Source organism: Euphorbia lathyris, chromosome 9 (assembly GCF_963576675.1).
Source record: "Euphorbia lathyris chromosome 9, ddEupLath1.1, whole genome shotgun sequence".
In the NCBI taxonomy this organism is placed as follows: domain Eukaryota; kingdom Viridiplantae; phylum Streptophyta; class Magnoliopsida; order Malpighiales; family Euphorbiaceae; genus Euphorbia; species Euphorbia lathyris.
Window position 1 is genome coordinate 28028899 of NC_088918.1, and position 72089 is coordinate 28100987.

General features: G+C 40.0%; 2 protein-coding genes across 3 annotated transcripts; one reads left to right on the plus strand and one right to left on the minus strand.

The window, feature by feature from the left end:
• The first annotated feature begins 1822 nt into the window (after positions 1-1822).
• Positions 1823-5421, plus strand: LOC136205943 (uncharacterized). The gene is made up of 5 exons (XM_065996811.1): positions 1823-2086; positions 2877-3184; positions 3269-3358; positions 4403-4740; positions 4873-5421. Exons 1-5 carry the CDS (start codon positions 1906-1908, stop codon positions 5135-5137), a joined length of 1182 nt encoding a protein of 393 aa, XP_065852883.1. The 5' UTR covers positions 1823-1905; the 3' UTR covers positions 5138-5421.
• A 106-nt stretch (positions 5422-5527) lies between these two features.
• Positions 5528-8105, minus strand: LOC136205942 (pentatricopeptide repeat-containing protein At2g02980, chloroplastic-like). Of its 2 annotated transcripts, XM_065996810.1 has the most exons (2): positions 7721-8105; positions 5528-7558 (listed from the first exon to the last, which is right to left on the minus strand). In XM_065996810.1, exons 1-2 carry the CDS (start codon positions 8044-8046, stop codon positions 5662-5664), a joined length of 2223 nt encoding a protein of 740 aa, XP_065852882.1. In that variant the 5' UTR covers positions 8047-8105; the 3' UTR covers positions 5528-5661. The 2 variants fall into 2 exon arrangements, with proteins under 2 accessions (XP_065852882.1, XP_065852881.1); XM_065996809.1 differs by having other exon boundaries at positions 5528-8105.
• Between the last annotated feature and the right edge of the window lie 63984 nt (positions 8106-72089).

Consider the following 72089-nt stretch of genomic DNA (forward strand, 5'->3'; position numbering starts at 1 on the left):
ATTTGAGAATGGAGGGAGTAACAATGTTAAAATCGAAGGATATTTTTGTCCACTCACATTTATTTGCCAAGTATATATTCTACTTCGTTAATTCTGCAAATAACCTAAATTATTTCAAGTGATTTTCACTGAAATGTTATGTCAATTGAAAGCAGATAATACAGATTGGGTAAAAATTAATACAGATGGTGCGAGTAAGGGTAATCCGGGGACAGCCTCGGTGGGTGGACTAATTCGGGAGTGTATGGGAGATTGGCGAGGTGGATACCTAGTAAACTTAGGGATCTGTTCGGCTTTACTGGCGGAGTTACAGAGTCTGTATTTTGGATTACGATTGGCCTGGGGTAAGGGATTTCGACGAATCATTGTGGAGATGGACTCAAAATCAGTCATATCATTTATGCGTAGTCAAATTATTACAGTTCATCATCCGTTTGTTTGGCTTATACGTGAGTGTAAACAACTAAAGGATAAAGATTGTGAGGTACAATTTACCCATGTATACCGAGAAGGCAATCAAGCCGCTAACTGGATGACAAATTTCACAGGCTCATATGCCCTGAGACATCACGAATGTGGTGCGTCTCCTGCAGGCATCTAAAACATTCTCCTTAAAAACCGATAAAACCTAACTTCGATTCGAATAGTTGTATATTAGAATAATTACTCTTCTCTCTTTTTGTTTTTTTTTCTTCCCTCGAAACCCCTTCATCATCCAAAAAAAATTGAAAGCAAATAAAAAATCTTTATCTTGGCTATAATTCTGAAATTTCTCATCTCGTGCAGTATTTTTTTTTTTTTCTAAATTCGGAACAGATTAATTACAATAAAACTTCTCCTTGCCACCACAACTTCAACAATAATATCAAAAAAATATCTTCCAACTTTAAATATGTTACCAAAACATTTTTCTTCTAATATTAAAAATCACATGTACTATTTCATTAAAAAAAATCATAACTTTCGAAGCATAAAATCACAAGGGTTTTTTTAACTTTTTCCTATCTTAAATACTGAATTAATACTATATAAATATTGTTATTTTTGCAATTACATTTTTGGATAAAGTCCAGATCTATCTATTTCACTGGTAAAGAAGTGCAGATTTGTCTCTAACGTATATAATAAATTTTACTCCACAACGTTTCCAAACAGAATCAATTTCACCTCTACCTGAAAGAACATTTGAACATATTAGTTAAACCTTTATTTGACTATCACATTAAACATTTCAAAAAAAATTATCGATAAATTAAAATAGTTTCGTGCATTTTTTTTCAAATGATTTCTAACTGTGTTAATAACGTGGTAAATATTGTAGACAGTTTTTTGTGCAAACTTATACATTGCAGCCTTAATTTTTGACATTTTGGTAGGTCTTTTGTGACTGTGTTTACAATATAGTAAACATTTTAGATATAATTGATGTTTAGAATGTCCAATGTGACTGTTAAATAGCGAGTCAATAACAACAAATCAGTTTATTCAACTTTTTTTTGTTAATGATAAATTTGATCATACTTAGAAACATTGAGAAACTTTGTTTATATTTCATACCTTACAAGTAAACTTGCACTTCTCTAAAAACGATACTTATCTTTTCTCCGTACTATTTTAATTATTTTCAGAAAAGAAAAATCTGCCATTCTCATTAAAAGCCCGATACATAAACCATATGAGGCTTTTGGCCCAATTCTAGGAATAATACACAAAGGGCCGGAAGTGGGCCGAAATAAGTACAGAACCAAATGGGCTCATATTTTTGGCCCATTATACTATGGCGTCACCTTCCTCGCAAGCAAAAAAAAAAAACAAAGGGAGAAGGAATGGAAAATTGCTAACTTTTTGTATAGAAAAATTCCATGAAACCATAGTTGCGGAATAGAGGAAGACAGAGAAAGAGAAATGGATGATAACCTGTTTGAAGGCCTACCTCCTCCTTCTAATCAGCAGCAGCAAAACAAACAAGTAGAAGAAAACACTTCAATTCATAGAAAACCATCTCCTCCACCAGCTCCGGCACCAATTTTGAAAAGTGCCCTCAAGCGCCCCAAGCCAATTGAATCTATTCCGGAGCCACTAGACGGTACCTTCCTTTAACCTTACAAACTCTCGTGATTCTTTTATCTGTCTCCTCTTTTCCTTTCCTACCCCATTCTTTGGGGTTTTGCTTGTTGATTTGTGTTTTCTTGCTTGTGGAAGTGAGAATTGAATTAGGTTTCGCTCCCTTGATAGCAAAAGAGTACTTTCTTCACGTGAATTGAATGTTGTTATGTAGTTCTGCAAAATGCTACAATTTTTTTTTTTTTTTTGTGGTTTTGTTTTTTCCTTGCCCGAATTTCAGTGTTCTTCGGTTGAATAATAGGGGCAGGTGAGAATTAAGGCATAGATATTGATTATTAGATTGTCCATGGCTGGTGCGTTTTTCTGAAGTAAATAGTTGAAGAAACTTGGGACTGATTGCTTGCATTAGGGTTCTGAAGTGTAATTTTAATTTCATAGCTTTTAAGATGAGATTTTTCATCTTTATGTGAAATTGTGATGTTAAATATTCACTTTTGTTGGTCTGATATACTCCGGACATGTTTCCTTGATTTTCTTCCAAGGGCATTGCATAACTGCTAAAAGTAAAAGAAATCCGGGGAAGGAAAGATTTTCTTATGTTGAATTGAATGATTCATAATTTTCAGTTGAGTAATGCAATACCCTTTTTGTTAATAAATGGTGATAGTTCTGAAGATATTAATGTTGAATCTACATTCAATCATCTATTTCTTTGGTTTTGAATTTGATCTTCAAGTTGGTTTTATTATTCACTTATTTTATTTTTGCTTAACTTTTTTAAGTACGAGATCAAATATCTGCTGTCTTGTCAGATGTTGTACCTGAAAAGGCAATTGCAACTGGAAAGAGGTTGAGATTTAAAACGACTACAGATGCCTCTGAGAAACAAGTGATAGAGGCAATGGAGAAGATAGCTTCTCACATTAAGAATCCAGCAAAGTTTGCCAAGGCTTCTAAGCTTGCAATACAGCTAATTCAAGCTGGAAGTGTAAAGCCTGGAACTAGTGACCACTTCTTTGCCATACTTGAGGCTGCAATGTCATCAACCACATCATGTACTGATCCTTCTGTCCGGGCAGATTATCATGTATTGTTCTCAGCAGCTCAGGATGCTGCAGAAGTATGTAGTTTATTTACGATTTGCTGACTTGTTTGGTAGCGGAAAATGTCACTTTGAATATCTTTATGTTTCATTGTTTTGCAGTGCCTCAATAAGAAGCAGAAACATCAATTAGCTACATGGACAATTAGGGCAGTGGTGGCAAATGACTTATTCACTGATGATAGCTTTGTGGTAGGCACTTCTATTCTATTAAAAGGACATTTGTTCTTACTACTTAAATATTAGAAACTAGAAGCAGAAGCCCTATATCATTCTGAAGTAGTTTACTTTTACATAAAGTATATGGAGCTAAATATATGCAAGTCGAAGTACTCATCGTTATCCATATTCTTTTCTTTTATTGCGATTCCATGTAGTTGATCATGGATGCTTTTGGTGCTCTGTTCAGATAGAATTAATAGGAGCATGTGCCATATTTAGGGTATATAGAATTCAGGCAGCTGCCTCTTATGGGCAACTAAGTTGAATATAATATATAGTAAGTTCTGCATTTGGAAAGCTGGTACAATACAAATGAGGAAAATTTCATTGATATGATATTTTTGGTATGTTTTGTGTGCAACAGTTCATATCCTTAACGCTTTGTCCAGGGGAAAATATAATATAAAAGTACTTCAAAATGCATTTATATGAACAAGATAAATTCCACTAGAACGATAGGGGACTATGGAGCAAGACATTTAAACATTTTTATTGTTAGACAATTGATAATCATTAAAAGGCATCAGTTCGTTACATAGTACTTCTGCATGTAATACATAGTTATAACTAAATTTTGTTTCTTAACAATTTGATGGCAAGGATTATGCTTGACTTTGTTGATTGTTCGTTAATTTGTTTGCTAGAAAAACAATTCCTTTGTTGACATCAACGTGTATGCTTAACCTGTGTGATTCAATTGGTTTAATGTTCATGGTCTTTTCTTTTCCCATTATATGCATCTTATTAAATCATTTCTAAATATGAGTTTTAGAGGAATGACCTATTATTTCAGTAAAGCAGTACCTAAGATTTATGAAAAGAAAACTAACACATGTTTATATTTCTCTTTCATTTGGAACATGTGTTTGTCTCAACATTTTTTTTTCTCACCTCTTTTTTTTTTTTTTTTTTCTTGGGTTAAAAGGATATTAATGAGAAAAGAAAGCGACTTCTATCTGATTTGCATGTCAGTTAACTACTTTTAGTGTTAATATCGTGTATGACCTCGTGCAGTTCTCAAAAACAGCTGGACAAGTAAAAGAAGCTATAGCCAACCTTCCAGTTGCTACTGAGGATGATGATATAGAGGAAGCTGCTGCCTTAGAAGACGAGGCTGGAACATCTGATTTATCTTCAGGTCCTTCGGCCGAGGAAAATAAGGAGTCTGATCCATTTGGGCTTGATGCTCTAATGATCCCAGCAAAGAAAGATGAAAAGGCAAAGGGGAAAAAGGAGACACTGGCCAAGATGAGAAAGGAGGACGAGGAAGAGAATAAGAGATTTCTCAAAGCTCAGAGAGAATCTTTAATTATTTGTTTAGAGATTGCTGCACATCGTTACAAAACTCCATGGTAAGCTATATTATGCATCACTGCTACTTCATGAAAACTGTTTTTAATATTTCACATGACTGTTTCATTCTCGCATGGTCAATCATATATGATTTTAGATATTTACGGGCAGATAAAAATGTGTTCTTTTAGGTGCCAAACAGTGATAGACATTTTGGTTAAGCATGCTTTTGATAATGTTGCAAGATTCACATCTCAACAAAGGGATGCTATACAGAAACTTTGGGCTTCTATACGGGAACAGCAAGCTCGCAGAAGGCAAGGGAAATCAGTAAACGGAAAACTGGATGTCACCGCTTTTGAATGGCTTCAAGAAAAATATTCTACTGAGAAAATTAGCATTAGGCGTGCTGTTGGTGGCAGTGGAGATCGTCGTGCCCAACAGTGGCTTGGTTAGCACCTTGTTTCACATTGTAATACAGCAGCAATGATAGTTACACCCTGAAAACACATCGAAATTTTCCACTAAGTCCTTCTTCTAGTGTACCATGGATTGCATTTTAACTCTTTTGTTGTGTAATGTTGTTTCACTTATTTGGGCGGATTTGGTGATTAATTACTTTTTCTGGCCTAAAATCGCGTAACGTGTTGGATTCGGACCGAATTGGTAAATTACCAAATATCCTGGCTCAGATATGTAATTAATTACTTACTTCGGTCTAAATTATGTAATTTGTGAAATTCGGGCTGATTAGTTAATTTCAACGAGGACCATCAACCAAATCAACTCAAAAAACAGACTCAACTCAACTTAAGTCACTGTCAATTTCTTCAATTCCTTGTTTTTTCAATCTTAATTCTATAGAATCCTTAGTTTCTTTAAGAATTCAATAGTTTACCATTTTCATTTAAATTCCAAGTTCTACAATTTCAATTCCTAAGTTTATAATTCTTCAATTTTAACTTCAATTTCTGGTATTGCTACCAATAGTCCCCACAGGAACAGGATCCTTCTCTAAAGTGGTGAAAACGACTACGGTCCCTAACTATAATTACCCTTCCATATAGTTTAGACAGCAGCTTGGTAGCAATGTGGCAATCATCGCAAATTCGAAGATTCTTCATAACCCGAATTGGTGTGCCTGGAGCTGTGCTAATCAGACCAAAAGCCATGGCCAACTTCTCACTGTGGTAGTTAAGTGCAGTTTCTTTCTCTTCCTCATCAATATTCTGTAGCACAGATGATGTGTCTGGTGTGTACCCTGCCTGTTTTAGTTTCTTAATCATCTCATCAAGCATTTCACTGATTTTTCCGATTTGCTGGTGCGAAAAATCTCCCATTTTAAAATCATGAACTGAACCATTTACTTCAATTGAGCTCAGACCTGGTGACTTCTTGATGCCAAAACTCTTCATTGCTTTTCTAACTCCTGCAACATCATTCCATCTATTTGCTGTAGCATATATGTTTGACATGAGAGCATTATAACCACAATGTTGAGGTTCTAACTCAAGGAGCTTTTTTGCTGCTACTTCTGCCATCTCAGGATTTTTGTGAGTCTTGCATGCAGCAAGCAAAGCACCCCATATCACGACCTCGGGTTTCATTGGCATGCTTTCGATCATTGCATATGCTTCATCGAGATGTCCAGCTCGACCAAGAAGATCCACCATACACCCGTAATGCTCAACTTTTCGGATCAAACCGAAGTCATAAACCATTCTCTGAAAAAGTCTTTTTCCTTCCTTTACCAATCCTGCATGACTGCAAGCATGTAGAACTCCAATAAATGTAATGCCATTTGGTTTTATACCTTGTATCTCCATCTCTGCAAACAGTTTTAAAGCTTCATGACCACGCCCGTGGATACCGTAACCAGCCATCATAGCATTCCACATGCAGATGTCTCGAAAGACCGCTTCATCGAACAGCCTCCGTGCTCCATCTATATCTCCGCACTTCGCATACATGTCAACCAGAGCAGTTTTCAGTACAACATCTACTTCAACACCCTGCTTGTCAATGTAAGCATGAACCCACTTTCCCATGTCAAAAGCTCCAGCTTCTGCACATAGAGAGAGAAGGCTAACAAGTGTTACTTCATTTGGTCTCACCTGTCCATTCCTCATCTGTGTAAAGAGATCAAAAGCTTGATGAAAACACTGTGCTTGTGCATAAGCTGCAATCATAGAAGTCCAAGTTATAACATCTTTATTCTCCATGCTATCAAATAACACCCTTGCACTTCTTACATCACCACATTTTCCATACATGTCAACCAAAGCCGTAGCTAAAGCCAGCGACATTCTTGATCGGTTCCTCAAAATATAAGCGTGTAGCCGCTTACCCAATTGTATAGCCCTGACAAAACCACAAGCGATAATCAAACTCAGCATTGTAATCTCGCTCGGAATGACATTTTCCTCAACCATTTGAACAAAAAGCCTTTCACCCTCTTTCACATTATTGCATCTGATATAGCCAGCAATCAAGGCAGTGCAAGAAACAATGTCTTTTTCACTCAACTCGTCAAATAGAACTCTTGCTGAAACTAAATTTCCACACTTGGCATACATATTAATCAAAGAAGCAGCTAAAGCCACACCCAATTTCACATCAATACTATTCCTCACAACATAAGAATGCATTGCTTTCGCCATATCTATGTCCTCAATGGCAGCAAAAATATTAACCATACTAACCAAAGTACTTTCATTCGGCTTAACATTCATTAAACGCATATCTTTTATAAGTTCTAGCCCTTGATAAATCAATTTATTTCGACTATAGCTTCTAATCATAGTACTCCATGAAACAGCATCTCTGTCAAGCATTTTATCAAACACTAGGCGTGCAGATGGTGAGCTCCCACATTCACTGTACATTTGAATCAAAGAATTACTTATAAAAACATCAGAAACAAGTCCATTTTTAATAACAAAACCATGAATCTCTTTCCCCAATTGGGTAATTGAGATTTGACCACATGCTTTGAGAATTAGTGGCACAGTGAAATTGTCTACTTGAATGTCTAGATACCTCATGTAAGCATAGATGTTTAGGGCAATTTTTGGATGGTTGTTCTTAACGTAGGCAGTTATAAGGAGATTGTAGTGAGCTTCAGGACTCGAGGTGGGTGTAAGGGGATTGCAATGGGTTCTAATGAAGTGACCATGGATTTGCTTCAATTGGTGAAGGGAGAAGGAGAGAATCGGAGTGCGAGAAGGGTTTTGGAGGTGGTTGTTGTCATTCTGAGGTGAGAATTGGGTGATTTTTAAGAGGGGAGAAAGAGAAGTAGGAAGTTTGGCAGCGAGCAATGGCATTTTCATGATGCTCGTTATTACCTTTTTATGATCATTTGACATTTATGTTGTTATTGAGGACTTGGCCTTGGCTCCTCCTGTCATTTCCATGACTATTTCACTTCTCAGTCCTCTTCCAGTTTTTCTGCTGGGCATAAAAATGGATAAATTTCATGAACACCGTATAAGAGCAACTCTAGTGTTTGGACGGTACACTCTTCAAACACTCCACCTCACCAATTTCTAACAACTCTCTTCATAGAATAACTCCAACCAAAAATCATATAATATTTAATTTTCTTTACTTTTAATCAATTTACCTATCTTATAATAATAATAAAATTCATTAATGTATTAATATTAAGAGCATCTCCAGGAGACTCTTAGTCCACTCTCTAAAAATAATATAAATAATGACTCTTAGTGATTTAAAAATGACTAAGACATATCATCTTCCACAATACTTCTTATATTTAGTCTTATTTATTATTTTATCATTAAAATTATTAATTGTTGTTATATTTACCAATAGTTTGATGAGAGAGACTCCTCAATAATAAAGTATTAATAAAAAATGACTTAAGAGACACTAAGAGGTGGAGAGAGATTCTCTATTCATAGAGAGGATGAAGATGCTCCTAGTGATTTGAGGGGCCACTAAGAGGCTGTTGGAGCTGATTTTTCATTCTTCCTCAAATTTTTAATTTTAGAGCCAACTTAAAAGCATGTTGGAGATGCTCTAATTGAATAAAAATCTATCAATATTTAATATTAATCGAATAATTATTTATACTTTGAATAATTTATTTAATTTGGATTTAAAAATTAATAGGTAAATATAATTTATTTTTACTGAATTTAATCGATTTTAGTAATTAACAAAAGTGCATTACATTAAGGAAACATGCATTTGAAAAAAAAATGAACAATATAAATGCATTTAATTAAAAGGAAAACATGATTGAAAGAGTAAAATTTTCCGATGTTCAAATAGTAAGGTCGGTGATTCCGAAACGTTTCCAAATGTGCTCAACTAGATCCAATTTTAGTTGAAAATGCATGTTTCTATCGCGGATTTGTAAATCCCTTGTGAGATAAGCAGCAAAATCCGGAATAGGCCCATGTTGAATGTCACCAAAAACTATGGGCTCAGAAAATTCCTCAGTTGGAAAGTTTCTTGAGTATGTGCGCCTCTCATTTTCACCAATCATGTTATGTAATACTCCATTCGTTTTATTTTAGATGTCTTTCTACATAAATATACAGAAATTAAGAAATATGGTAAAAAGACTTTGATACCCTTGCTGAGTCCAGTAATGAAGTCACCAGATAAAACCCATATTATTCATTTAGTTTCATCTTCCTCCCGCCCAAAAAATATTTGACGCATAACTCTACTATACCAAACAAAACCCACGTTTATCCATTGATTTCATCTTCCTCCCACCCAAAAATTATTTCACGCATAACACTCTCTTAGTCTGTTGTCCGCTTAAAATCCATTTTTATTCAACTTGAGTTGCTCAAGACCTTCTCTCTGTTTAAGACCTTGTTCTTCTCTGCTGAACACTCTTGTCTGCTAATAGGAATGCCTCTCACAGAAATTGATTTGAATGTTCAATACACTGATATTGAGCAACCAATAAATTTTGACCTCAATATCATTCCAAATTCACCATTTTCAGATGCAATCAATGGTTCAACTCCTATTCAGGAAGAAGCAAATTCGGATTTTGGTATGTTTTTTCATTTATTATTTGTTGTTGTCATTCCCAATTATTTTAATTCTTCTATATAGGATCAAAATGTGCAAAATATCAGAATCAAAATCATCTTATATGATTTACAATGATTGAATTGGTTTTATAATGATTTACTAAATTGGGTTAAGGCCTTTCTTTGAATTGGGTTTATAAGGAACTTCTTTGAATTGAGTTTATAATGATTGATGGATGTTGCTTCATCTTTTATTTGAAAATTGAATTTCACATATACTGTACTGTCAGGGAAACAAAATTTCCACCATTTGTTGTTGCATATTTTTAGAGCTTATTAGATTAAGGAATATCCACCATTTATGATTTTTTTTTTTAGTTATGTTTATTAGCATATGAAATCAACAGAGTATCAAATCTAGGTTGATAAAAGGGATTTCACATGATTGAATTGGGTTTGTAATTGATTTCATGTTATTTGTGTTTAACAGACATGAATGATGGTGATGAAAATATGGACACATCATCAACTTATAATAGAATAAAAATGATGTTGACTAATGAAAAACGTCAAGCTGTTTATGAAATGTTACTACAAAAGAGTGTCGATGGAAATTGCAAAAACATGTAACAACCATGGTTGCATCATCATTTGGCATCTTAACGCATACTGTTCAACGTATATGGAAACAAGCAAAAGATTGTGGTACAAATGTTGACATCTCGCATCGAAAGACAAAAAAATTATGGTCGGAAGAGAATATAAATTGATTTTGATCAAATTCAGAATATTCCTTTGCATAGACGAACAACTCTTCGATTTTTGTCTTCTTCTATCAACATAAGCACATCTACATTGTTTAGGCGTCTGAAATCCGGGGAGATGTGGCGTCATTCAAATGCTATCAAGCCCATTCTTAAGGAAGAAAACAAAAGATCGAGATTACAATTTTGTTTATCGATGTTTGAAGCAAATACTATACCGCATGAACCAACTTTCAAAGGTATGTATAATATGGTTCATATAGATGAAAAATGGTTTTATATGACCAAAAAATCAGAAAATTATTACTTGCTACCGTATGAAGAAGATTCATTGCGTACATGTAAAAGTAAGAACTTCATCGGAAATGTTATGTTTTTTGGCTGCTATAGCTCGACCAAGGTTAGATACAGAAAGAAATGAGATTTTCTCAGGGAAAATTGGAGTGTTTCCTTTTGTCAATCAAGTGCCTGCTAAAAGAAACAGTGTTAACAGAGCTGATGGGACTATGGAAACAAAGCCAATGACTTCAATTAACAGACAAGTTATAAAGTCCTTTTTGCTTGAAAAGGTACTACCAGCCATCAAGGAAAAATGGCCTAGGGAGCATTCGAATTATCCAATTTTTATTCAGCAAGATAATGCGAAAACTCACATTAGTAATGACGATGTCAGAAAGTAGAGGTGAACTCTCATCTCAAATCAAATGTGATATTGCCTTGGTATAAGAAGTAATTCAATATTTACAGCAACAAGTTTAATTAGTTGTTGCCTCTCCGACTCTTGAATTGAAATGGTAATATTGCTTATCATTTTTTTGATTACATTGTAGGATGCTCTGATGACTTTTTGTTCCACCAAGTTTTCTAATGTTGTAATTAATTATTGTTCTTTCTATCAGTCTGGAATTGTATCAAAGTTGTCGAACTGTTGTTGCTATTTATTTGAATTTCTATTTTAATCTTTTATAAAATGTACAGTTGTGTAATTTATGAAGAAATTGATTGTTTTGTAGCTCGTTAGCCTTGTTCATTCCAATCTTTTCGGTTTGTTTTGGAGTTCGATAGACTTATCAATTCAAACTCATCTAGTGAAACTCCTATTGATCTTACTGACAAGTTATTTGCTCTTACTGTGAATTTTACATATAGGGTGTCTTTCCATCTATTTGTCTATCATTATTTATTTCTAGGTGGCACAGAGATTATTGCAGTTACTTTGACAGATTAAAGTTACATAATCTTTCAAATTCTTGCATCAATAAGACAATGAATCTCAGGGAATGTAGACAAAATATTTGCAAAATTGTATACAACATATTCACATGAATTTGAATTTTTTTAAATGGTAATATTTTGAAGAGTGTGGAATGAATAAGAAATAACAAATGATTAAATATATATATATATATATATATATATTAAGAATGGAAGCATGTAGGATTGGGTTGGGAAGAAAAGCCATGTGATGTGATGAGTGGTAAGAAAAGAGGTGGGGATTTGTGTTTGGTGGATTGAAGGCAATAGCTTCTGATATCTTAATCTTTATTTACAAATATTTTAAATAGCATAACACATATGTATAAGAGAGGGTTCTTTATATTCATTTTACATTTATTCTTCTCATTTTCCTTGTAAAGGTTGATTTTTCTAGTATTAACATATACCTACATTTATTTGTCACTATAGGTGTACTAGTTAAATCCTTGTAAAATACACCTTTTCTATTTTATAATAATTTTCTACTTCACCAGTTATCAACTACTATGCTTTCTCATTATAGTATGTAAAAGTGTCTTGAGTAGATACTTCTAGTAATGTGTCTAATCATAAATGACTCAAAGTTTTGCCTTGGATTGGAGGATTTGATATGCAACAAAATCAAAATGAAGTTGTTAGATTAGATTAATTAATTAATGTTGGGTTGGGTTGGGTGAGATATGATATTTATTCACCAAAGAATGAGCAACATAAGTGACGTTTGTGGCTGTTTGGTTATGAACATATTGGAATATAACAGGAAGATCATAAGCTGTTAATTCATCCCATGACCATTCCCAGAAAGCCTGCAATTCAATTTCAATACCATTAGTTATTTTTAATTAGTTTTTGTATTAATGAGTTGCGAGATTATTGATCATAACTGAATAAGTGGGATTAAGAGAGATGTGGCCGCTGCTATATGTAGTCCCACGGATGTTAGCAATCCAAACATCATAGCCATTATTACCCAATATGAAAGCTAGATACTCATCAGGAGCATTCAGTAACTATGTTGCACCATCCTGCCATCATGAAATTATAAATTCTTTTGGACTAAACATCAGCCATGGATATATCAATTTCATTATTATAGGGATACTAACCGACATTAGACCATGCTGCATAAGAACCGGTCTTGCCGATTGTATCTAATAACTTGCTGATTTTAATGGTATATTTCAATGAATAATTTACAGTCAGTTGTTGCATAAGTTTGCCATATTTTTATGCCAGGTTCCATTTTTGCAAGTTTTGTAGAATTATTGCAGAAAAAGGAATTTCACCTTCCATTTTGAGTAATAACTTCATTGGAGATGATGGTTCTTCAAATACTCTCCACATGATCTTTGTTTTTTTTCTGTTTTAGTCGTCAAAGTAGATTTTCGTTTACTGTAAAAATAGTCACAACATACCGATATTTTAGTTTTTGGCAGCAATGTCCCTTCTTGTATCATAATTCTCTATTATTGTATATACAAAAATCCACTTGATGGTGAGATAATGGATTTTGCTGATCACAGGGTGAAATTAAGTCTCATAAACCATAGTCTTATTGGTTACTGCTACACACACACACACACACACACACACACATATATATATATATATATATATATATATATATGAGATAATATTTCGTTTCATGAATTTTATTTTTTGTTAATGTTATACGCATACTATCAGTACCTTTGTGAAACTTAGTAGACCATGTAGAACATAAGCATCATTAAACGCATTTACTCTTTGAAGCAAGAGAAGTGGTATTATAACAATAAGTTGTGAAAAGTGGCATTTCAGATACCGTTTTGGATAAGGAAAAAGGGGATGTAGGCCTTCTGTATTTACAATCCATGGAAAAAAAACAATGTTAATTTGCACAGAAAAAAATGATGCTATCAGTATTGCATATCTTTGAACAGAATTTTAAGATGAAACCATCTCATTAAGTGAGCTTATGTTTCCTTCCATATAACATGCATCTATTGTCTTGCTGACATCTATGGTTGATCTCTTGTCCACTGATTCAAGTAGAGGGCCGAAGTTATTAAATGAAATGAAAATTAGCAACCGATCCTTTTATTTTTCATGATTTCTATCCCTTCAATTTTGATGAATTATCTTTAGAGTCTAACATAATTTTGAAATAAAACTACATTATCTTCTACCCCATACTTAAAAATCCTTTCAAATTTCTTAAAACCTTTTCTTTCTCTCTTTTTTCCCCGACCCTATGGATTGAATAACCTGAATTCATCTATTTTCCTATCCAACTAAATAAAAGTTTTAGTGTATATTTTCTTCTCTAGCTTTCACAGATCTCTCTAATAACCTGAATTCTAAATTATCGGCACAAGTATATAGAAACTTCATAAAGCAAACATAGAAAGTCTTAAAATAAATAAAACAACGAACAATTATCATTAGGATTAACAACCTCAGGCATGCATAAATTGAATTAACCAAAGCCATGTCATTTATCAAGAAGGCATAAATTGTCACTCCTGCTGCATAAATTACCATGAAAAAATCACATTATGTAACTTCATAAGCTCAAACTCTACTTATGGCTCCTTATGCTCTATTTACCTGGCTTTTCCTTTTAGTCCTGCCTCCATATCTGATCTTTAAAAAGGAAAAAAAGAATAAGCAACTATCTCCAAAACCTTCCAGGCTTCTAATGTTTGGTAATTTTCACCAATATTATTGACAGCTTTCCAATTAACATGGCCCTTTCATGCTCCTTCGGCTAGTAGACCCAGTAGTAAGAAACCTTTGTGTAGAGGTCGGCTTTAGCTTTACTAGACTGAGATCTTTAGCTTGACTCTTTCTCCCTTTCTCTTTTCTTGTGGCGGAATCGTTCACAAGAGAAAGACAATATGTGAATTCAATAGCTATTTTTTCTAGAACACATTCAATGTCATATCTTCCTAAGTTGATTAATATACTCAAAGTAAGGTAGGTAAAGTGGAGGAGAATCCCTTTATTTGTTATGGTGTTACATAGATGTCTTATAAGTTTATGATCTTGCTTGTTGCAGTAGATCTTGTTTAGCAGGAGTTGCTAGACTTTCTTACACAGATGTCTTATAAGTTTATGATCTTGTTTACACCATATAGTGATCATTTGAGATACATGAAGGAACTGATTGTTTGGAGCTCTTTAGCCTTAAAAGAATTCAATCTTTTTCGGCTTGTTAGAGAAGAAGAAGTTGAATTGCTTATCAATTCAATCTCAACTATTGAAACTCCTATTGATCTTCTTTGACTATGAATTTCACATGTAGGATGTCTTTCAGAATCGATTTGTAGGGTATGTTCACTTACTTTACATTTACGATCACCGTTATCATTACGGAATTACCCTTATTTTGTTTCAAATAATTTTTCATATATTTGTCTATCAAAATTTATTTCTAGTTCGAACAGATATTGTTGCAATTACTTTGAATTGGACAATCACAGAGGTAGTCAGGAATCCAAGAGTTTGGAGAAAGTGCAAGATGAAGTTAGAAACCATGTCGAAAACAAAGGAAAAGTAAACTATGAAATCTCAAATTTCCACAAACAATTATATTTTCAACTGCTTACAACCAAACTTAGAGAATTCATCAGTTGCTAAGTACAACAACATCATCCAAATAAAATGCATTATCCAAACCAAATCAACTATAGAAAACAATTCTTATTAAAAAAAAAAAGAGGAAGAACAAAGATCAAATAACAGTCTTCATACAAGAAAAAAATAGCACACCATTCTTCTTTCTTCAACATACTAAATTGTTTAATAGAAACTGGGAATATAAATTCTCAACAGCTCTATTAATGTTTTCTGCAGTTCTTCATTTTCATAAACTTCACATCCTTCCGTTGGAAACTTATTCAGATCGAAAAATCCATGATCAGCAGGGAGATTCAAATCAAAATCATGCGGCACTTTCTTTCTTTTTTCTTCATCCGTTTTTTTGTATGTTTAAACCTTTAGGAGCAATAACTATAAAATTTATAGAGATGAAGGAGAATTCCAATAGTTATGTGAAAATTGGGAGGGAAATTGTTGTAGTGAAAACAAACCAGTTTTGCGATGGTAAAACGTGGGAATGGTGGAGAATTACGTCATTGGAAATATGGGGAATATTAATGACTCACTTATGTAAAAATGGATTACATAAGGGTATATTTGGAAAAAATAAATTAATATATATTTATTAAATCAAAATGACATCCATTGTGAAACCAAAAAAAACTCCCTAAAAAGACATCTAAAATGAAACGGATGGAGTATTACACAAGCATCCATAATATCGTGGAGTTTTTTTATGCCAAGTACGTGTTGGTTCACGTACTATTGCAAATCGGGCTTGAAGTACCCCAAATGCTCGTTCAACATTTTTCTGTGCGCTATCATGCCTTTGTTTGTAACATATTCGTTGAGGGTCATTAGCATGTGGAAAGCTTTTCACAAAAGTAGCCCATTTGGGATAGATACCATCAGTTAGATAATAGCTCATATTATATGTTTTGTTGTTAACAGTAAATTGAACCGCCGGTGCTGTTCCTTTTAAATTATCTTAGAACAAATTAGATCTACTCAAAACATTAAGGACATTATTGGACCTAGCAACACCGAAATATGCGTGCCAAATCTAAAAATCTATTGAAGTGACTGCTTCAAGAATGATTGTTGGATATCTATAATCTCCTCGGGTATATTGCTCCTTCCATGCAACTGGACAATTCTTCCATGCCCAATACATGCAGTCAAGACTGCCAAGCATCCCAAAGAACCCATGGTGTTCCTCGTGCATCTGAATTAAATGTTGTACATCAGCAGCATTAGGCCTCCTTATATACACAGGCTCATACACCTCGATAATAACACAACAAAATTTTTCAGGAACTGTCTCTTCTCATATTTTCAAGAACCGTATATGGTTCTTGAGGATACGGGGTATGAGGAAAGTATCCCGACATCATTGGCTGATTACTTGCTGCATTCACAAAAGGGAAGTAACCGTCGGAATTATAGTACATCGGAGGACTCGAAGCATATGACATATTAGGATCATATTGAAAATTACGTGGAATAGGTCGGATTGGAGAACTTTGAGAATTATAAGTATTTGGGGTCGGGTTTTGAGAATTTGGATTCGATGCATTTTGAGAATTTGGAACGTAAGAGTAATATTGACTGTATTCATCATTGGAATCTGTTGGAACCGGAACAAGGAAACACAGAAATTGACCGAACAAAATAATAGGCAGAGTCGTGAACTATGTCGCTTTCTTTAAGACGTTCGTGGAACTGCCAGAAGGTGCAAGCAGATTAAATTCTGATCGCCTCTAGGATAAAACGGCCCACTCGTAATACGAGTTCGTATTGCACAGTACGAACCCGATCTGTCTACACTCAAATTAATTGCTCAATTTCAATAGTTCTTGAAAGAAAAGAAATTGATATCAAAAGAATAAACAAAATAATAAGAACTAAGAGAGTTGTTCTTTTCTGTGTGTAATTCGACTAAAACACTCATCTATTTATAGTGGATGAGCTGCTCCCAATAGAAAATAAAAAACAAAATATACAACGGCAAAAAAAATCTGTTTTGATATATAAAAGAAGTGATCAAGTGGAGAAGAATTAGGATTGTGGTTGAAGAATAGGAGCAAAAAAGCAAATAAGACCAAAACAACTTTGAATTAAACCATTAATTCAATTCTTTACTTTTTCTTACTCCAACAGACAAAAACGTAATGATGACCTTTTCCTAATATAACTAATAATAATAATAATAATTAAATAATCTGTTTAATGAAAAATTTATTTAATTAAATGAAACTCAAATATCATAGAAAATGTAAGTGTCCAAATATCATAATGATTGTGTGGATCTTTTGACACTTTTCAAAACTTTTGAGGGACTCAAAGTGACTTAGAGATTATTTTGGTCTCAAAAGAAAAATTCATATAAGGGCCTAGCCCAACAATCCCCCACTTGAATTTTTAAAAATTGTTTATTGAGCATAATCATAAGGTCAAGCATAGACAAAGGTATCTTTCGATTTGAACCCTTGCGTAGTGAGTACAATTCAGATTTTACTAAAGTGACTCATAGTCTTGAACTCTATCTCTGACATTGTACCACGCTATAACCTTTTCAGAGTGTACTTCTCGTAGCCCATGCGTTTATGGCCATGCACGTCTATCCCGGTATAATAAATGCTCTAGAGTTTTTCCCTAAACTCATAGGAAGCGGCCTCACTTCCACATTCATATAGGTGAGTCTATCAAAAGTACTCCTGTAGCTATGTACTTCACTCCAAATGGAGTATAGACTTCATTAAGAGTTTCTATTATCTCAACCTCACATCGCTTCAGGATATTCATGCTTGAAATTGCATGATCTAACACATATTACATCACAACTTGTTATTACCCATTGAACCAATTTCTTGGGATCTCCAGTCTATAGGTTGGGTTACTATTGTGTGTAACTCATCAATGTAGGGGCATAAGTCCCATACTCTTTATCGTATTTTGGACTTTCTCTTTAGCTAATCCTTTCGTCAAAGGATCGGCTAAATTCTCTTCTGAGCGTATATGATCCACTCTAACAGCTCCTTTAGTGAGTAGCTCTCTAACAGTGTTGTGCTTACGACGTGTCTGTCGTTTCTTATCGTTGTAATAACGATTATGGATCTTAACAATAGCCGTGGTACTATCGCAGTGGATCAACACTGCTAGAATTGGTTTTTCCCATAAGGGAATCTCAGCTAACAAACTTCTCAACCAACTTGCTTCTTCACTAGCCACAGTTAGTGCAATAAGTTCTGATTCTATAGTTGCTTGAGCTAGAATAGTCTGTTTCTCAGACTTCCATGAAACAGCACCACTAGCTATATTGAAAATATAGCCACTAGTAGCCTTGGAATCATCTGATAAGGTATTCTAGTCAGCATCACTATATCCTTCAAGGACTGCTGGAAACCTTTGATAATGTAATCCAAGTTTCATGGTTCTTTTAAGGTATCTCATGACCCTTTCTATAGCATTCCAATGCTCCACACTAGGTCTACTAGTAAATCTGCATCACGACATACGCGATGTCAGGTCTAGTACAATCAGTCGCATAACGAAGGCTTCCAATTATGCTAGAATACTCTGATTGTCTTACACTGTCTCCAGTGTTCTTAAAAAGTTTTATACTAGGGTCATAAGGTGTACATGCAGGTTTACATTCAAAGTAGTTATATTTCTTTAGAATCTTCTAAATGTAGTGAGATTGATCTAAGGAAATTCCATTTTGAGACCTAGTTATCTTGATGCCAAGAATGACATTCGCTTCTCCTAGATCTTTCATGTCAAAGTTTTCACATAGCATCGACTTAACAGAATTCACAACATGAATATTAGATCCAAAAATAAGCAAGTCATCAACATATAAACATATAATGGTGCAAACACCATTTTCATATTTGTAGTAGATGGATTTATCACTTTCATTCACCTTAAAGCCATTTGAAATAATCAGGTTATCAAATTTTGCATGTCATTGCTTAGGTGCTTGTTTGAGGCCATATAAAGACTTATCTAACTTACATACCTTGTGGGCTTGATCAAAAACTACAAAGCCCTCAGGTTGATCCATATAAACCTCTTCTTCTAATTCACCATTCAAAAACGCAGTTTTAACATCCATTTGGTGCACCACAAGATTGTGTACAGAAGCAATAGCAATCAAGACACGAATTGATGTAATTCTTGTAACTGGTGAATATGTATCAAAGAAATCAACATTCTTTCTTTGTCTAAACCTTTAGCTACAAGGCGAGCCTTATACTTATCAACCGAACCATCAGGTTTCAGTTTCTTTTTGAGGATCCATTTACAACCTATTGGTTTGCAACCTGGTGGTAAGTCTACTAAGTGCCAAGTTTGGTTTGACTCAAGTGAGTCCATTTCATCATTAATGGCTTCTTGCCATAAATCAGCATCTAAGGCGGTTAAGGCTTCTTGAATAGTAAGTGGATCCTCTTTTACTGTGAATGCATAAAAGTCAGAACCAAAGTCTTTAGAGACTCTAGGTCTCTTACTTCTCATAGGTTCAGATTCCTCACTCTTATTTTGCATTATAGGTCTAACGGCAGGCATGTTACTAGATGATGCACCCCCACTATTTCTCAATTTAAAAGGAAATCTATCTTCATAAAAGTCAGCATCATTTGACTCCAAAATAACATGTGCATTCAAATCATAGAACCTATATGCTTTCTATTCACAGCATACCCAATAAATACACATTCATAAGCCCTACTAGCAAGTTTGACTCTTTTAGGGTCAGGAATCCTAACATAAGATAAACAACCCCAAGTTCTAAAATAGGATAGGCTAGGTGTTTTATTTTTCATCAAATAAACAAAAGTAAAATCAGAACAGTCATCAATAAAGGTTATAAAATAATGTTTGTCATTTCTAGTCAATTTTCCATTTAATTCACATATATCAAAATGAATCAACTCTAGAGGTTCAGAATTCCTAACAACAAATTTATGAGGTGTTTTTGTGATTTTTGCCTGACTACAATAATCACATTTAAGAAACTCATTTAAATTCAACTTTGGAATTAATCCTAAGTTACTCATGTTCTTAATGATACGCTTATTAACATGACAAAAACGAGCATGCCAAACATTAAAAGTACACAAGGTGTAAACAGAAACATTCACTTTATTAATCTCAACACTCAACTTAAACATGCCTTCAATTGCATAACCCTTTCTTACAAACATATTATTCTTAGTCAAAGTAAATAAATCTGCCCCTATAGTCTGTGTGAAACCAGCCTTGTTGAGAAGATAGCCCGAAACCAAATTTTTTCTCATTTCTGGAGTATGCATCACATCCTTCAAAGTTAAGGTTTTTCCAGATGTGAAGTTCAATTCCACATTACCAATTCCAGCAACAATAGTGGTATGGGAATCACCCAACAATACTTTCTTATCTTCGGTCACAGCAGTGTATGTTTTAAACATACTTCTATCATATCAAACATGGCGAGAAGTGTTGAAACACCTTTCCACATGATTTTGATTTGACAACATTATTTAAGTATATGATTAAAAATATTCTAAACACACTAAGTTTAAATGCTTTGATTTATTATACTAATGTGTTTGTTCAATGTTAAGTTAAATTGTTTATAAGACATAAAAGATTAAAAGGCTAAAGGCCCAATGTGAGAGTCAAAGCCCAAGTCAAACAGATCAAGACCACTCGTCCCGTGTAAGCAAAACGCTGTCGTTGTTGATAAAACGCAGCTCAGCATGAGAAGGATCGAGAAGACCTTCCTTGACTACTTCAGAACGAAGCTGCTGAGTTGAACGACAAAGAGTACAAGACAGCAGCTGAGCAAGAGCAACTTCTAGACAAAAGTATTTCCACTTCGGGTAAAGTTCAGAAGACACAGAAAGCTGTCTGGTTGACTTTACCGTAAAAGGAGAGACATTCTGCTGGACTGACCAAAAGCTACTAAGCACTGACCGAAGAAAGAAGATGCAAGAATCTGATTGGCCAACGGCACTGAAGCAGACTGAGTGACAACGACATGAAGCCGTTTCCCTCCAACGGTTATTTCGAAATTCGAAATCACCGAATGCCTCAAGTGTCACTATAAATAGGCCTTTCAGTTGCTTCATTCGATGCAGATCTTCAACTAGCCATTACGCTGACCAAATTCACACTTGAAGTTCTGTGAGAAAAAGCAAAGCAAATACTTACACCAATTTCCAGATTATTGTGTAAAAGTCTAGAGTGATTTCCAATCATCTAAAGTGTCTTAACAATTGTTGTTTAGGACAATCTTATTATCAATTCTAGAAATAGAAATGAGAGGCTGAGTACTCGGTTATAGTACTCAGCGGTAGAATAGGAGTGAGTAGAGGTATAGAGGAAGGTACTCTTGTTATACTCAGCTTCTAGTTGTAAAAGGTTTGGTGCTCTACCTTTAAAGAGCTCAGTAGAGAATTTGAAAGCTCAGAACGTGTTCCAGGGACAGGACGTAGGCATAGAGGCTGAACCTGGATAAATCTGCTGAGTAACATCTTTCTAACCTTAAACTCCTTTGATATATATATTGCTTTCTTAAAAACTGACTAAGTAAAGAGGTCACGCTGAGTTGTGTGCATTGAGTATCTGAGTTCAGGAATAGACTCAAGTGCTATCTCCTGACTCAAGGAAAGAAGCTGACTTAGTCACCAGTTGACTAAGCTAGTGTCTTAAGTTCACTCAGCGCGCTGTGTAAACCTTTTTCCAAGAAAAAAAAGTCAGCCTCAACATACAAAATTTTAAATAGTTCATATCCCCCCCTTGGAACTAACTTGTTACGTTATAAGGGACCAACAAGAAGCACCAGTGTCTACCCACCACCCATCTGATTCACCTATGAGGTTGATCTCAGAAATCATAGCAACAAAATTATGTTGCTCTTCAGTCAGGTTAACACTAGGAGTAGTGTTTGGCCTGTTCATGCACTTACGTGCCATATGACCTGGTTTTCCACAATTAAAGCAGAGGAAAGTAGCATCATTTCTAGGTGGCTGTTGTTGTGGCCTATTTTGGTTCCTTTGAAGGTTCCAATTCAGATTGACTCGGGTGTTGCGGTTTTGGTTTGGTTTGCGGTTCTGATTCTTAAAATTCTTTTGAACGGGTTTTAGAATAACAGTGGATCTTTTAGTGTTATTAGAAACAATAAGCACTTCTTCTTTTAAATCTTATTTTCGAGCTTCCTCCTCAATTCGGAGGCATGTAATCAGACTTTCCATCGAAAATTCTTTTGTTTTGTGCCTCAAAACATTTTTAAAATCTTTCCACAAATGAGACAATTTGTCAATAATCACAGCAACTTGAAATTGATCATTTAGAGGCATACCTTCTGAAATAATTTCATGTGCTATTTTTTGGAGTTCGTGGGATTGAAACTCCACTGATTTGTCATCAGTCATCTGAAATTTGAGGTAGCGGTTGACAACATATTTTTTTGAACCAGCTTCCTCTGTGTCATACTTCCTCTGCAGAGCTTCCCAAATTTTTTTGGCAGTTTTTTCTTCAGCAGTATAGTAGTCATACAGATCGTCTGTTAACCCATTGAGTGTATAATTTTTGCACAGAAAATCCGTTTTTTGTCCATTTTTCATCACCATCAGTAGCATCTTTAGGAATAATAGGCTTCTCCGAAGTCAGAACAGAAGCAACTTTTTTCGTGGTGAGGTAGAAGAGCATCTTCTGTCTCCACCTTCGGAAGTGAGCTCCTTCAAACCGGAATGGTTTGTTGATTTCAACAATCTCATTAGATTGTTCGGTGGCCATAGCAGCAGTAGTGAATCGTCTTAAAATTATTGGAACCGGAACAAAGAAACACAGAAATTGACCGAACAAAATAATGGGCAGAGTTGCGGACTATGTCGCTTTCTTTAAGACGTCCGCGGAACTGCCAGAAGGTGCAAGCAGATTAAATTCTGGTCGCCTCCAGGATAAAATGGCCCACTCGTAATACGAGTTCGTATTGCACAGTACGAACCCGATCTATCTACACTCAAATTAACTGCTCAATTTCAATAGTTCTTGAAAGAACAGGAAATTGATATCAAAAGAATAAAAAAATAATAAGAACTAAGAGAGTTGTTCTTTTCTGTGTGTAATTCGACTAAAACACTCATTTATTTATGGTGGATGAGTTGCTCCCAATAGAAAAAAAAAGTACAACGGCACAAAAAATATGTTTTGATATATAAAAGAAGTGGTCAAGTGGAGAAGAATTAGGATTGTGGTCCAAATATCATAGTGATTGTGTGCATCTCAAATATCATAGAAAATGTAAGTGTCCAAATATCATAATGATTGTGTGGATCTTTTGATACTTTTCAAAACTTTTGAGGGACTCAAAGTGACTTAGAGATTATTTTGGTCTCAAAAGGAAAATTCATATAAGGGCCTAGCCCAACAGAATCCATTTCAAATAAATGTGTTAAGAGTAGAAGAAGGTTTAAATTGAATGTGATTTTTTATGGGTTAAATGAGATGTTTTATAGTATATAAAAAAATATTACCGTTTTAATTCTACCATTATTGGAAATAATAAAATAAAAGCAATGAAAAGACTACACAACATCAATATTACGGCTGGCTCTCAAATAATTTTAAAATCCAAAAAAATATTATAATAAATAATCATTTAAAAATTAGATACAACACCATTTTTGTTATATTTTATATTATAAAAAGAAAAAATTGAGATACAGCAATGTTGGAGACGTAGAAAAAATTAAGGGACCCACCACTCAATCCTATAAAGTCAAATTAAGCGGAGATGGACGCGTCAAAATGATTTCGTGAGTAGGACATTGCTTGGAGCATAGGCGATGTAGAGCCAATTCTTTCATGCGCGTCCTCTCTTCTTTCAGCTTTTTTTTTTTTCTTGGAGAGTCGCTGGATTGAGCGACTTGCCCAATCCCATTTCTAGTGGTTGGAAGTGTCTGGTTAATTACAGACTGGTCCAATTCAGTACCATTAGAGTTGCTCTAACATTTTACTCATTTCACATAATACCTTTCGCTTTGGTGTATAGCCGATTAAAATAACCGGTCAACACATCATGTCATTCTTTTTTCATCTCTCTCGTTTAAAAACATGGGATCCCTAAAATTGAAATGTCTAAAATACTTTTATTGTTTTTACTCCTATTCCTCTGTCTTTTCATCTTCTTCCCTCCATTTCTCTCTCTCTCTCTTCAAAGGATTCAGACCTGTTGTAGACACCGAGTCGGAGGACCTGTGACGAAAACCTGAAAACAAGACGGTCGAAGCGATTGATTCCAGAAGTTTTGAAAAATATATAAAGAATAATAAGCGGAGGAAAATTAACGGCACGGCGCGGGCACGCAACGGCATCCCGCACGCGGACGACGATGGTCGAACGCCCGCTTGACGGCTCGAGACGTGCACGCGGCGTCCGTCGGACGCACCGCGAGTGGCACGCTCTCGACGTCCGAGCAATGCCTGGGACCGCTGGCGGTGCGCGCCCTCATGGGCCGTTGAGCGCACGTGCCTGGCAGCGTAAGGCGCGCGTCCGGCGGCCGCGACGTGCGAGCGTCTGGCTGCGCGGAACGCGCGCTCGGCGGCCACGGAGTGGACGCGTCCGACGGCGCGGGGCACGCCCCGAGGGTCGCCGGACGGGCATCCAACCACGTCGGGCGAACGCCCAACGCGTCGGGCGGACGCCCGACGAGGATTGGGCGCGGGCGCCCAACCTCGCGTTGGGCGCTCGCCCAACGCCGTTGGGCGATCGCCCAACATTGTTGGGCGGCCGCCCAACAAGGTTGGGCGGTAGCCCAACACTAGGTTGGGCGGCCGCCCAACCACAATGGGCGACGCCCAATTTTTTTTGGGCGTCGCTCATTGTTTCGGGATCCGTTTCCCTATATAAGGGCACGGATCCCAAGGTGAAAAGGAGGATTTTTTGAGGAGGAAAACTTTCTCACTCTAAACATTTTTAGAGAGAGAGAGTGGATTTTTTTGAGAAAAATATTTTTTTTCTCAAAAATTCCAAATTTCCTAAGTTCAATTTTTACTAAATTTTCATTAAAAAACGGAAGCTTGCGGTTCGTGGAATCAATCGGCTTCGACTGTCAGATACCGAATTAAAGGTATTATCCGAGGACTAGACTCTTTATTTAATTTATTTCTCTCATTCTATTTTTTTTTTTATGTTATAGTTTTGTATTCCTTTAGTCATTTATTTATTTTGTCACGTTTTATTTAGTTAGCATATTTATTTAATTTTCGTTTCGTGTTAAATAAAATTCGGTTTTGTTTTAAAATAAAAACCTCGTTTTGACATCCCAATACGAACCGTGATCCGATAAAAAGGTAGTTCGGGTGTCGAAAGCGTTGTAATTATAGGTTTTTTAATTTAAAAGAAATTTCCAAATAATGTTTTAAAAACAAAAACATCGTTTTAGGAACTTCCGTTTTCGACTATGATCCATTTTCGGTAGTTCGGAAGTCCAAAACGATTGAATTAGATTTAATTTAAGGCTTTTGAACAAATCTGGAAAATATTGGAGTGCTGCTGTAATTTGCCAATTCTGTCACTAAAGGCTGTTTACCGACGGATTTTCCGTCGGTAAATCTGCCAAAATGTAAAAAATGCCATTTCAGTCCATTTTTCTTAACTTTTAGACTTTTAATCCTTAGTATATATATATATGATTATGTAATACATGTTTTTCAACTTATTTTAGAACTTTAGTATATATATCTATTTTAGAATATTTGTATATCTCTTTTTATTCTATTTTGTAATATAAGTATAAATATATATATATGTATTTTCCTTTTTTTATTAACTTAGGTTATATTTAAATATTAGTTACTTGATATTTTGAGAAATAATGAATAGACATTAGCATATAGTATTTTTGATATTTAAACTATATTAATTATGTATATATATGTATAGTTTTTTTTTTTTAGAATATTCGGGTTATTTTAGTGATTATTGAGTTAAATTATTTTTAGATAAGTATTACTTTCTTAGTTATAGGATTTACTTATTATTTTCACATTTCAAAGTATAAGATATATTGTGTTTATTATCTTCATATACATATAGTGATTTTTGGTTAAATCTTATTTTCTTATCTTCCTTTTTGATTTAAATGTATACATATATATATATGGTCTAAAACCATTTTCTTTATTCTTTTGGCCCATTCATGGGTCCACGTTTCAAAAGGGCTTCATTTGGGTATAAATGTTAGTTTATTGTAATTATAATAGTTAAAGAGTCCATTAAAGTAAGTGGGGAAAATAAATCACCAAAAAGAGAGTTTTCAATTGAATTATTTAAACTAATGTTTTTTTTAGATTTGTAATGTAAATAAATGGAGTCATTCTTGTTAATATTTCAAATCGTCTTCAAAATACCAAGTTTTAAAACCCTAATCCGTTCCAAAGGCGGATTAAAGGATCATTGTAATTAAAATCGTTTTCTTTGCGAATAATAGAGTTTTGAACCATTTTCTTAAAGAATTTGTACAAAATAAAATTGACTTGTATGTTTAACCATGTTTTCTCATTAAAAGGTTTTTTTATCTCAAACGTTTTCAAATACTCGAGTCGTTCCAACGGCGATTCGGGTAAACTTCATCAAACGGGGTTTTAAAACGCACCTGAATCGTTCCAACGGCGATTAAGGTGCGAACCATGTAAATAAATCCGTTTTTGGGAAATGAGTTAGTGTAGAATAAACACACGATATAATATTTAATACGGTTGTAAATAAATCACTTCTTTCTTCCCCCTCTCTGTGTATGTATAAACATAAATGGGTGATTCTTTACTGATGTGGCTTTTCAATATCATATGCTCAAAACGGTTTCTAAAAAGAGAAAGAAAAGGGTTTCAAATGAATTTTAAACTTAAAGAAGTATACGATTAGTCCGTTATCGCCTAACATGCTGAGTAGGAGGCCGGTGGTTCATAACCGGGCGATGTCGGGGTGCCTAGTAGCCTTTCTCTGGAAAGGAGCTAGCCTTCTCGGCTCGTACCTAAGTTTCCCGAACCCACACCGGTCTCCCGCAAGGGATCGATGTTCATTTTTCCATTCGTGGGTGGCGACTCTTCCATATCTTCGAGCTCCGGTCCTGCCGAGCAGCTTGATTCCACGATTGGTTGCTTTCGGCGCCAATCACCGCTTACGTCGCCATGAGGTTGTCCACCCCCCGGTCCGCCCGGGAGATTAGGCCGCGGCACCTCGTCTAACAAGTGGCGACTCTGCTGGGGAAGCGAGAAATTTGATTCCGGAAGGCATGCACTAAGCCCTTAACGGGGACGGATCGTTTTACTTCTTTTCGTATGCATACATGTGCATTATTGCAAACCCTTTGGGTAATTTCCGCGAAACCTCTAGCGAGAGTCCATTCGTCGCTCGAAAGAGGCTAGCGTAAGTTCCCCCTTACAGTAAGGCGTCAGAGGGTCCCCATCCATTCGTTAGGGGCGAATCTGTGCAGTCCTGTGAGGTCCCGCGGTCAGCCGTGTCAGCATATAGTAGCCTTAGAAGTTTCCATAGCATTACCCGTTACTATTTTTGATGTGATAAATGAATCAGTTCGTGTTTTCAAACCGCCATGATACGTGTCTAATCCTAAATTATGTAAAGAAAATGAGACGATGCGTTGATATATACTCATGAATCGACATACTAATTACCCTAAAACATCGAAACGATTTGAACTAAAGACGACTTAGTCATCTCATATGAATGAACATGTGCGACCCGCCTTGTCCCTTTCGGTGTCCCGACGAAGGCACGTGTTCAGGAAATACGTTATGACATAAGCACGTATTAGTATGAATCGGTTCGGTGTTAAGGATAATTACATTTCGATACAAAAGACTATATTAACAATAGCCGTTATTCATATTCTTTAAATAAATTAGGATAAAACGAGATCAAGACGAAACGAAAACGAAGAACATTTCTGTTTCGAACGACCTTGTTGTAACGTGAAAAGTTTCGCACAAGTAGCCCGTCCCTTCCTAATGAAAGACGAGCTTTTACATTATGCCTCGTGTCGTTCTTAAGAGAAATGGATGTGTCCGTACAGATGACTAAGAAAATAAAGAAGAAAAAAATGAACTAAACGACCAAAATCATTCCGAATCTACGATATATATCAATACCGAGAGTAGTTAAAGAAAATAAACCAATGTCGTTGAATACGTGCCTCGGACGAGTGTATACCCCGTTTAAAATCTCGAAGCCGAATTAAGCCAAACCATATAATTGCGCCATATGGACGAGACTGCGGGTTTTGACTAACGACTCGATCATTTCGACCGTTACCAAAACTGCAAGAAATATGGCCCGATGTACGTGTTTGCTTAAATCGTGCCTAAAGGAAAGAGAACGGTGATGTCCTCGCTTTGAATAAACATGCGATTCAACGAAATGTTGATTTTCTATAACCACACTAAGATGATATATCCCGTGGATTGGGAACAACAACGAACTGTTGCTAGCCGAAAGATTATCGTGCGCTCAAATAAGACTCGCTGTCTTTTCACGTAGCTGAAACGAGCAAACGAATTCTTAACACTAAAAACAAACACGTTACGCGATGAGTCTGTTCCTTAAAATAAAAAGTGATTCCATCACTAAACAAACACGTGGTTACGTCTCTCGATAGATCCAAAAAAAAAAATCCCATTGTAATCCAAAAATCGAGACACGAACCCACGCGAATAAAAAGGAACGGGTCATTATCAATAACGAACGATTGAACCAGAAGAATAACTCGTACCGCGTCTAAATCCGAAATATGCTCAAAAGGGAATCAAAACCCGAACTAATGCGTCTCGCGAAATAACAAAAGACGAGTTATTCGAAAGGACAATCTGATTTGGTCGATATCTTAGTCACTGAATGCTGATGCGTTAAAACGAATTGTGTTGTTTGGTGAATGATTTATTTTTCCGCAATAATCGACGGCATCACGCATCCTCTGGACCACGATGTGAGCCCATACCAAAATCCTAGGAAAGAGACTTGGACAAGCGAGTGTGTGGAGGAATAAGGATGGAAGAGAGATGATGTGATGATTGTGATTGTTATCTAACGTTTTCTTTCTCTTATTGCGATCTACTTACGCATTATGTACGATCTTCGCTAACTAGTTTGTTTGTATAGATTTATATCTTGTTGTACATCAGTCGAGTCAGATTTAAGTTATAATGCGTTCCATGCTTAACGAATCATTGCAATCATACCATATAGAGCGTTGCATGCTAACCGCATTGCGTGCAGCCATTCTAGGTTTCATAGATTTAGGACGTGTTTATTAGGAAAGTGAGAAAGAGTCGACCCCAGCGTCGCGTGTCATTCAGGAGGCATACTAGTTATGTCGTGACGTATCCCATACGTCTTTGCCTTGTCATACCTATGTGTTGGGACGCATCCTATGCGACCTTGGCACGTCTCGCGCGTCTTCACCGTGTCGTTTGTATGCTAGCTAGGAGGCATGTCCATTATGTCGTGACGTATCCTATGCGTCTTCGCCTTAGCATACTATGTGTATGGTAGCGTACCTCGTACATTTTTCCAGTATCGTAGGCACCAGTCAGAAGGTACAACCCTTATGTCATGGCGTATCCCATACGCCCTTGTTTTGGCATACCCCGTATGTCACGGCACCTCCAATATGTCCTTACCCTGTCAAGAGGCGTACTATTCTCTCGTGACGTATCCCCTATGTAATTGTTGTGTCGTGTCATCACGCGTCCACCCGTCAGGAGTCCCACTTGTCATGTGGTGACGTATTCCTTGCATCTTTACTTTGTCGTACCCCTGAGGACGTAACGCACCCCCCATGCACTTTCCAGTAAACATTCAGACACTGACCAAGGGGTGTACCCGTTATGCTATGACGTATGCCACATGTCCTTTCCCTGTCGTGCCTCGTATATTATGATCCATCCCTTGTGTCTTTACCACGTCATTACACATCGGCCAGAAGGGGTACCATGTGTGTCATAACGCATCATGTACATCTTCGCCTCATTCCTTGCGCCAAGCAAGGGGCATGAGTTGCATACCCCATATGTCAGGGCATATCCGATGCTTGTTCACCATGTTATGTATGTTAGACGGAAGGCATACCATTTGGGCTGTGGCGTAGCCCAGACATCCTTACCCCGTCCCATCTTCCATATCGTGGAGTGTCTTATGTGTCTCCATCACGTCAGCTATACGCTAGTCAAGATGTGTACTCGATGCGCCACCGTGCACCGCGTACATCCAGGCATTGTCAAGGTCGTAAATCGTGATAGGTCATAAATGCGTCGTCCATATCAGATACACTAGTCCAGAGCCATACCCCACATGTCACGACTTGAGTTCTCACCTTGTTAGGTGCCTAATGAAAGACATACCCCGTATGTCATGATGAATCTCGCACGTCTTTACCAGGTCTTGCATACCCGTCAAGTGGTCTACCTCTAGACCCCGAGGTGTTCTCTACGTCTTCGCCAAGTTATACTTTGCGTGGGATGGGTCGGACATATCTTTATCGTCCCGTTCATACCATTAGGGGGTATACCGCCTGCATCGTGACCTGCCACACGCACCTTCGCCATCGTGTTTAAGTCATCCGGAGACATATCCCATATGTCGTGATGTACTCCGCCTCCCTCTGTCATGGTTAACAATACCAAACTGCTTGGTGGTCGTACCTTGTTGTCCTAACATTCACATCGTGGGGAAAATTCCATTCACTTTCCACGTGGTCGACTCGAGACATACTATGTGTGTCGCCACGTCACTTACAACTTATCGATAGTTCAAAAAAAAAAGAAACATTGTCATGGCATCGGTTCCCCCCGAGACTCGAATTAACCATTCGTCACATGTCTCACACACGTCCTACTTATGTCTCAAGACATACCAGGTATGTCGCTACGCCTTAGCCAACACATCTCAAGATTATGACTAATACCTTGATCTCAAATAGAACCATAATCTCATGGGCCATCGTCACCTCCCTTTCGTATCTCAAAACATACCCACGAATGTCGCCACGCTATACATAATGCCCAAGTGATTCCAAATATATGTTGTTATATTATCCATGCCCCTCACCTCGTAGGTTTCCATCATGACCTTCGCACGCTAAGACATGCCACGCGTGTCGGTGCGCCGTGCACCTGTACTCCAAAGTTACGTGGTTGTAAGATCAAAACCTTAGGGTCGAGTGAACTGTTTCACATGAATCTCGTTTACCTGTCATCATTCGCATTTGGGGAGGTATTCCATACGTGGCACCTCCGTATTTCCAAAATTATGGGCAATACCCTGAGCTTCGAAACGAACCCTTGACTGGTATGTTGTCCACGCTTCCCATTTGTACCTTTAGGTGCGCCATGGGGGTCATCATAGTGTCCCCTCGTATTTACACCATCCCACTGTCCGGACCCCAGGTTCGCATTAACCCTCTGACGCACGCTTCACACGAAGTCATGGTGTCACATCCGCGTTTTAACTGGCACCTTATATGGCACCTCGTCACATCTAATAAATCCATGCGTCATTGCACTAAACTCTTAGCTAGTAGGTCATCCTCATGCCCCTATTGGTACTCTCGACCGTACTTTGTATATCGATACGTCATTGTACTAAGGTAACCCGCGCATCCTCGGCCTTCTTGAGACACACTGTCGCATCTTCAAAAATGGGCAAATCGATATGAGACATACCAAGTGTGTCATCATATATCGTAACACCTCAGTATTCCAAACATGTGACACTAGTCCTTCGAACACGTATCAGCTTTCGGTGCGTATCCTGTATGTCACCACTTGCGCTTTAGTCATACGTTGGGCCTTGTCAAAATGTGCCCCACATGTCGCCTTGTCATTGACAATATTTGTAGCCCACGAATATGTCCTTAGGCTATCCAATTCTGGACCGACCTTTGACGCGTGTTCCGTATGTCGTCCCTCGCACCTTACTCACATATCAAAGACTGAGTCGTTTATACCATCCAGTCAGGGTTAAGCTTGTGGCACACACCCACATACGCGGTTTGGTACGTACTATTCGCATGACAAATGTCGAGTCACTCATGACATTGAGTTCCAGTCGAATCTGGGGCAAGTTCATATATGTCATCACGTGCATCTTGCTTACACCCCCAACATCGAGTCATTTGTATCGACAAGTTCAAGTTGGACTTTTGGCCCGTACCTGTCATATAGAGTGATTCATGTCATCGAGTCCAAGTCACACCCTTAGGCACGTACCCTATGGGGCCGTATCGAGCATCCCGCTCATACCTCGACACACTGAGTCGTTCATGTCGTGAGGTTCCTATCAAACTCTTGACGTACGCCCTGTAAATTGTCACTCATATCTTGAGTACGCCTCAAACAGCGGTTTGTTTATGTTGTTAAATCCTCGACACGCTCCCCTTACACCCTTGGTATTATTGTCTATGCGCCCCAAACTCTGAATTGCCTTATTTACGAGTCTGAGACATATGCCCTATGTGTCGCTATTTGGGTCTCGCTCGTATCAGTAGTATCGAGTTGTTCATACCGCGGCTAAATCCAACATTTGGCACTTACCTTGAAGGTCTTGGTGTGCGTCCCCGTTGCTCCTCGAGTTGTTCATAGTAATAGGTCCTAGTCATCTCAAATATCGGTGATGAACCCTATACGTCGTAAATATCCACATAAGATCTTTAGGATTCTCATAAAACATGTCATCATCAGGTTTGCGCTATGAAACAAATTGACCTTCGACACGTACCGGGTAAGTCGTCGTTTCCATCTCGTTGATACCTCGATCGAATTAGGACACTTCTCATTCTACTAGACGCACCGATGTCCGCAAATTCATCGAGGTATTTGGGGTCTCTAGCTTAAGTTAATCCTTAGACTGCACCATGCGTGTCGGTATCATGTGTAGCTGACACTTCCAATGTTGTTAGAAGGTACCCCTCGAGTCATCTCTGTGCTTCATCTATACCCAGAGTTGGTCAGATAATACATGTGTCGTATGCGTACCCTATTCGTGTCTCGTACCTAGCATGTTGGATTTCCCCCACGATGGTCGAAATCCCAAAATCAAGCCATCACATCGTTCGTCAGTTGCGTATAAGTCAATCGTGGGGGCACATTAAGTGGGACTCCCATCCGGCCGTTTGGCTACCTCTAAGGCATACAACGTACGTCACCGCATTTCCTAAATGCACCACGTTTCGAACCACTCTGCCCAAGCACTAGTGAGTCGAGTAGGAATTAATAATTGGCACATGCCTCGATGTTGACATATGCATCCTATTCGAACCTCGAGTATCAGGTATTCCGTGTGCATTATCCCGTCAAATAATACCCGTCATTGCAATAGTGGCTTTCTAAGAGAAGCTGACAATTGGCACACATCACGTATGTCACTCGCGTCCTCCTTATGCCTTAACCTGTTTGAGGCACGCCCCGTGTGTTACCACTTTCTGCATAGCCCGCCAAGGTTCCGTTGGTACGTCTACGTATTTGTGTCTTGGGTTTAAACTAACCATCGAACCACACCCCATATGTGGTGGCCTCGTCCCGCTTGCTTCTAGTTTAGGACACACCCTCTATGCCGGCCTGTTTCAGGAAACTTGTGATCAGTATCAATACCAAGTAAACTATGGACAAGTGCCCCGCATGTCTCCGTCACGGTCTGTTTGAGTCTCGGACATACCATGAGCGTCACATCAGTCCATGTAACACCACGTATCTTCGAAGTACGTCATTACTACCAGGGAGGGCAATCCCTCACCTACACCTCATGCATGATCGCTTAGGTTGTTCTTTTTAGATCGTGAGTCATATCAATGTACCAAGTATGTCATTCCCACCGCTCATGTCGCTACCCCTCCAATGTATCTACACGTCACGAATATCATCGGGGTACACTCTCATTTACCTAGCGCCCTAGGGAATTTTACTTATCATGAGGGTCGTCTCAATCTCACAAGTGTCAGTCGTGTCAAGCGTCATTCAACATTGTACATCTTATAAAGCATTGCAAGGTAAACTTGTAGGGTTCGTACTAATGTGTGTATAACAGTTGAAATGGTTTCAAGCATCGGCACTTCCAAACAGGTAAGTTAGCACAAACGACCAAAGTACTGCCGACGGCTCTGGTAAAAAAAAAAAAAAAAAAAAAGAAAAGAAAAAAGAAGAAGGGGTTTAGCTCCAGTCAAATCGTGTTTATGTTGTAAGAAATAAAGCGCAGACCACGAATCATGCATAAATCATACATCCATCTATAGGAGGCACAAGTAGATAGCTTTAGCATTCGCATCGCACGTGCATCATCAAAATTCATAATGCCTAAAAAGCTCCACTCACCGATCCTTTCTCTTTCCTTATTAGAAACCCAACTCATGGCCCAGTCTAGCAATTCAAACCACAATCTTGAGAGCCGTGTGCAAGGGGCTTTAGCCAAATACATCTTTTCTGATGAGTTCAAACGTGCTCTTAATGATCCGGAGAATACTAAGCATGAGGGGGTTGAAAATTCCCAAGAGATGATAGGAGATTTCAATCTCAGAGCAGAAATCGAGCGAGTTCTTCCCGATATCCTTGCTTCAGATGAATTCAAGATAAAGCTGAAAAGGTTGGTAAGGGAGGTCCTGAGCGAGTCACTGGTCGCAGAGATCCCAAAAGCTATTGTGGAGAAACCTATGTTCCAGCTCGCGTCACAAGTTAATCCACAAATATTCACTCCACCAAGGGTAGTCTCACACTATATTTCACGAACACAACAAGATCCACACCATCGGGGACATGAGATTACCAGGGTTGTTCGCCCTCCGTCGCCCACTCAGTATAGAAGGGAGGGAAGGGAATTCTCCACTTTCACTCAACCCTTATTAGAAGTGTTGGAGGGTCTACAAATGCATGATATACTTCATCCCCTACCAGCCACGGGAGGTCCAACCACTGAATTAGTCAAACGCAGGGGCTACTGCCACTTCCACCAGAAATATGGTCACGAAACAAGCACTTGCATGAAGTTGAAGCATGAAATCCAAGATCTCATCGAATCTGGGAAGATAAGTGACCCAGATCCTTCTCAGCGGATGAAGTCTTCGACTTGTTCCTTGAACGGTGAGGTCTACCACGGATCAGGATAAACGAAAGAAGAGGTTCTCTAGATTGAGGACGCTTATGAAGCAGGAGAACTTGAAGCTTCCTGAAGTAGTATGAGAGAGAGGATTGCACTTGTAGTCTTTATCCTTGTCTTTTATTTTATCTTCTATTCCACAAGATGTTATTAACCTCCTTTTGAATTCAATGAAATTTCGTTTCCGCAAGTTTATCCTAAACATACGTACTTACATTTGATATCCACTTAATTGAGATATTCCCGCTTCTATCATGGCACGGACATAAGCTCTAGAATATACTTATTGCTCAGTACTTAACCACTGAAGAGAGAAAATTAAGAGAATAAAAAAAAAGCAAAATAAATCATGAGAAGCGATTCCCTGACTCTACAATGATAAGTCGGATGTAGATCCATAAAACGAAGGGTTCTCACCGGCTTTTGCCAAGAAGAAGATTGAGCGACAATCAACAAAGTCCAAAAGAGATAAAAAGAAAAGAAAATATGGAGCAAGCAACAAGCCCTCAGAGCCATACTTACACTGAGGCACCGACAAAGATTTCTCCCCCCAAGGGGGGACACAAGTACAAGAGTGCGCCATTTAGAACGAGGCGGGGGCAACTAACCTATCAGCGATAAAGTATTTTGTTCCAGGATCAACGAAAGGGTTAGACCTATGATGACTCAAAGTTAAACAAAGGAAGAAGAAAAAAAATGATGCTAAAAAGGCCCTGGGGCAAAGTCAAGTCAATCGGAAGTAAAAGAAAATAAATCAAAAGCTGACGTGATCAGCCAAGAGGCGTCAAGGTGGCAAGAACGGTTGACATTGTCCAACAAATGTGTAATCAAATGTACGAGAAAAGCTCACTGTAACGAAGAAAGATCAAATGCGTAGTCAAGGGAAGCCGAAGGCGGCAACAAAGTTCAGAACTTTAATCAATCTCGAGGGAACCGAGGAATCCTTCTCATAAAAATAAAAAAAAAAGAAAGAAAGAAAATCCCGATAGGTTGAAAATCCGCAAAGGACGGCCTATGCAACAATAAGGGACACCCCAATAAGTGAAAACCCCGTGGGGCGCTTATTTGAAAATTCCGGGGATAGAAGGAGAGAGTTAAAATAACTGAAGAGTGAAAACCCGAAAGGGCATACTTCGGTGACAGTGGTTAATAAACTGAGCAGTAATCAACTCAATGTATGTTTGCCAAGTGCTTTACTTAAGCTAGACGGTTGCATTTGCCATAAAAACACCCGCATCAATAGGCACCCCATCTCAACTGAAATCACCCCAACACCCATAAACCGATCCAAAATCTATAAAAAAGAAAAACTAAAAAAAAAAGGACTATTCCTCTCTCTCATGCTCCATGAAGTCTGGTTCCTCTGCTCCTATGTGGTCCTCTCAAGGGTCAAACTTCGACCGAAGCGTCTCTCCTCCATAGCTACTCCCAATGGCAGTATCCCTAGTTTGGCGCACACGAAATCTCACCTCGAGTTGGCAGGGGCATACGCCCGCATCAACTTCTAACCTACACCAAGACGGTAACTTTAATCGGGGGCACGGCCCTACAATCAGATCAACATCCATCTCACTCCGGAAGCTTCTCCATTAACGAAGGCATCGGGCATGAACTCATCATCAAATGATTAGCATAGAAATGGCCCGTGAATATAAACCCCCTGTGCTATCCGGTATCATTCACAATCAATAAAGAAAGAAAAAGAGAAGAAAAATTGAACAAAAAGGTTGGATTGAAAACCTCCAAAGAGGCGATCCAAGCAAAAGGAGAGATAGAGAAAATCAGTGAGATATAGAAAAGATGAATTGAAAACCCCTAGGGGCAGTTCATGCAAAAGGAGAGATAGAGAACATTGGAGAGATCCCGTTGAGTTGAAAACCCGAAAAGGGCAGCTTAGGCAAAAATTAGGGAGAAAATGAATACGTCAAACTCTGGTTAAAAGCGAGAGCCCTTTGACACGAGCTCATCAAGACCAAATCCTCATCCTTCCAACCCTTAGTTTCAAACTTAACCTCGCCCTCATCCTCGCACTCCTGGGGGACGGCCCGAACCATCATTTCTCGATCTGAAGCTACGAAAATCCTCCAAGCCTATGAAAAGGGAATCCATCCGAGTATCTCATCCACATGTACATAGTTTGCATTCCCACATGTCCATACATCCATATAAAGCAAAGCACATAGGCCACACGTGCGCACATTCAAACACACGCACGGTCACCTGCATACGCACATATAAGTGTTTACATGCATCCATAGATTAGGCTACATCCACCCATCTCTATGCATCGCCACATACCTTTCCTTGACACAAGCTCATCAAAACCAAATTCCCGTCCTTATAACCCTTGGTTTCAAACTTATCCTCACCCTCGTCCTTGCACACCTTGGGGATGGCCCGAAGCATCATTTATCGATCTAAAGCTACCGAAATCCTCCAGCCTATGAAAAGGGAATCCATTCGACCATCTTATCCACACATACATAGTTTGCATACACACATGTCCATACATCCGCATAAAGCAAAACACATAAGCCACACTTATGCACATTCAAACACACGCACAGTCACCTGCACACACACACATAGGTGTTTACATGCATCCATAGACTAGGCTACATTCACCCATCTATATGCATCACTACACGCCTACGGTCGATTTAGAGACTAGGGTCACTAGAAAGAGCTATTTTACCTGCGGTCGATTTAGAGACCAGGGTTGCTATTGAGCCATTTTGCCTGCGGTCGATTTAGAGACCAGGGTTGCTTTTGAGCCATTTTACCCGCGGTCGTGGACCATGATTGCTTTTGAGCCATCTGACCCGCGGTCGTGGCCCAGGGTTGCTTTTGAGCCATCTGACTCGCGATCGCAGACCGGAGTTGCTTTTGAGCCATCTGACTCACGGTCGTAGACCGGAGTTGCTTTTGAGCCATCTGACTCTCGATCGTAGACCGGAGTTGCTTTTGAGCCATCTGACTCACGGTCGCAGACCGAAGTTGCTTTTGAGCCATCTGACTCACGGTCGCAGACCGGAGTTGCTTTTGAGCCATCTGACTCACGGTCGCAGACCGGAGTTGCTTTTGAGCCATTTGACTCACGGTCGCAGATCGGAGTTGCTTTTGAGCCATCTGACTCACGGTCGCAGACTGGAGTTGCTTTTGAGCCATCTGACTCACGGTCGCAGAACGGAGTTGCTTTTGAGCCATCTGACTCATGGTCGCAGATCGGAGTTGCTTTTGAGCCATATTTACCTAAGATCGTAAATCGGGGTAGCTATTTAGCCATTATCCCCGCAGTCGCAAATCAGGGTAGCTATTTAGCCATTATCCCCGCAATCTTAAAATAGGGTAGCTGTTTAGCCATTATCCCCGCAATCTTGAAATAGGGTAGCTGTTTAGCCATTATCCCCGCAATATTAAAATAGGGTAGCTGTTTAGCCATTATCCCCGCAATCTTGAAATAGGGTAGCTGTTTAGCCATTATCCCCGCAATCTTGAAATGGGGTAGCTGTTTAGCCATTATCCCCGCAATCTTGAAATAGGGTAGCTGTTTAGCCATTATCCCCGCAATATTGAAATAGGGTAGCTGTTTAGCCATTATCCCCGCAGTCACAAATAGGGTAGCTATTTAGCCATTATCCCCGCAATCTTGAAATAGGGTAGCTGTTTAGCCATTATCCCCGCAGTCGTGAATTAGGGTGCAGCCCGAAGCAGAGTCTGAAGAGGTCAGAGAACAACGCCGGAGCGCGCAGCGCCAAGGTCAGGTATGTTTCCTCCTACTCATTACGTGTCTTTTACTTTTATATGTTTTACATTGCATGTGTACGTTAGCAAAAAAAAACGTTTTCGAAACACACACATCACTGTCAAAATAGAAAAGTAGGGGCAACTGTAGACACCGAGTCGGAGGACCTGTGACGAAAACCTGAAAACAAGACGGTCGAAGCAATTGATTCCGAAAGTTTTGAAAAATATATAAAGAATAATAAGCGGAGGAAAATTAACGGCACGGCGCGGGCACGCAACGGCATCCCGCACGCGGACGACGATGGTCGAACGCCCGCTTGATGGCTCGAGACGTGCGCACGGCGTCCGTCGGACGCACCGCGAGTGGCACGCTCTCGACGTTCGAGCAATGCCTGGGACCGCTGGCGGTGCGCGCCCTCGTGGGCCATTGAGCGCACGTGCCTGGCAGCGTAAGGCGCGCGTCCGGCGGCCGCGACGTGCGAGCGTCTGGCTGCGCGGAACGCACGCTCGGCAGCCACGGAGTGCACGCGTCCGACGGCGCGGGGCACGCCCCGAGGGTCGCCGGGCGGGCACCCAACCACGTCGGGCGAACGCCCAACGCGTCGGGCGGACGCCCGACGAGGATTGGGCTCGGGCGCCCAACCTCGCGTTGGGCGCTCGCCCAACGAAAGTTGGGCGATCGCCCAACAAGGTTGGGCGGTAGCCCAACACTAGGTTGGGCGGCCACCCTACCACAATGGGCGACGCCCAATTTTTTTTTGGGCGTCGCCCATTGTTCCGGGATCCGTTTCCCTATATAAGGGCACAGATCCCAAGGTGAAAAGGATGATATTTTGAGGAGGAAAACTTTCTCACTCTAAACATTTTTAGAGAGAGAGAGTGGATTTTTTTGAGAAAAATATTTTTTTTCTCAAAAATTCCAAATTTCCTAAGTTCAATTTTTACTAAATTTTCATTAAAAAACGGAAGCTCGCGGTTCGTGGAATCAATCGGCTTCGACTGTCAGATACCGAATTAAAGATATTATCCGAGGACTAGACTCTTTATTTAATTTATTTCTCTCCTATTTTTTTTTTTATGTTATAGTTTTTTATTCCTTTAGTCATTTATTTATTTTGCCACGTTTTATTTAGTTAGCATATTTATTTAATTTTCGTTTCGTGTTAAATAAAATTCGGTTTTATTTTAAAATAAAAACCTCGTTTTGACATCCCAATACGAACCGTGATCCGATAAAAAGGTAGTTCGGGTGTCGAAAGCGTTGTAATTATAGGTTTTTTAATTTAAAAGAAATTTCCAAATAATGTTTTAAAATAAAAACATCGTTTTAGGAACTTCCGTTTTCGACTATGATCCATTTTCGGTAGTTCGGAAGTCCAAAACGATTGAATTAGATTTAATTTAAGGCTTTTGAACAAATCTGGAAAATATTGGAGTGCTGCTGTAATTTGCCAATTCTGTCACTAAAGGCTGTTTACCGACGGATTTTCCGTCGGTAAATCTGCCAAAATGTAAAAAATGTCATTTCAGTCCCTTTTTCTTAACTTTTAGACTTTTAATCCTTAGTATATATATATATGATTATGTAATACATGTTTTTCAACTTATTTTAGAACTTTAGTATATATATATCTATTTTAGAATATTTGTATATCTCTTTTTATTCTATTTTGTAATATAAGTATAAATATATATATATGTATTTCCCTTTTTTTATTAACTTGGGTTATATTTAAATATTAGTTACTTGATATTTTGAGAAATAATGAATAGACATTAGCATATGGTATTTTTGATATTTAAACTATATTAATTATGTATATATATGTATAGTTTTTTTTTTAGAATATTTGGGTTATTTTAGTGATTATTGAGTTAAATTATTTTTAGATAAGTATTACTTTCTTAGTTATAGAATTTACTTATTATTTTCACATTTCAAAGTATAAGATATATTGTGTTTATTATCTTCATATACATATAGTGATTTTTGGTTAAATCTTATTTTCTTATCTTCCTTTTTGATTTAAATGTATACATATATATATATATGGTCTAAAACCATTTTCTTTATTCTTTTGGCCCATTCATGGGTCCATGTTTCAAAAGGGCTTCATTTGGGTATAAATGTTAGTTTATTGTAATTATAATAGTTAAAGAGTCCATTAAAGTAAGTGGGGAAAATAAATCACCAAAAAGAGAGTTTTCAATTGAATTATTTAAACTAATGTTTTTTTTAGATTTGTAATGTAAATAAATGGAGTCATTCTTGTTAATATTTCAAATCGTCTTCAAAATACCAAGTTTTAAAACCCTAATCCGTTCCAAAGGCGGATTAAAGGATCATTGTAATTAAAATCGTTTTCTTTGCGAATAATAGAGTTTTGAACCATTTTCTTAAAGAATTTGTACAAAATAAAATTGACTTGTATGTTTAACCATGTTTTCTCATTAAAAGGTTTTTTATCTCAAACGTTTTCAAATACTCGAGTCGTTCCAACGGCGATTCGGGTAAACTTCATCAAACGGGGTTTTAAAACGCACCTGAATCGTTCCAACGGCGATTAAGGTGCGAACCATGTAAATAAATCCGTTTTTGGGAAATGAGTTAGTGTAGAATAAACACACGATATAATATTTAATACGGTTGTAAATAAATCACTTCTTTCTTCCCCCTCTCTGTGTATGTATAAACATAAATGGGTGATTCTTTACTGATGTGGCTTTTCAATATCATATGCTCAAAACGGTTTCTAAAAAGAGAAAGACAAGGGTTTCAAATGAATTTTAAACTTAAAGAAGTATACGATTAGTCCGTTATCGCCTAACATGCTGAGTAGGAGGCCGGTGGTTCATAACCGGGCGATGTCGGGGTGCCTAGTAGCCTTTCTCCGGAAAGGAGCTAGCCTTCTCGGCTCGTACCTAAGTTTCCCGAACCCACACCGGTCTCCCGCAAGGGATCGGTGTTCATTTTCCCATTCGTGGGTGGCGACTCTTCCATATCTCCGAGCTCCGGTCCTGCCGAGCAGCTTGATTCCACGATTGGTTGCTTTCGGCGCCAATCACCGCTTACGTCGCCATGAGGTTGTCCACCCCCCGGTCCGCCCGGGAGATTAGGCCGCGACACCTCGTCTAACACCTGTATTTAATAAAATCTCTTCACCTTCTTCCCTCATTTTTCTTTTTTCTTTCTCTCTACTGTATATTTTTTTGTCTAAACCCATTTCAAGTGCAAACTCAAAGATCCATAGAAGAGCTGGTACAAATTCTACCTGTATCTCACCCCTGCCCATCAATTATTCATTTTATTTTATCCTTCCACATATCATTTCTTTACATGAATGGAATGAAAATTTATCATCCCAATGCAATGCTAGTATAAATGCTAGAGAATTTATCATATTTCAAGGCACATGACATTGGTTTCAATCATAGACTAACCCTGAAGTTTTAAACTTGTGTTATAGTGCGGTGGAAAAACTTGTTTTATCTCTTATATGGATCTTTGAGTTTGCACTTGAAATGGGTCGATTCTAGTTGGATTTTGGGTTTTCATCCTTTAATTAAGATAAAAACCAAAAGTTGATCAAAGTTAAAATTGGATTTTGGTTTTTCATCCTTCAATTCATCAAGGTTACAATTTGAAATCTAAATCGAAAACCAAAAAATTCTAAATTGTCAATAATTTGATGATTAATCAATTACAATTTACATCTTTTTAAGTTAACTCATAGATATTATTTTTCATTTGGATAGTGTAAATAATCTTTTTTACTTATCATGATGGTTTCTTTCCTTTATTGTACTTTTCAATTTCATTTTCTATCCTCTCCGGCAACTTTCTACCTCGTTCTGGTGACTTTACACTATCTAGCAGAATATTCCGACGAGGAAGAAAACATAGAAAAATCAATATCATGACTATCGCATATACCTTACCCTAAAACACTCACTCCTAGGCTAAAAAGGATAAAATAAAGCCCTATAATATTATTCACCTTTTTCCCCTTCATCGCTCCGGTTTCTTGATTTGGAGTCGGAGGAATCTTGTTCTTTTCATTTGAATAAATATTCTGTTCTTCTGATATCGAAGTTGAAGAAGACCAGGTTGAATCAGAGGATTTTAAAGGAGAAGAAGAAGATGAATAGGAATCTTGATTCAAACCTCTTCCATAATGAACTCGCTTTAAAAATAGAGGGAAACATGTCTTCTTTATATTTTCCCTTATTGAATGCTCTATACGCCGTTTGAAGTCAAGTATGAGTTCATCCATCTTAGCAACTGGTTCTTTATAATCTACGGTATTGAGCAACATCAAATGTCTGGAAAAGCTTGTTTTTATCTCTTGTATGGATCTTTGAGTTTGCACTTGAAATGGGTCGATTCTAATTGGACTTTGGTTTTTCATCCTTTACTTAAGACAAGAATATACAGTAGAGAGAGAAAGAAAATGAGGGAAGAAGATGAACAGATGTTATTAAATACATATTTGAATCCTTTGAAAATAAGGGTTAGAGAGAGAAATAAATGGAGGGAAGAAGGTGAAAAGATGAAGGGATAGGGGTAGGGGTAAAGAAATAATGGTATTTTAGACATTTTAATCTTAGGGGTTCCATGTTTTTCAATGGGAAAGATGAAAAAAGGATGACATGGTGTGTTAATTGGTGTTGATTGGTCATTTTAATTGGTCATACATCAAAGTGGGAGGTCACCTAAGTTTGTATATATTAGTGAGACAAATTGAATGTTGCACATCAAAGCGTGAAACGAGGCAAATGTTGTACACCATTGATGAAATTTACCCCATAAATGATGAATTTATCCTTTTAATTTGTTGCATGGTTGTCGAGATTGGACCAGTTAAAAATTCGGAAAACAAAAAAAGTTTAAAATTAGAGATTTAATTAAGGTTCAATCCAAATTTAATTGAGATTTAAAAAATCTGAAAAATCATACTTCTATTTTCATTAATGATGTGGTAGCATTAAATGGGTGGAGGCGAAAGCTCTAACCATAAATTTGGTGAACAACATTATCTCCTTCCTACAAAGTCATATCCTAAACCGAATCGGTATTCTTCACTCATTCTAAGTAGATAAACGACAAACAATTTGGCTATGTCTCTTTTTAGAACTTCATCGAACAATGGGGAATCCAACGTTGGTTTATTTATGTAGCACACCCTTAAAGCAATGGATTAACAAAAGTCAAGAATCATACCATCCTGCGTGGAATTAAAGCACACCTTTATGATAAGGCTTGTTCTTAGGTCGTTCATTTACCATTAGTTCGATGGTCTTACCAGATTACACCATACTCAATCACTAGGAAAACTCATTTCTTCCTCACTTATCGCACAGATTTGATGCCATAGAGGGAGGTTGCCTTACGATCCCCCTAAGTACAACCTTAAGTATATGCGACCAATGCACAAGCACTCAAGAACACACCTAATTTAATTGAGTAGTCTCGTTTGAACTCTCTACTAGCCATCATCTCTTACAAACAGACAATCAATCAGTATTGTCATCAATGCGTCCGCGTGTGAAAATTCAAGGCCATACATATGGTCTTGCACGGCTATTTAACGCCTTTTTTATTCCTGTCCGAGCGTGCCAAAAGTTTTGTAGAAAAACACCAAAATGTTATCAAAATCTAACTTCTATCAAAGATGATCATGTGAAAGCTTAAAGGACATAAAAAAGCTTAGTGGAGCATCAGGTGATGAAGGAAGTAAAGAAGGAGAAGTTTCGAAAGATATGGGGACGTTGCTTAATGAATTTCGTGATGTCTTCCCAGAGGAGTTGCCCCACGGATTACCATCCCTAAGGGATATTCAACACCACATTGATCTAGTGCCGGGAGCTAGTGTAGACACTGAGTCGGAGGATCTGTGACGAAAACCTGAAAACAAGACGGTCGAAGCGATTGATTCCGGAAGTTTTGAAAAATATATAAAGAATAATAAGCGGAGGAAAATTGACGGCACGGCGCGGGCACGCAACGGCATCCCGCACGCGGACAACGATGGTCGAACGCCCGCTTGATGGCTCGAGACGTGCGCGCGGCGTCCGTCGGACGCACCGCGAGTGGCACGCTCTCGACGTCCGAGCAATTCTTGGGACCGCTGGCGGTGCGCCCCTCGTGGGCCGTTGAGCGCACGCGCCTGGCAGCGTGAGGCGCGCGTTCGGCGGCCGCGACGTGCGAGCGTCTGGCTGCGCGAAACGCGCGCTCGGCGGCCACGGAGTGCACACGTCCGACGGCGCGGGGCACGCCCCGAGGGTCGACGGGCGGGCGTCCAACCACGTCGGACGAACGCCCAACGCGTCGGGCGGACGCCCGACGAGGATTGGGCGCTCGCCCAACATTGTTGGGCGGCCGCCCAACCACAATGGGCGACGCCCAAATTTTTTTGGGCGTCGCCCATTGTTCCGGGATCCGTGGGCCTATAAAAGGCACGGATCCCAAGGTGAAAAGGGGCTTTTTTGGAGAGGCCTTTAAGAGGAAAAACTTTCTCACTCTAAACATTTTTAGAGAGAGAGAGAGTGGATTTTTTTTAGAAAAATATTTTTTTTCTCAAAAATTCCAAATTTTCTAAGTTCAATTTTTACTAAATTTTGATTAAAATCGGGAGCTCGCGGTTCGTGGAATCAATCGGCTTCGACTGTCAGATACCGAATCGAAGGTATTATCCGAGGACTAGACTCTTTATTTTATTTTATTTATTTCTCTCCTTCTATTTATATTTTTTATGCTATAGTTTTTATTCCTTTAGTCATTTATTTTGTCATGTTTTATTTAGTTAGCGTATTTATTTAATTTTCGTTTCGTGTTAAATAAAATTCGGTTTTGTTTTAAAATAAAAAACCTCGTTTTGGATATCCCAATACGAACCGTGATCCGATAAAAAGGTAGTTCGGGTATCGAAAATGTTGTAATTATAAGTTATTTAATTTAAAAGAGGTTTCCAAATAACGTTTTAAAATGAAAACATCGTTTTAGGAACTTCCGTTTTCGACTATGATCCATCTTTGGTAGTTCGGAAGTCCAAAACGATTGAATTAGATTTAATTTAAAGCTTTTGAATAAATCTGGAAAATATTGGAGTGCTGCTGTAATTTGTCAATTCTGTCACTAATGCTGTTTACCGATGGATTTTCCGTCGGTAAGTCAGCCAAAATGTAAAAAATGTCGTTTCGGTCCCTTTTTCTTAACTTTTAGACTTTTAATCCTTAGTATATATATATATAATTATGTAATACATGTTTTTCAAATTATTTTAGAATTTTAGTATATATATATTTATTTTAGAATATTTGCATATTGTTTTGTATTCCATTTTTCAATATAAGTATAAGTATATATATACTTTTTTGTATTAATTTGAGTTATGTTTTAAATATTGGTTATTTAGTATCTTGGGAAATAATTAATACATATTAGCATATGGTATTTTTGGGTGGTTAAAGCTATATTAGTTATGTATATATATAGTTTTGGGAATATTTGGGTTATTTTAATGATTATTGAATTAAATTATTTTTAGATAAGTATTACTTTCTTAGTTATAGGATTACTTATTATTTTCACATTTCAAAGTATAAGATATATTGCTCTTATTATCTTCATATACATATAATGATTTTTGGTTAAATCTTATTTTCTTACCTTTCTTTTTAAATGTATACATATATATATATATATATGGTCTAAAACCATTTTCTTTATTCTTTGGGCCCATTCATGGGTCCATGTTCCAAAAGGACTTTAGTTGAGTGTGAATATTAGTTTAAATAAGTTTATTGTTGTAAGTATAACAATTAGAGAGTCCATTAAGTAAGTGGGGAAAATAAATCACCAAAAAGAGAGTTTTTAATTAAATTATTTAAGCTAATGAGCTTTCTTAGATCTCTAATGTAGAGAAATAGAGTCATTTTTGTTGATATTTCAAATCGTCTTCAAAACACCACGTTTTAAAACCTTAGTCCGTGCCAACGGCGGATTAATCGAACATTGTAATCAAAATCGTTTTCTTTGCTAATAATGGAGATTTTGAATCGCTTTCTTAATGAATTTGTACAAGATAAAATTGACTTGTATGTCTAACCACGTTTTCTTATTAAAAGGCTTTTACTTTGACGTTTTCAATTACTCGAGTCGTTCCAACGGCGATTCGGGTAAGCTTCATCAAACGGGGTTTTAAAACGCACCTAAATCGTTCCAACGGCGATTAAGGTGCGAACCATGTAAATAAACTCGTTTTGGGGAAATAAGTTAGCGTAGAATAAACACACAACATAACATTTGAATACGGTTGTAAATAAATCACTTCTTTTTCCCTCCCCTCTCTGTGTATGTATAAACATAAATGGGTGATTCTTTACTGATGTGGCTTTTCAATAATATATGCTCAAAATGGTTTCTAAAAAGAGAAAGAAAAGGGTTTCAAATGAATTTTAAACTTAAAGAAGTATACGATTAGTCCGTTATCGCCTAACATGCTGAGTAGGAGGCCGGTGGTTCATAACCGGGCGATGTCGGGGTGCCTAGTAGCCTTTCTCCGGAAAGGAGCTAGCCTTTTCGGCTCGTATCTAAGTTTCCCGAACCCACACCGGTCTCCCGCAAGGGATCGGTGTTCATTTTCCCATTCGTGGGTGGCGACTCTTCCATATCTCCGAGCTCCGGTCCTGCCGATGTAGACACCGAGTCGGAGGACCTGTGACGAAAACCTGAAACAAGGCGGTCGAAGCGATTGATTCCGGAAGTTTTGAAAAATATATAAAGAATAATAAGCTGAGGAAAATTAACGGCACGGCGCGGGCACACAATGAAATCCCGCACGCGGACGACGATGGTCGAACGCCCGCTTGACGGCTCGAGACGTGCGCGCGGCGTCCGTCGGACGCACCGCGAGTGGCACGCTCTCGACGCCCGAGCAATGCCTGGGACCGCTGGCGGTGCGCGCCCTCGTGGGCCGTTGAGCACACGTGCCTGGCAGCGCGAGGCGCGCGTTCGGCGGCCGCGACGTGCAAGCGTCTAGCTGCGTGGAACGCGCGCTCGGTGGCCACGGAGTGCACGCGTCCGACGGCGCGGGGCACGCCCCGAGGGTCACCGGGCGGGCACCCAACCACGTCGGGCGAACGCCCAACGCGTCGGGCGAACGCCCAACGCGTCGGGCGAACGCCCGACGAGGGTTGGGCGCGGGCGCCCAACCTCGCGTTGGGCGCTCGCCCAACGCCGTTGGGCGATCGCTCAACTATTGTTGGGCGGCCGCCCAACAAGGTTGGGCGGTAGCCCAACACTAGGTTGGGCGGCCGCCCAACCACAATGGGCGACGCCCAATTTATTTTGGGCGTCGCCCATTGTTCCGGGATCCGTTTCCCTATATAAGGGCACGGATCCCAAGGTGAAAAGATGAGGATTTTTGGGAGAGCTTTCTCACACTAGATATTTTTCTAGAGAGATGAAGTGGATTTTTTGGGAAAAAAACATTTTTTTTCCTAAAATTGAAAATCTCTAAATTTCCTAAGTTCAATTTTTACTAAATTTTTCATAAAAAACGGGAGCTCGCGGTTCGTGGAATCAATCGGCTTCGACTGTCAGATACCGAATTAAAGGTATTATCCGAGGAGTAGACTCTTTATTTTATTTAATTTATTCTCTCCTTCTATTTATTTTTTATGCTATAGTTTTTATTCCTTTAGTTATTTATTTATTTATTTTGTCACGTTTTATTTAATTAACGTATTCATTTAATTTTCGTTTTGTGTTAAATAAAATTCGGTTTTGTTTTAAAATAAAAACCTCGTTTTGGATATCCCAATACGAACCGTGATCCGATAAAAAGGTAGTTCGGGTATCGAAAATGTTGTAATTATAAGTTTTTTTATTTAAAAGGGGTTTCCAAATAACATTTAAAATAAAAACATCGTTTTAGGAACTTCCGTGTTCGACTATGATCCATCTTTGGTAGTTCGGAAGTCCAAAACGATTGAATTAGATTTAATTTAAAGCTTTTGAATAAATCTGGAAAATATTGGAGTGCTGCTGTAATTTGTCAATTCTGTCACTAAATGCTGTTTACCGACGGATTTTCCGTCTGTAAATCTGCCAAAATGTAAAAAATACCATTTCAGTCCATTTTTCTTAACTTTTAGACTTTTAATCCTTAGTATATATATATATATAATTATGTAATATATTCTTTTCAAATTGTTTTAAAACTTTAACGTATATAATTATTTTAGGAGATTGGTATTCCATTTTTATTCTAATTTTTTTGTATATGTACATATTACTTTCTTTTTTATTATTATTCATTTAAATTATATTAAATTCTATTTTAAATGTTATTTACTTGGGCATTTTGGGAAATAATTAGTAGATATTGGGGGATGAACATATAGTCTTTTTAACATTAGGATTATACTAGTTATGTATATATATATATAGTTTTGGGATATATTTGGGTTATCTTAATTATTGTTAAATAAAATTATTTTGAGTGATAAAGGCTATTTTCCTATTTATGAATTCCATTCACTATTTTCTTATGTTTAAAGTATAAATATATTATTTTCATTATTCTTTCTTATATATGTATTAGATAGTATATTTTCTTTTACTCTTATTTTATGTCTTTTGGGCTAAAATGTGTAAATATATATCTATATTATCTTCTTTATTTCTTTTGGTCATTTATAAGTCCATGTTTCAAATGGGCTTCACTTGGAAAAATTAATTTTTGGGCCTAAATGTGTTTATTGATGTAATTATAATAGTTAGAGAGTCCATTAAATAAGTGGGGAAAATAAGTCACAAAAAGAGAGTTTTCAATTAAATTATTTAAGCTAATGAGCTTTCTTAAATCTCTAATGTAGATAAATAGAGTCATTTTGGTTGATATTTCAAATCGTCTTCAAAACACCACGTTTTAAAACCTTAGTCCGTTCCAACGACGGATTAAGCGAACATTGTAATCAAAATCGTTTTCTTTGTTAATAATTGAGATTTTGAATCGCTTTCTTAATGAATTTGTACAAAATAAAATTGACTTGTATGTTTAACCACGTTTTCTTATTAAAAGGCTTTTACTTTAACGTTTTCAATTACTCGAGTTGTTCCAACGGCGACTCGGGTAAGCTTCATCAAACGGGGTTTTAAAACGCACCTAAATCGTTCCAACGGCGATTAAGGTGCGAACCATGTAATAAACATCATTTTGGGGAAATAAGTTAATGTAGAATAGACACACAACATAACATTTAAATACGGTTGTAAATAAATCACTTCTTTCTTCCCCCTCTCTGTGTATGTATAAACATAAATGGGTGATTCTTTACTGATGTGGCTTTTCAATATCATATGCTCAAAATGGTTTCCAAAAAGAGAAAGAAAAGGGTTTCAAATGAATTTTAAACTTAAAGAAGTATACGATTAGTCCGTTATCGCCTAACATGTTGAGTAGGAGGCCGGTGGTTCATAACCGGGTGATGTCGGGGTGCCTAGTAGCCTTTCTCCGGAAAGGAGCTAGCCTTCTCGGCTCGTACCTAAGTTTCCCGAACCCACACCGGTCTCCCGCAAGGGATCGGTGTTCATTTTCCCATTCGTGGGTGGCGACTCTTCCATATCTCCGAGCTCCGGTCCTGCCGAGCAGCTTGATTCCGCGATTGGTTGCTTTCGGCGCCAATCACCGCTTATGTCGCCATGAGGTTGTCCACCCCCCGGTCCGCCCGGGAGATTAGGCCGCGGCACCTCGTCTAACAAGTGGCGACTCTGCTGGGGAAGCGAGAAATTTGATTCCGAAAGGCATGCACTAAGCCCTTAACGGGGACGGATCGTTTTACTTCTTTTCGTATGCATTCACGAGCATTATTGCAAACCCTTTGGGTAATTTCTGCAAAACCTCTAGCGAGAGTCCATTCGTCGCTCGAAAGAGGATAGCGTAAGTTCCCCCTTACAGTAAGGCGCCAGAGGGTCCCCATCCATTCGTTAGGGGCGAATCTGTGCGGTCCTGTGAGGTCCCGCGGTCAGCCGTGTCAGCATATAGTAGCCTTAGAAGTTTCCATAGGATTACCCGTTACTATTTTTGATGTGATAAATGAATCAGTTCGTGTTTTCAAATCGCCATGATACGTGTCTAATCCTAAATTATGTAAAGAAAATGAGACGATGCGTTAATATATACTCATGAATCGATATACTAATTACCCTAAAACATCGAAACGATTTGAACTAAAGACGACTTAGTCATCTCATATGAATGAACATGTGCGACCCGCCTTGTCCCTTTCGGTGTCCCGACGAAGGCACGTGTTCAGGAAATATATTATGACGTAAGCACGTATTAGTATGAATCGGTTCGGTGTTAAGGATAATTACATTTCGATACAAAAGACTATATTAACGGTAGCCGTTATTCACATTCTTTAAAATAAATTGGGATAAAACGAGATCACGACGAAACGAAAACGAAGAACATTTCTGTTTCGAACGACCTTGTTGTAACGTGAAAAGTTTCGCACAAGTAGCCCGTCCCTTCCGAATAAAAGACGAGCTTTTACGTTATGCCTTGTGTCATTCTTAAGAGAAATGGACGTGTCCGCAAAAGGTGACTAAGAAAAGAAAAGCGAAAAATGAACTAAAACGACCAAAATCATTCCGAATCTACGATATATGTCAATCCCGAGAGTAGTTAAAAAAAATAAACCAATACCGTTAAATACGTGCCTCGAACGAGTGTATACCCCGTTTAAAATCTCGAAGCCGAATTAAGCCAAACCATATAATTGCGCCATATGGATGAGACTGCGGGTTTTGACTAACGACTCGATCATTTCGACCGTTACCAAAACTGCAAGAAATATGGCCCGATGTACGTGTTTGCTTAAATCGTGCCTAAAGGAAAGAGAACGGTGATGTCCTCGCTTTGAATAAGCATGCGATTCAACGAAACGTTTATTTTCTATAACCACACTAAGATGATATATCCCGTAGATTGGGAGGAACAAAGAGTTGTAATTAGCCGAAAGATTATCGTGCGCTCAAAATAAGACTCGCCGTCTTTTCACGTAGCCAAATGAGCAAACGAATTCTCGACGCTAAGAACAAACACATTACGCGATGAGTCCGTTCCCTAAAATAAAGTCCAAAAGTGATTCCATCACTAAATAAACACGTGGTTACGTCTCTCGATAGATCCAAAAGATCCCGTTGTAATCCAAAAATCGAGACACGAACCCACGCGAACAAAAGGGAACGAGTCATTGACAATAACGAACGATTGGACTAGAAGAATAACTCGAACCACGTCTAAAAACTGAGATGCGCTCAAAGGGAGTCAAAACCCGAATTAATGCGTCTCACGAAAGGACAACAAACGAGTTATTCTGAAAGAACAATCGAACTTGGTCGATTTTTTAGTCACTGAACGTTGATACGCCAAAACAAACTGTATTGTCTGATGAATGATTTATTTTCCCGCAATAATCGACGGCATCACGCGTCCCCTGGACCGCAATGTGAGCCAAAAAACCAAAATCCTAGGAAAGAGACCTGGACCAACGAGTGTGTGGAGGAATAAGGGTGGAAGAGAGATGTTGTGATACATGTAAATAGAACTAACGTTTGTCTTCTTATCTTATAATCGTAAATAAATAAACGCACACACCACGAATCATGCATATGAAATCATGCATACATACTAATGGATACCGTTCGCGCAGACGTCATCATTAAGCGGTTGTGGTTTCGCGAGAGTAATCGGCTTGTCAGACAGTTTGATCAGTTGTAAGTAGACAGTCCCGAATCAGTAGTTGTGGCTTCTGAATCATCTTCATCCGAGTATACTCAGTCTTCCGTCAGTATGTCTGTAACCGATGAGAAGGTGGCTGAATTGAAGAATTCTGTGAACAATATCAACGACCAGCTGGCCGCAATCTTGGCCCAGCTAGCTGAGTTAGCACTGAAGGACAACAAGAGTGGTAGTAAGCGTGCTGAGAATGAGGTGAACGATGGACCTCGCTTTGGGAATGAGGAGGATTATCAGGATTATGTCCGAAAACAGTTAGAGAAGGAGAAAGCTAAGGAAGAGGAGTGGAGGCAACACATCACACAGGAAGTGCAGGACTTGCGCGGAGGAAGCTCCGGGAGTCAAGATTTCTATAACTTGAAGAATTGCTTAACAGCAACAGCTTTGCCTCTGAAATTCCGGCTCCCTGACATGAAAAAGTTCGATGGAACTGGAGATCCCACCGCTCACATGAATCAATACGTTACGGTAATGAAGCACACGATCCTGACCGAGGATCAAGTCTTGGGGCTGTTTAACACTTACCTGGAGGGGCTGCCCTCACATGGTTCCATGCGCTGCCAATGGTGACAAAGAAGGATTGGAAGGAGTTAGCGAAGTCATTCATCGCTCAGTATAGTTTTAACACCATGTTGGAAGTCACTTTGAAAGAGTTAGAGAGCACTAAGCAGCAGACTGGGGAATCCCTTTCAGACTTCGTGAAGAGATGGAGGGCTAAGGCCGCGGTCATGAAACAGAAGCCGCTTGAGCAAGATCAGATCCGAATGGTGATTGGCAATACGTTGCCGTATATTAAAAATGAGTTGAGATATATGTCGTTCACAGATTTCAATCAGATGTGTAGTTGTGCCTTGACTGTCGAAGGTGATGGGGAGCCGAAGAAAGCTTATACCAAGTGGACGAAGTCTGGATATAGTGCCGGAGGGCCTAGCGCGAGTACGGAATCTGCGACAGTGAAAGTGGTTGATCTTAATGCTATCGAAAAGAGGCGGTTCGCCAAGTTCGATCAGACCTATGCGAAAGTTTTTGAACGTCTGCAGAAGAAGGGGTTGTTGAAAGCCCTTACCCCGTATAACAAAGCTCAACCTACTCCGCAGATTTAGGCTAGAGGGTATTGTGAATTCCACAGCAGTTATGGACATACGATTGAGAATTGCGAGAGGCTGAAACACGAAATCCAAGATTTGATTGAGGAGAAGAAGATAGCTGATCCTTCGTCAGCAAACCCTTCCGTTAGGCGCAATCCATTGCCTAATCATAGGGTGAGCGTGATCGGAGTTGGTTTGACGGAAACTATGGTGATGGAATCTTTTCAGGAAGGTGTAGAGGAGTTGTTGGACTCCGTCGAAAGAAGCAATGTAGGAAATGGTCTGTATGTGTCCTTCTTGGGTGAGGAACAAGAGGATGAACCAATGGAGGAAGGATCAGATGGTGGAGCACCATACGACGAGGATAGTGCCGAAGAGACCGGTGAAGGGGCGTCTCGGACTGTCGTGCCAAATTTGGGTTTGTTCAGTGGAGGAAGGGATCCCGAAGTGCACTTGCGTGAGTATATGCACGACATGTTTATTGAATCCTTTAGGGTAGATGAAATTGCTCAGTGGTTCCACCATTCGCTGGTAGGCGAGCCTTTGTAATGGTTCCATTCATTGCCCGACTCTTACAAGCACGATTGGGATCGGTTGTCGGATTTGTTTCTTGAAAAGTATCAGAGAGCTGAGGATAGAACCGCGGAGCACTTTGCAATGCAGATTGGACCCATCAAGCGTCCATTGCCAAGGGTGAGCAAGGATAACGGCAATAAGGACCCTATGGAGCACCTTCACTTCTATTTGTCGGCTATGACAGCCTTGGGTTTCAAAGAGGAAGAGATTACTAGCTTGTTTTGTAATTCACTGATGGGTGAACCGCTGATGTGGTACATGTCGCTGCCGATGTATGTTAAGACCGATTGGGCAGCTATGACGAAGAGATTTATCAAGGAATATATGGTATGGATGCTAGCAGAGCAAACTCCTCATTCCCCGTCTTACCAAACACCTGATGCGGTGTTAGCGATGCCTAGGTATGGTGGATACCGGGATCCTGTAGAGCATGCGAGGATATTCCGCGATCATATGTATAACGCGGGATTCCCACAGTGTGAGTTACATGAACATTTTCCGGAAACCTTGATGGGAGAAGCCTTATTGTGGCATCAGGGTCTGTCAGAGGAAGAGATGTGCCATTGGATACCGCTCCGAAATGCCTTTGTGGCGAGATATGAAATGTACATTCCATGGACGGGATCCCTGGATGATCTGGACAGGATTAGGCAATTCCCCAAGGAACATTTTGTGGATTATGCTAGAAGGTGGAGGCACCGTTATGAGCAGTGTAATGAGACAATGAGCGATAAGGTGCAGCTTATGTGCATATAACGAGGCACTATTCCGTTGGCCGCAAGAAGGATGAGTAGAGTGTCCCTCCGTGACTATGATGAGTTGATAGGTTGGGCTTTGTATGGATCAGCGGATCCCTTCTTCCTGAATCCGAGTGTTCCTCACGTCATGGATTTAATGGTCGTAGACATTTGGACGAGTTCCTCAGACGAGGAGGATGCCAATCAAAGGGTTTCTTTAACATCTGGGACGAGTCGGAGGACGAGCCGGAAGTTGCGGTGATGACGAGATCAGGTCGTGTGGCCGAGGGAAAGGCACCAATGGTAGAGACTGAGATTGGAGAAGGTTCGGCTCCTAAGCCCGACGACCAAGTTCTTGAACAGTTGAAGAAAACGCAAGCTAAGTCTACGGTCTGGGAAGTTTTATGCCACTCTAAGTACCATCATGAGAACCTGATGAAGGAGTTGCAGAATTTGGTGATCTCCACCGACACTGAGCCGGCAGCGCTAGTAGGGGCAATAATGGCTCGAAAGAAGATTGAGATCACATTTACCGATGAGGATCTCCCAGAAGAGGGGAAGGCTCATAATAAGCCATTGTATATCCGAGCGGAAATTAACGGGAAGAAGACTAGCTGTGTTATGGTCGATGATGGATCGACCATTAATGTTTGTCCTTTGAAGCTCTTGTCCAAGTTGGGAGTGGAGAGAGGAGATTTGACAGCTTCTGAAACAGTGATCAGAGCATACGATGACAGCCGTAGGCACATTGAAGGAGTCTTCAAGGCCAAATTGAAAGTAGGGCCGCATGAAGAAGAGACTGAATTCACAGTGTTGGACATCCCGGTAACTTTTGCTGTGTTGTTGGGACGCCCTTGGTTCCACAAGCTGGGAGGTGTGCCCTCCACGCTCCACCAAATGATCAAGTTCCCTTTCGGGGAGGAGATAGTAACAATTAGAGCTGAGAAATTGAGCTCGGTGGCAGCATTGGGAATTGAGCCTCAACTCTTCTCCGGATTCCAAGTCTCTGGGATTTACGAGTCGAGCATGACCACCGATGTGGTGAAGATGATGAAAGGAGGTTTCATCCCGAGAATGGGATTAGGAGCACACCATCAAGGGTTGTCGGAGTTTCCGGATTTTAAAAGTCAGAAAACCCGGAGGGGTTTAGGATATGAGCGAGGAGGTCCGTCCAATGCGAGCACCGAAAGAAAAATAGGCTTGAGGAAGCATTTTGTAAGCGAGGGGCATGGAAAGCCATATTCGGGAACCTCCGAGTCGTGGACTAGCACGGAAGGAAAGATTCTGCCAGGGTTTGAAATCTTCAATGATGTCGCCGACTGGGGCAAAGGAAAGGCAAGCTGCTTTGTCGAGGAGATCATGATGCTGGATTCAAATGCCGAGGAGCAGGTCATTACCATTGAAGCGGCTACAGGAGCTGAAATTGAGCCTAGTACCTCGAGAGTATATGAGAAGTCCAAAGATATTGAGGATGAAAATTGTATTACTGCTTTGTTTGAGTCTGATGATGTAATCACCCACGCTATCAATGAAATGAATTCTGATTTTGCTTACTTGCTTGATGTTGATCATGATCATTCCATGCATTCTCATTCATATAACATGCCTACATTTGAAATCAATACAATAGAAATGTCAACTTTCAATCTTGGTACGGATGAAAATCCTAAACTTATACAAATTGCTCAAGAATTAACTATTGAAGAGAGAAAAGAATTTGAGAGAATAATTAAAAAAATACGAAATTGTATTCGCGTGGACATACGAAGACATGCCTGGAATCGATCAATCAATCGTAACTCACTGTATTCCAACATATCCCGAGGCGAGGCCCGTAAAGCAGAAGCTCCGACGTATGAGACCCGAATGGGCAGATAAGATCAGAGAGGAGGTGAAGAAGCAGTTAGAAGCAGGATTCATCGAAGTGATCGACTATCCCCCTTGGGTCGCAAATGTAGTGCCCATCGCGAAAAAGGATGGCAAAGTGAGGATGTGTGTGGATTACAGAGATCTTAACAAGGCATGCCCCAAGGATGAGTTCGCCTTGCCTCATATCGATGTATTGATCGACAGTGCAGCATCAAGCGTCTTACACACAAATGTGGATGGTTTCATGGGCTACATGCAAGTTCAGATGGCCGAAAAGCACAAAGCGAAAACCTCATTCACAACAGAGTGGGGAACATACTGTTACAGAGTGATGCCATTTGGTTTGAAAAATGCCGGGGCAACCTACCAGCGAATGGCCACAGCCCAGTTCCATGACATGATACACAAGGAAGTAGAAGTCTACGTGGATGACATGATGGTCAAATCAGAGATAAGAGAAGGGCATTTTACCGCACTCGAGAAGTTTTTAGCCCGAATTACAGAATTCAAGCTAAGGTTAAACCCGAAGAAGTGCTTTTTCGGCGTTTCGTCGGGAAAAATCTTAGGCTATGTAATCGGAAATAAGGGAATCGAGGTAGATCCTGATAAAGTAAAGGCTATACAAGAGATGCCGGTGCCGAGAAATGAGAAGGAAGTGAGGGGGTTTCTGGGGCAGGTTCAGTATATCAGTCGGTTCATAGCGAGACTCACCACAATCTGCGAGCCAATCTTTAAGTTGTTAAGGAAAGACCAACCCGTCGTTTGGAATGATAAGTGTCAACAGGCGTTGGAGAGTGTCCGAAGTTACTTGTCTAATCCGCCAGTGTTGAGACCGCCTAAACTGGGAAAGCCACTTCTCCTCTATGTAGCAATTGAGGAGCGATCTATCGGAGCAATGTTAGCTCAAGAGGGAGACACCGGTGTGGAACACGCGGTGTATTATTTGAGTAAGAAGTTCCTAGAGTATGAGCTCAAATACAACATGATCGAAAAGACATGTGTGGCAGTGGTGTGGTTGACGAAGAAACTGCGGCACTATTTCCAATCGTATAAAGTGATCATTATTTCTTGGATGGACCCCGTGAAGTATCTATACCGAACTCCATCCTTGACGGGGAAGTTAGCCAGATGGTTGTTGCTTTTGTCCGAGTTTGACATTGAATATGTGACGAAGAAGGTTATCAAAGGAAGAGCCGTGGCAGAATTTTTGGCTAATCAACCCCTGAATACAGAAGAAGAAGAGATAAGCTATGATTTCCCCGATGAACATTTGAATGCAATCGAAGTTATACCGTGGAAAATGTTCTTCGACGGAGCAGTTAATTCGAATGGAGCCGGAGAAGAAGTTATCTTTCCCCCTTACCAACAATATGGCCGAATACGAGGCATGCATTTATGGTTTGGAGTCATTAGCAGCACTAGGAGCGTCATATGTCGAAATTTGGGGTGACTCCAAGTTGATCATCGAACAGGCACAAGGAAACTGGGAAGTGAGAGAAGAAAGGCTACGTCCGTATCTAGATCAGCTAGAAGGGTTGGCATTGAGATTCCAAGAATGTCGCTTCTATCACATTCCTCGAGCTCAGAATCAGGCCGCGGATGCCTTGGCCACTTTGGTGTCAGTTTGGGACAACCCCCGGAACCTTGCTTCGAAACCATTGGTATTGAGACGATCTCACAAATCGTGCTATGAAGACGTAATGCTGTTAGGGGCAGATGAAAAACCGTGGTATTTCGATATCGTGAACTTCATGAAAGATGGGACATATCCGGCGGAGTCAGAACCTAGGGATCAAGCTGTGATTAGGAGGCTAGCTCGTCAGTTCGTCATCCACAACGACTTGCTTTACAAAAGGCACATTGACAGATTACAACTAAGATGCTTGGATGCAGGTGAAGCCCGCGAGGCGATGGAATCAGTACATTCGGGAATTTGTGGAGCCCATATGGGAGGAGCAGTACTCGCTAAGAAAATTATTAGGCAAGGCTTCTATTGGCTCACCATGGAAAGAGATTGTAACGAGTATGCGAAGAAATGTCACGATTGTCAAATCCACGACGATTGCAGTCATCTTCCGGCCATGGAATTACACGTGCTAGCACCTATTTGGCCATTCGCTGCTTGGGGCATTGACATCATTGGCGAAGTAAGGCCTAATGCTTCAAATGGATATAAGTTTATTGCAGTCGCCATCGATTATTTCACCAAGTGGGTAGAAGCAGAGTCGTTTAGCAAACTGGGATCCAAGCAGATGAGAAAGTTGATTGAAAAACACTTGATCACCAGGTTCGGAGTGCCTCATCACATGATCACGGATAACGGAGTCCAGTTTCAGGGGGAAGTAAGGAATCTTTTCCGAGAATATAGCATTGAACATCACAGGTCTTCTCCGTACCGTCCACAGGCTAATGGGGCAGTAGAAGCAACTAATAAGAACCTTAAAAGGATCCTCGTAAAGACGGTGGAATCACATCGGAATTGGCATGAGCACCTCCCACTCGCGTTGTGGGCTTATCGCACGACAGTCAGAACCTCGACTGGGGCAACACCATTCTCCTTGGTATACGGAACAGAAGCAGTCCTGCCGATTGAGATCGAAAAGCGATCGTTGAGAATCGCAGTGGAAGCAGAAATTCCCGAGGCGGAATGGGTAAAGAGGCGATGCGAGCAGTTGGCTTTAGTTGATGAGAAAAGGATGGAAGCCCTTTACCATGTACAGTTGTATCAAAGAAGGATGGCTCGGGCTTTCGATAAAAAAGTCAAGACCAGCCCTATCAAAGAAGGAGACTTGGTGCTGAAACAGATCCGTGTGACGCACACCGACCCGAGGGGGAAGTTCAGGCCTAACTGGGAAGGACCATTCGTCGTGAAGAAGATACTAAGCAAAGGAGCGGTGAAGTTAACCACAATGGATGGCATGGAATTCTCCGAACCTACCAATCTGGATAGGCTTAAGAAATACTTTTCGTAAAAAAAAAAAAAAAAAAAAAAAGAGAAAAATAAAGAAAAATTCCCGATAGGTCGAAAACCCGCAAAGGGCGACCTATGCAACAATAAGGGAAATCCCAATGGGTGAAAACCCGAAAGGGCACTCATTTAAAAATTCCGGGATAGTAAAAGGAGAGAAGAAAAATCGCAGGGATCCGAAAACCGAAAGGCGGGTCCTGGTAACAATAGTTATGACTTGAGCAATTACAAAAACAATGTATAAGAGACTAAGTATTTCTGTTGTTTGTAAATAAATAAAGGCATGAATATATTTGACGAGAATGATTGGAATCATCATAATCTACTGAATGCATGGTAATATGAATCGCGAGTTATACATTTCCTATCCCACTTTTCACAAAAAGCCTACCTACTATCCACCCCACTCCCTATACATCAGCTATACATCGGGGAAACTCTAATAAAAGCTACAAAGCAACAATGAAAGCTACAAAGCGATACATAGCGAGCCTAATACGGAGGGAAGTCCCAATAGTTCTCAAAATCTCTCAGGTGAGATGCCCGCTCCGCAGATAGTGTCTCCTCGGCAGCACGCGCTCTCTCATCAGAAGCTCGCGCTCTCTCATCAGAAACCCGTGCTCTCTCATCAGCAGCTCGTGCTCTCTCCTCTGCAGCAAGGCGTCTGATCGACTCATCACGCGCCCTCTCCTCGATGGCAAGGCGACCCTCAGTCTCCCGTCGCATCACTCCCGACCAGTGGTCGTTCCTCTCTTGATACACACGACCAACTCGGGCATCAGCTTCCCGCACTAGCTCACTCTGTCTCCGCTCATGGGCATGAAGATCACTCTACAAAAAAAAAGAAAAAAAAGATAAGAGGCAGCATAGGCAAAAACATAAATCATACATACATGCATACATTTCACTACACTAAAGTACAGTAATGATACATACCAGGTGGTCGGTGCAGCGCAAGCTGAGGCGATCTCGTAAGAAGCCGGATAGATCCACGTAGTCTGTACAGGTCTCCCTAGTGGTCAGTGAAGCGTCCGAGGGATCAAACGGGACCCTCGAGGAGAAGATAGGAGGGGCCGCCTTAAATCCCGCATAAGGTGTCCCAGACTCGTCATAGTGGATCGTAGCATAATCCCTCCCGTAGCCTGGTATAGGCACGCCTATGGACGATCTCTCCGGTCGGGCTGCGCTGGAGGACTCGCCGACGAAGTAGGGCTGCTCGCGCGCTAGTGTCTGAGTCTGAGTGCCATCAAAAAAATCAGATAAGTGGGCACTTCTCCAAGATCCCTCCTGCAAAAAAAAAAAAAAAAACACACAATAAAACCTCCGAGCATATCATGAATAAAATGAAAAGAGGGCAGAATCACTTACCGGAACCTCCGCTTGACCAAAGACGGCCTCGACCGCCTCTCTCAAAAACACGTCCGCCACCGGATCTACCTCCATCGCTGCCGCCGGGGCATCCCTCGCGCTCAGTAAAGTAGACAAATAAGGCTCGCGACCCCCGGCATGAATCCAGACCACTCTACCGACAAAACGATGAGTCAGATCTCGACGAATGGTCGATAAGGGCAGAGTCCGTACCGCGAACATAGAGATGGGGATCTCACCCGGCGTCCAATGGGCGTCTCTAACCCCGGTAATGCCTCGATCCCCGAGATACCACGCCCGCACGCAGGGGCCGGTGAGCACACACTGCTGCTCCTGGATCATCGACACGTATGCATACTCAGGGCCGAAGTCGAGGTCATCCCACCTGAACTGAATCTAAAGCAAAATACACAAAGAGAAAGTCAGAAAGGCTCAAACCAAAATCGGGCACGATGGGGCAAAATCTACCTGACTCAGGGTCAGCGAGTCGATCCGATCCAGAAGCCGCGACACTGTCCGACTCCTCTCAGCGCTCAAGTCGAAGTCCCTCCATCGAGTCATAAATGGCGGCCTCGGCACTCTCGGTCGAGGTCGTGACCGGCTAGGAAGGATGTGTCTCTCGTATGCCCACACCTGTGGTAAAAACAAGGACTAGGAGTGTGAAAAATGCGAAAAAGATAAGACGGATAAGTCAAGAAGGCGTCACATACCAGTAGGGCAAAGGTATAACCGCCGAAGTCCTTGCGCTTCCGGCAAGTCAGATCCAAGAACTTGTAAAGAAAGGCTAAGCCTGCCCCTGCCCAATCATAAGAAGCCGCTGCATCCAGATCGCTAAGTGCCTGAATAAGACCTGCGTGTACCTTCCCGCCCTTCGTGCGGAAAATCGTCTCACTCAGAGCATATACTAAGAAACTACGAACTGCCAGGTCGGTAGCGTCAGTCTCGCAGAAATCACGTCTACTCAAGAGGCTCGCGGTAGAGACAAACTTCGCCGGAGTAGACTTGGCGCATAGACGAACTCCCGGTCCAATCAAGGTAGCGAGCCTAGCGGGGTCGACCCGTGGTCGCATCATACCAAAATGAAAAGGGACGGGAGTGTTGCTCCCTCGCAATCCGGTCAATAGGAAAAATCTCGAGGCGAGATGGTCATCTCCCCAAAGGAAAGGTGGAAGGTGTGGGTCGAGTCAACCCACCGCTCGCATAAGGCCCGTAGGCCAAAAGGATCGCATACCCCGTTGGTGCGGGGCAGCGCTGCAATAAAGGGCTCGAAGCCCAACTCCTGCACACGGGCTCTCGCCGCGGCACCTAGCCTATCATACCATGAGAGAACCTCGGCGGTGGTCCCCAAAATCTCAATGAACTAAAAAAGAACAAGATAAGAAAATTTAAATACAGCTCCTAAAGCAGGCAATTGAAAAGAACGCGTTAAGACTAGGTATTCTTCCATTTTCTAACCTAGAGACATCCGGTCAGTTAGGACCAATTTTCTGCAAAAATCTCTCATGTAGGGTCCTTCACGTAAGGTTGAGTCAATTCTTTGATCCACTCTCGTCTGCGGCGACAAGGAGCATAGATTAGGTTCTACTATTCACGTGCATTAGCTAAGTTTTTACTATTCACGTGCACTATTCACGTTTTTACTATTCACGTGCATTAGCTAAGTTTTTACTATTCACGCTGTCACTATTCACGTTTTTACTATTCACGTGCACTATTCACGTTTTTACTATTCACATCGTTTTTACTGTTAACATGCATAAATTCCTAGTGTACTATTCACATGCATATAGCGCGCATTCTTACAAAAACAAACAGGTGTTACGTGTAAATAAAGGAATTCACGTTTTCTAGCTAAAGTCCTCTAAGGCAGTCTAAGAGTTAGCATGCAAATCATGTTCGTATAGGAATGCTAAAGCCTAGAGTTCAAATCAAATAAAAGTGAGAAACCACTTACCTCGTTGCAGCGTGTCCTGCTCAAGTGGGTTGTAAGGTCGTGGAAGGTATCCACTCTATCCAGGTTTACGTAAACCTCGTCTATGCCTCTGGTGCCATCCCATTCGTCTAAATCCATCCCGAGAATAATCCAAATTGAAGTCTAGTGAGAGAAAGAGGAGAGAGAAGGTGTGAGGTTGAAATGAAACCCCACCACCTTATATAGGAAAAGGGAATGGCATTCCCGTAAATAGTGAAAAAAGTACGATTTGACATAAAGGTAAAAAGTAAATAATTAATTACCAGGTGCACAGACCTCCGATTTGCAGTCCGTTTCAGCCTGCATTTCTCCCAGACAGTGACTAACATTGTCAAAACATCAATTCTAGACAATAGCTAATTTTTACAGAACAGTGACACCAGTCAAAATACGGACGACAGTCAACAGAAAAACAATCAGTAGTCTATTTCATTTCGAACTCAGACGTGTGCCCATCGAATCGTCGAGATGATAGCTCTAGTGAGAAAATACAGACAACCGTGTGGTAAGAAAATCCAGAAACAGAACCCGCTTTTTTGCCATTTGACTCACGGTCGCAGACCGAAGTTGCTTTTTGACTCACGGTCGCAGACCGGAGTTGCTTTTGAGCCATTTGACTCTCGGTCGCAGACCGGAGTTGCTTTTGAGCCATTTGACTCACGGTCGTAGACCGGAGTTGCTTTTGAGCCATCTGACTCACGGTCGCAGACCGGAGTTGCTTTTGAGCCATCTGACTCACGATCGCAGACCGGAGTTGCTTTTGAGCCATCTGACTCACGGTCGCAGACCGGAGTTGCTTTTGAGCCATCTGACTCACGGTCGCAGATCGGAGTTGCTTTTGAGCCATCTGACTCATGGTCGCAGATCGGAGTTGCTTTTGAGCCATATTTACCTAAGATCGTAGACTAGGGTAGCGGTTTAGCCATTATCCCCACAGTCGTAAATCAGGGTAGCTGTTTAGCCATTATCCCCGTAATCTTGAAATAGGGTAGCTGTTTAGCCATTATCCCCGCGGTCATAAACTAGGGTAGCTATTTAGCCATTATCCCCGCGATCGTGAACTAGGGTGCAGCCCGAAGCAGAGTCTGACGCAGTCAGAGAGCAACGCCAGAGCGCGCAGCGCAAAGGTCAGGTATGTTTCCTCCTACTCGTTACGTGTCTTTTACTTTTATATGTTTTACATTGCATGTGTTACGTTAGCAAAAACGTTTTCGAACCACACACATCACTGTCAAAATAGAAAAGTAGGGGCAACTGTAGACACCGAGTCGGAGGACCTGTGACGAAAACCTGAAACAAGGCGGTCGAAGCGATTGATTCCGGAAGTTTTGAAAAATATATAAAGAATAATAAGCTGAGGAAAATTAACGGCACGGCGCGGGCACACAACGGAATCCCGCACGCGGACGACGATGGTCGAACGCCCGCTTGACGGCTCGAGACGTGCGCGCGGCGTCCGTCGAACGCACCGCGAGTGGCACGCTCTCGACGCTCGAGCAATGCCTGGGACCGCTGGCGGTGCGCGCCCTCATGGGCCGTTGAGCACACGTGCCTGGCAGCGCGAGGCGCGCGTTCGGCGGCCGCGACGTGCGAGCGTCTAGCTGCGCGGAACGCGCGCTCGGCGGCCATGGAGTGCACGCGTCCAACGGCGCGGGGCACGCCCCGAGGGTCGCCGGGCGGGCACCCAACCACGTCGGGCGAATGCCCAACGCGTCGGGCGGATGCCCGACGAGGGTTGGGCGCGGGCGCCCAACCTCGCGTTGGGCGATCGCCCAACGAAAGTTGGGCGATCGCCCAACATTGTTGGGCGGCCGCCCAACCACAATGGGCGACGCCCAATTTATTTTGGGCGTCGCCCATTATTCCGGGATCCGTTTCCCTATATAAGGGCACGGATCCCAAGGTGAAAAGAGGAGGATTTTTGGGAGAACTTTCTCACACTAGATATTTTTCTTGAGAGAGGAAGTGGATTTTTTGGGAAAAAAACATTTTTTTTCCTAAAATTGAAAATCTCTAAATTTCCTAAGTTCAATTTTTACTAAATTTTTCATAAAAAACGGGAGCTCGCGGTTCGTGGAATCAATCGGCTTCGACTGTCAGATACCGAATTAAAGGTATTATCCGAGGACTAGACTCTTTATTTTATTTAATTTATTCTCTCATTCTATTTATTTTTTTATGCTATAGTTTTTATTCCTTTAGTTATTTATTTATTTTGTCACGTTTTATTTAATTAACGTATTCATTTAATTTTCGTTTCGTGTTAAATAAAATTCGGTTTTGTTTTAAAATAAAAACCTCGTTTTGGATATCCCAATACGAACCATGATCCGATAAAAAGGTAGTTCGGGTATCGAAAATGTTGTAATTATAAGTTTTTTTATTTAAAAGAGGTTTCCAAATAACATTTTAAAATAAAAACATCGTTTTAGGAACTTCCGTGTTCGACTATGATCCATCTTTGGTAGTTCGGAAGTCCAAAACGATTGAATTAGATTTAATTTAAAGCTTTTGAATAAATCTGGAAAATATTGGAGTGCTGCTGTAATTTGTCAATTCTGTCACTAAATACTGTTTACCGACGGATTTTTCGTCGGTAAATCTGCCGAAATATAAAAAATGCCATTTCAGTCCCTTTTTCTTAACTTTTAGACTTTTAATCCTTAGTATATATATATATATATAATTATGTAATATATTCTTTTCAAATTGTTTTAAAACTTTAACATATATAATTATTTTAGGAGATTGGTATTCCATTTTTATTCTAATTTTTTGTATATGTACATATTACTTTCTTTTTTATTATTATTCATTTAAATTACATTAAATTCTATTTTAAATGTTATTTACTTGGGCATTTTGGGAAATAATTAGTAGATATTGGGGGATGAACATATAGTCTTTTTAACATTAGGATTATACTAGTTATGTATATATATATAGTTTTGGGGTATATTTGGGTTATCTTAATTATTGTTAAATAAAATTATTTTGAGTGATAAAGGCTATTTTCCTATTTATGAATTTCATTCACTATTTTCTTATGTTTAAAGTATAAATATATTATTTTCATTATTCTTTCTTATATATGTATTAGATAGTATATTTTCTTTTACTCTTATTTTATGTCTTTTGGGCTAAAATGTGTAAATATATATCTATATTATCTTCTTTATTTCTTTTGGTCATTTATAAGTCCATGTTTCAAATGGGCTTCACTTGGAAAAATTAATTTTTGGGCCTAAATGTGTTTATTGATGTAATTATAATAGTTAGAGAGTCCATTAAATAAGTGGGCACAAAAAGAGAGTTTTCAATTAAATTATTTAAGCTAATGAGCTTTCTTAAATCTCTAATGTAGATAAATAGAGTCATTTTGGTTGATATTTCAAATCGTCTTCAAAACACCACGTTTTAAAACCTTAGCCCGTTCCAACGACGGATTAAGCGAACATTGTAATCAAAATCGTTTTCTTTGTTAATAATGGAGATTTTGAATCGCTTTCTTAATGAATTTGTACAAAATAAAATTGACTTGTATGTTTAACCACGTTTTCTTATTAAAAGGCTTTTACTTTAACGTTTTCAATTACTCGAGTCGTTCCAACGGCGACTCGGGTAAGCTTCATCAAACGGGGTTTTAAAACGCACCTAAATCGTTCCAACGGCGATTAAGGTGCGAACCATGTAATAAACATCGTTTTGGGGAAATAAGTTAATGTAGAATAGACACACAACATAACATTTAAATACGGTTGTAAATAAATCACTTATTTCTTCCCCCTCTCTGTGTATGTATAAACATAAATGGGTGATTCTTTACTGATGTGGCTTTTCAATATCATATGCTCAAAATGGTTTCCAAAAAGAGAAAGAAAAGGGTTTCAAATGAATTTTAAACTTAAAGAAGTATACGATTAGTCCGTTATCGCCTAACATGCTGAGTAGGAGGCCGGTGGTTCATAACCGGGCGATGTCGGGGTGCCTAGTAGCCTTTCTCCAGAAAGGAGCTAGCCTTCTCGGCTCGTACCTAAGTTTCCCGAACCCACACCGGTCTCCCGCAAGGGATCGGTGTTCATTTTCCCATTCGTGGGTGGCGACTCTTCCATATCTCCGAGCTCCGGTCCTGCCGAGCAGCTTGATTCCGCGATTGGTTGCTTTCGGCGCCAATCACCGCTTATGTCGCCATGAGGTTGTCCACCCCCCGGTCCGCCCGGGAGATTAGGCCGCGGCACCTCGTCTAACAAGTGGCGACTCTGCTGGGGAAGCGAGAAATTTAATTCCGGAAGGCATGCACTAAGCCCTTAACGGGGACGGATCGTTTTACTTCTTTTCGTATGCATTCACGAGCATTATTGCAAACCCTTTGGGTAATTTCCGCGAAACCTCTAGCGAGAGTCCATTCGTCGCTCGAAAGAGGATAGCGTAAGTTCCCCCTTACAGTAAGGCGCCAGAGGGTCCCCATCCATTCGTTAGGGGCGAATCTGTGCGGTCCTGTGAGGTCACGCGGTCAGCCGTGTCAGCATATAGTAGCCTTAGAAGTTTCCATAGGATTACCCGTTACTATTTTTGATGTGATAAATGAATCAGTTCGTGTTTTCAAACCGCCATGACACGTGTCTAATCCTAAATTATGTAAAGAAAATGAGACGATGCGTTAATATATACTCATGAATCGACATACTAATTACCCTAAAAACATCGAAACGATTTGAACTAAAGACGACTTAGTCATCTCATATGAATGAACATGTGCGACCCGCCTTGTCCCTTTTGGTGTCCCGACGAAGGCACGTGTTCAGGAAATACGTTATGACGTAAGCACGTATTAGTATGAATCGGTTCGGTGTTAAGGATAGTTATATTTCGATACAAAAGACTATATTAACGGTAGCCGTTATTCACATTCTTTAGATAAATTGGGATAAAACGAGATCACGACGAAACGAAAACGAAGAACATTTCTGTTTCGAACGACCTTGTTGTAACGTGAAAAGTTTCGCACAAGTAGCCCGTCCCTTCCGAATAAAAGACGAGCTTCTACGTTATGCCTTGTGTCATTCTTAAGAGAAATGGACGTGTCCGCAAAAGGTGACTAAGAAAATAAAGAAGAGAAAAATGAACTAAACGGCCAAAATCATTCCGAATCTACGATATATATCAATACCGAGAGTAGTTAAAGAAAATAAACCAGTGTCGTTGAATACGTGCCTCGGACGAGTGTATACCCCGTTTAAAATCTCGAAGCCGAATTAAGCCAAATCATATAATTGCGCCATATGGACGAGACTGCGGGTTTTGACTAACGACTCGATCATTTCGACCGTTACCAAAACTGCAAGAAATATGGCCCGATGTACGTGTTTGCTTAAATCGTGCCTAAAGGAAAGAGAACGGTGATGTCCTCGCTTTGAATAAGCATGCGATTCAACGAAACGTTGATTTTCTATAACCACACTAAGATGATATATCCCGTGAATTGGAAAAAAAACAACGAACTGTTGCTAGCCGAAAGGTTACCGTGCGCTCAAAATAAGACTCGCCGTCTTTTTCACGTAGCTAAAATGAGCAAACGGATCCTCGACGCTAAGAACAAACGCGTTACGCGATGAGTCTGTTCCCTAAAATAAAATCCAAAAGTGATTCCATCACTAAATAAACATGTGGTTACGTCTCTCGATGGATCCAAAAGATCCCGTTGTAATCCAAAATCGAGACACGAATCCACGTAAATAAAAGGGAACGAGTCATCGACAATAACGAATGATTGGACTAGAAGAATAACTCGTACCACGTCTAAAAACTGAGATGCGCTCAAAGGGAGTCAAAACCCGAATTAATGCGTCTCACGAAAGGACAACAAACGAGTTATTCTGAAAGAACAATCCAACTTGGTCGATTTCTTAGTCACTGAACGTTGATACGCCAAAACAAACTATATTGTCTGATGAATGATTTATTTTCCCGCAATAATCGACGGCATCACGCGTCCCCTGGACCGCAATGTGAGCCAAAAAACCAAAATCCTAGGAAAGAGACCTGGACCAACGAGTGTGTGGAGGAATAAGGGTGGAAGAGAGATGTTGTGATACATGTAAATAGAACTAACGTTTGTCTTCTTATCTTATAATCGTAAATAAATAAACGCACACACCACGAATCATGCATATGAAATCATGCATACATACTAATGGATACCGTTCGCGCAGACGTCATTATTAAGCGGTTATGGTTTCGCGAGAGTGATCGGCTTGTCAGACAGTTTGATCAGTTGCGAGTGGACAGTCCCGAATCAGTAGTTGTGGCTTCTGAATCGTCTTCATCCGAGTGTACTCAGTCTTCCGTCAGTATGTCTGCAACCGACGAGAAGGTGGCTAAATTGGAGAATTCTGTGAATAATATCAACGACCAGCTGGCCGCGATCTTGGCCCAGCTAGCTGAGTTAGCGCTAAAGGACAACAAGAGTGGTAGTAAGCGTGCTGAGAATGAGGTGAACGAGGGCCCTCGCTTTGGGAATGAGGAGGATTATCAGGATTATGTCCGAAAACAGTTAGAGAAGGAGAAAGCTAAGGAAGAGGAGTGGAGGCAACACATCACACAGGAAGTGCGGGACTTGCGCGGAGGAAGCTCCGGGAGTCAAGATTTCTATAACTTGAAGAATTGTTTGACAGCAACAGCTTTGCCTCTGAAATTCCGGCTCCCTGACATGAAAAAGTTCGATGGAACTGGAGATCCCACCGCTCACATGAATCAGTACGTTGCAGTAATGAAGCACACGATACTGACTGAGGATCAAGTCCTGGGGCTGTTTAACACCTACCTAGAGGGGGCTGCCCTCATATGGTTCCATGCATTGCCTATGGTGACAAAGAAGGATTGGAAGGAATTAGCAAAGTCGTTCATCGCTCAGTATAGCTTTAACACCATGCTGGAGGTCACTTTGAAAGAATTAGAGAGTACTAAGCAGCAGGCTGGGGAGTCCTTTTCCGATTTTGTGAAAAGATGGAGGGCTAAGGCCGCGGTCATGAAACAGAAGCCGCTTGAGCAGGATCAGATCCGAATGGTGGTTGGCAACACGTTGCCGTATATTAAGAATGAGTTGAGATATATGCTGTTCACAGATTTCAATCAGATGTATAGTTGTGCCTTGACTGTCGAAGGAGATGGGGAGCCGAAGAAAGCTTATACTAAGTGGACGAAGTCTGGATATAGTGCCGGAGGGCCTAGCGCGAGTACAGAATCTGCGGCAGTGAAAGTGGTTGATCTTAATGCCATCGAAAAGAGGCGGTTCGCCAAGTTCGATCAGACCTATGAGAAAGTTTTTGAACGTCTGCAGAAGAAGGGATTGTTAAAAGCCCTTACCCCGTATAACAAAGCTCAACCTACTCTGCAGATTCAGGCTAGAGGGTATTGTGAGTTCCACAGCAGTTATGGACATACGATTGAGAATTGTGAGAGGCTGAAACACGAAATCCAAGATTTGATTGAGGAGAAGAAGATAGCTGATCCTTCGTCAGCAAACCCTTCCGTTAGGCGCAATCCATTGCCTAATCATAGGGTAAGCATGATCGGAGCTGGTTTGACGGAAACTGTGGTGATGGAATCTTTTGAGGAAGATGTAGAGGAGTTGTTGGACTCCGTCGAAAGAAGTAATGTGGGAAATGGTCTGTATGTGTCCTTCTTGGGGGAGGAACAAGAGGATGAACCAATGGAGGAAGGATCAGATGGTGGAGCACCATATGACGAGGATAGTGCCGAAGAGACCGGTGAAGGGTCGTCTCGGACTATCGTGCCAAATTTGGGTTTGTTTAGTGGAGGAAGGGATCCTGAAGTGCACTTGCGTGAATATATGCACGACATGTTTATTGAATCCTTCGGAGTAGATGAGATTGCTCCGTGGTTCCACCATTCGCTGGTAGGTGAGCCTTTGGAATGGTTCCATTCATTACCTGACTCTCGCAAGCACGATTGGGATCGGTTGTCAGATTTGTTTCTAGAAAAGTATCAGAGAGCTGAAGATAAAACTGCGGAGCGCTTTGCGATGCAGATTGGACCCATCAAGCGTCCATTGCCGAGGGTGAGCAAATATAACGGCAATAAGGACCCTATGGAGCACCTCCACTTCTACTTATCGACTATGACAGCTTTGAGTTTTAAAGAAGAAGAGATCACTAGCTTGTTTTGTAATTCACTGATGGGTGAACCGCTGATGTGGTACATGTCGCTGCCGATGTATGTTAAGACCGATTGGGCAGCTATGACGAAGAGATTTATCAAGGAATATACGGTATGGATGCTAGCAGAGCAAACTCCTGATTCCCCGTCTTACCAAACACCTGATGCGGTGTTAGCAATGCCTAGGTATGGTGGATACCGGGATCCTGTAGAGCATGCGAGAATATTCCGCGATCATATGTATAACGCTGGATTCCCACAGTGTGAGTTGCATGAACATTTTCCGGAAACCTTGAGGGGTGAAGCCTTATTGTGGCATCAGGGGCTA

Excerpts from the sequence above, each read along its gene's own strand:
- LOC136205943 (XM_065996811.1), top strand. The coding sequence starts at position 1,906 with ATGGATGATAACCTGTTTGAAGGCCTACCTCCTCCTTCTAATCAGCAG. Across the intron at positions 2,087-2,876 it reads TATTCCGGAGCCACTAGACG|ATGTTGTACCTGAAAAGGCA; the intron begins GTACCTTCCTTT and ends CTGTCTTGTCAG. Across the intron at positions 3,359-4,402 it reads TCACTGATGATAGCTTTGTG|TTCTCAAAAACAGCTGGACA; the intron begins GTAGGCACTTCT and ends GACCTCGTGCAG.
- LOC136205942 (XM_065996809.1), bottom strand. The coding sequence starts at position 8,046 with ATGTCAAATGATCATAAAAAGGTAATAACGAGCATCATGAAAATGCCA.